This window comes from Brassica napus, chromosome C1 (assembly GCF_020379485.1).
Source record: "Brassica napus cultivar Da-Ae chromosome C1, Da-Ae, whole genome shotgun sequence".
Lineage (NCBI taxonomy): Eukaryota > Viridiplantae > Streptophyta > Magnoliopsida > Brassicales > Brassicaceae > Brassica > Brassica napus.
In genome coordinates this window covers 25,083,948-25,144,333 of record NC_063444.1, presented here as the reverse complement: position 1 = coordinate 25,144,333, position 60,386 = coordinate 25,083,948, and the positions used below count along the sequence as shown (strand labels likewise).

The following is a 60,386-nucleotide window of genomic DNA, read 5'->3' as shown; positions in this document are numbered from 1 at the left end:
ATAATTTGTTTAATTTCCACTATAGAACATTATATTAACCTAAAATATATGAAGTGTGTATTCTTTCCTTAAATAAAAGCTACAGAATTACCTAATATGATTTACATATATATAACAATTAATGATTATGAATAATAAAGATTTGATAACAATTTTTGCATCCATCTTCATTTTTTGGTTTAATTTTATGTTATTAAAAAAAATAAACAATCACATTAACCATATAATAAAAAAATTAGATTTTTTATATATATTATATTTTGAATTTTTTAAAATGACTTTAAATTACAAAAATGAGAAAACCTTATATGTTATATATTTTTTTTAAAACGACTTTAAAATATAAAAATGAGGACACCTTATATGTTATATTTTTCTTATATGTTAGAATTTTCTTATATGTTATATTTTGAATTTTTTTAAAACGACTTTAAATTACAAAAATGTAAGTTTTCCTTAAGTATACGACTAAAAACATTAAAATGACATGTATCAATTCGATGGTTGATTTGAAAGCTTTCAAAACCATATGGAAGATAAAAGTTAAAATAATTTAACTGTGGAAACAATACTGTTCACTTTTTTCAAGAATGTGTTCGATGGAAAAAATAAGGTTTTTATGTCATAATTTGTTTAATGTCCACTAGAGAACATTATATTAACCTAAAATATAAGAAGTGTGTATTCTTTCCTTAAATAAAAGCTACAGAATTACCTAATATAATTTACATATATATGACAATTAATGATTATGAATAATAAAGATTTGATAACAATTTTTGCATCTTTCTTCATTTTTGTTTAATTTTATGTTATTAAAAAAATAAAGAATCACATTAACCATATAATAAAAAAATTAGACTTATATGTTATATTTTGAATTTTTTAAAATGACTTTAAATTACAAAAATGAGAAAACCTTATATGTTATATTTTTTTTTAAAACGACTTTAAAATACAAAAATGAGGACACCTTATATGTTATATTTTTCTTATATGTTATATTTTTCTTATATGTTAGATTTTTTCTTATATGTTATATTTTGAATTTTTTAAAACGACTTTAAATTACAAAAATGTAAGTTTTCCTTAATTATACGACTAAAAACATTAAAATGACATGTATCAGTTCAATGGTTGATTTGAAAGCTTTCAAAACTATATGTAAGATAAAAGTCAAAATAATTCAACTGTGAAAACACTGTTCACTTTTTCAAGAATGTGTTCGAGGAAAAATATAAGGTTTTTATGTCATAATTTGTTTAATGTCCACTAGAGAACATTATATTAACCTAAAATATAAGAAGTGTGTATTATTCCCCTAAATAAAAGCTACAAAATTACCTAATATGATTTACATATATATGGCGATTAATGATTATGAGTAATAAAGATTTGATAACAATTTTTGCATCATTCTTCATTTTGTTTAATTTTATATTATTAAAAAAATAAACAATCACATTAACCATATAATATAAAAAATTAGATTTTTTCTTATATGTTATATTTTGAATTTTTTAAAATGACTTTAAATTACAAAAATGAGGAAACCTTATAAGTTATATTTGTTTTTTTAAAACGACTTTAAAATACAAAAATGAGGACACCTTATATGTTATATTTTTTTTATATGTTAGATTTTTTCTTATATGTTATATTTTGAATTTTTTAAAACGACTTTAAATTACAAAAATATAAGTTTTCCGTAAGTATACGACTAAAAACATTAAAATGACATGTATCAATTCGATGATTGATTTGAAAGCTTTCAAAACCATATAGAAGATAAAAGTCAAAATAATTCAACTGTAAAAACAATACTGTTCACTTTTTTCAAGAATGTGTTCGATGGAAAAAATAAGGTTTTTATGTCATAATTTGTTTATTATCCAATCCGATCAACCCATGATGTATTAATTATAGTTTTATTCTATTCTTTTAATAAAAATTGATCCGATCCATCGGAAAAAAATTATATAATAACAACAAAAAAATATTTTATATATATAAATAAAATGATCAAATATATAAAAGAAACTATCGATAATATATATAAATAAACTCACCATGCGCAAAGCGCAGGTCTTACCCTAGTTATCAATTAAAATGATGAAGAACATGAAAAATTAATAAATAACATATATTATGGAGAATATGACAAATAAGCAAAACTAAAATCACTAAAACATACAAATAAACAAAATAATGAAAAATATAAAAATAAACAATAAGCAATGATAAATAAACAAAATCACATAATATTGTGGAGAATTTGACAAGTAATCAAAATCACTTAAAGATATGATGACGTGTAAGTAAAGAATAACACGCAGCGTAATAGAGAAGGACAAAAGTGGGAAAGTAAAAGGCACATGTCGAGCTCAGGTGTCTGGTTAACACGTATTACTTCTTCTGTGCTCTCCACGCGCCTCCTTCTTTTCCCACACGCCCTCCTCCTCCTCCTCTCTATCTTATTTCATTTTCGCTTCGCTTCGCTTCCTCCTAAATTCCTCAAACCCTCTCTTTAAATTCTCTTCTAGCTTTTGTTTTCTGACTCATATCGAATCCTGATCGCCTAACGAGTTATTGAAGGAAAATTTTTATGGTAATACTTCACTGTTATTTACTTATTTTGATTTGACATGAATATGATGAGACAGAGAGAATCTAAAAGCACCTTCTTGAGTTTCATACAGTTTTTGTTTTTCGTCTCCACAAGCTTAAAGGTTGACTTTGACTCTCAGAATCTCCTTCGTTCCTAAAATCAAGAAGACGGGATCGAAAACTCCTTCCACATCCGATGATGATCCACATGCTTCTGTTGATCAAAGGTGTCAACTTTAGGATGACTGATTATAATCTGTTGATTGATTTTTATCTTTCTTTTATAAAAAAAATGTTCCATATTCGGCTATAGCAGGTCTAGAAAAGGCAAAGTACCCAAAAGGATAAACAAGGCTGTTAGGGAGAGGCTTAAACGCGAGCACTTGAATGAGCTTTTCATTGAGTTAGCCGATACACTTGGTAAAAATTTCACATTTTTCTCTATAGATTTGAATGAAAAATTGCTTGAGTTGAGAGGCTGTTATCTTGCATATACAAGTGTTAGTATGGTGATGTTACCCATTGTGATATCTTCTTCTTTTTTTTTACCCATTGTGATATCTAATCTGAAACGTTTTCTCTTTTCTCAGAAATGAATCAGCAGAACAGTGGGAAAGCCTCCATACTGTGTGAAGCTACTAAGTTTTTGAAGGACGTGTTTGGTCAAAGTGAGTCCCTTAGAAAGGAGCAAACTGCTCTCCTCTCTGAATCTAACTACGTACGCCACTTTCCTTTAAAACACCATGTTCTCCTCTTCCTTGAAACAATGTTTGTCTCAATGGTTTAATAATTGTTTTGTGATGGAAACTGTCGGCGTATGTAGTTAACCACAGAGAAGAATGAACTCAAGGAAGAAACATCAGTACTTGAGACCGAGATCTCAAGACTACATTCCGAGATAGAAGCAAGAGTGAACCAGTCAAAACCTGACTTGAACACGTCCCCTGCGCCTGAGTACCATCATCAACAGTATCCCCAACTTGCATCTCAGTTTTCAGGACTCCCTATTTTCCAAGGAGCCGGCTTTCAACAATCTTCTGCAACTCCTCCTGGTGCCACGGTTATTGTCCTTCCAATGCATCCTGATCTCCAGACACAAGATACTTCAGACTTGACAGGGCACCTGCAGACACAAGCGCCAACGGTGATGTATAATAGCTCAAGTGTGAGTAAGCCATGTCCAAGGTATGCTAGCGCGGCTGACTCATGGCCTTCTCGGCTACTTGGAGAGCGACTGAGAGTTAGCGAATGAGTCTTAGGCGGGAAACAGAGACAAAGGCAACTTGTGAAGAACCCTTGGGTTTTGGTATGTAGCACATCCTCTAGTGTCCTTGTGGGTTTGGCCTTAGCCATAACTTGTTTTGTGGTGGTTTGTTTATAGGATCAAAAAAATTGTGGTCCTTTGAGAAAAATAACGAAAATAATTGGCTCTAACCCATGTCAGTTTCTTGTCCCAAGATACAAAAAGACTGTGTTACAAAAAAACAAAAAAAAATGACCACTATAATAAATAACTTTACCGTATTCCCAGTGTTTATCTCTATAATTTTATTTGTAAAAGTCAATTTTCTATGTGATGTGCTCACGACAGATAATTATATATTATATAGACACCTTAATGAAATAAAGAAAACGACAGATAATTATATATTATATAGACACCTTAATGAAATAAAGAAAATAAAGAGTGTGTTACCAATTAAGACACATTTCTGTCTTTTTGACAATATAAGACACTTTTCACTAGAGGAGCACATTCCCGATTTTCAAAGTAATGAAATAAAGAAAATAAAGAGTGTTTTACGAATGTCCTCTCAGAGAAGACTTTTACGAATGTCTTCTATTTATGTCATTTTTGCAATTGTAAATTTACGAAGGAAGACTTCTTAAGAAGTCTACTCTACATAAGACATCTTGAGAAGTCTTCTTTCGTAAATATTGACTTACTTTTGAATTTGAAAAATTCTCAAAAATTTCAAAGAAGACTTTTCGAGAACTCTTCTCGGATAAACATGTTAGTTTTGCAATTGACTGAAGTTTGTCAAAAATTTGAATTTTTATAGAAGACTTTTCGGAAAGTCTTCTCGAGAAAAATTACCGAGAAGTCTTCTATAAAAAGTCAAATTTCTGACAAACTTCAGTCAATTGCAAAACTAACATCTTTATCCGAGAAGACTTCTCTTGGATTTTTTGGGTTTTTTTCTTAATAAAGGAAAGTTAGAAAACTTCTAGGGAAGTTTTCTTGATGGAGAACACATCTAGCAAAGTCTTCTGAAAGTCTTCCCGAAGTCTTCTGAAAGTCTTCGTGAACAAATCTGAGAAAAAAACGATTTCATACCTTGAACCTGTGAGATGACTTGCTTAGCTTCTTGTGGGAACTAAAATTCACACCGTCGATTTTGTTAATCGGAGGAAAGCAAAGAAAACCCTACTTTCCTTGAGGTCCGGATTCTGTATGAGAGCCAAAGACAAGTGAAAAAAATAAATGCGAAAAATATGGACATATAACAAAACGAATTTAGAAAACAATAGATCTTTATTTCGAATTTTTGTATGAGTGTTCAAGAGAAAAAAACCATACAAGAAGTTGTCTAGAAACGGGATTACAAAGGAAATCATATAACACAAGCAGTAAAAGGAGACTAAGTTTACTAGCGCTACCACCTATGTCAAGAAAACCTATGTGGCCGCAACTCGCTTAGCAATAGACGAAAAGACAAAAAAGGTTTAAAAGATTTCGGACTGGACCTTATGAAAGGCTGCCTACGTACCCCTTTCGAGGATCAAGCCGAACATAGTTTGATTAAAAAGAAGTGAACAAGAGATCGAACTGCATGGGCGAGTTCGTATAGTATGAGTGCAAGTCATAGACACCAAACTTGTCGAGAATAAAGCTTAAGGTTTCTAAGTGCAGAGAGTTATATAGTCTCAGGAATCGTCCCTTGCACCTCTCGCCTTGGAATCCCTTAAATACTCCTCCTAGGTTGGTTTTCTCTTTCCTTTTCTGCCCTCGGGTCGAGTTTATCGCTTCGTGGAAATATTCCATTTTTCTTCGATCTTCATGATTATCCATTAAAACTTGACATTTATCCTTGAAACTTGACATTTATCTTCTCCTGCGAGTAAAAGATAACCGTCATAGTAACTTTTGGCTCAATCTCGTCTAAAATCACAAGTGGGCTTTTAGCCGCGTTTTAAACCGCTTTGGGCCGTTTTTTGACTCTAAGCGTTTGTACGATTTCTTTGAGAAATCACCATTGATACGACGCCGGTTTAGTAAAAGATTCCGAATCAATTGTATAGTCGTGGCAGCTGGTGTTTTAAGTTAATTGTTACCGTTTTATACGATCGATCCGAAGTTATACAAGAAAATAAGTCTTCGCGTTTTTATCGTAATGTTTCAATGGTAACTCCAATCGAGACGAAATAAAAGACAATGCGGTTATTGGTCGAAGGATGGAGGTACGAGGATGAGAGGAAAGTGCATGATACTGATACCACGGACTGGCTGGGACGGACCGCGCTCGCCATATGGCGAATGGGTCAGGACGTACCACACTTGCCATATGGAATCCACAACCATCCACGGGAAAAGATCAATCCGACTACTTACTTGAGTAATTTTCTCGGCTATTACATGATTTTCCTTGTCTGCGTTTTACTCTTTAAAGAGGGTTGTTACATGGCGAGCTGGCCGGGACGGACCGCGCTTGACATATGGCGAGCTGGCCGGGACGAACCGCGCTTGCCATATGGTGAGCTGGCCAGGGCGGACCACGCTCGCCATATGGCGAGCTGTCTGGGATGGAGGTCAAGTCAAAGCTCGACGTATGGCGAGCCAGTCAGGTTGGGTCAAACCTCGGCCTTCCTCGGGTGGTTCGGACGGTTTGGCAGTGTTGGTAAGCCTTTTTCCCGTTTCGTCATTTGTTTTCCGAGAGTTTTTTTGTCAAAGAGATTGGATCTTCTAATTTGAGAACTTGTCGTATAACTTCTTTTTAAAATTATACGAGACTTTTTTGTTCCGGGAAATATTTTCCAAGGACTTTCAGGAATTGATTCCGTCGTGACTGATTTTGACTCCAACACTTCTCCAAGCACCCATAACTTTACTACAAAAGCTACCAAGTTTAATGACCACGAATCATGAGCTTCAATGTCTCTATGAACTTTACAAAGCTTGGAGTCAAAATCTTTGTTTTTCTGAATGAATTTTAAGAGACATTGAAAAAGATGTGACTTGTATGCATAAGTAATGAGATATGAAGAGTAAAAATCAAAACTTTGGTGCATTAAGAGCTTCAAATTGGTTGTTCATGGTGGTTAGTGTATTGATGGCAATGGAAATATTGTAAATACTTGATGAAGATGAGGATGAAAAGGAAAAAGACTCATTTTTGAAAAAGAAAAAAAGTAATGCATTTTCGTGAATAATTCGAACTTCTAGGGTAAATAGAAATAAAGAAAGTTAAAAAAAAAAACATAAGTTATTTTTGTGTTTGACTCAAAATTTTATGTCATATTTGAAAAAAACCAAATTTTAAAATATATTTACCTATCTATATTATAATGATCGAGTTTTTGCTCTCTCCTCAGCGCACCACGTCAGCATTTTGTGGACCCCACTTTTAAAAAGAGGTGAAAAAGTGTCAAACTCATGGTTCGAACCCGTGTTATTGAGATATAAACACTAACATTTATACCACTAAACTAAAGGATACTTTGTACATTGATGACCGCAACTAATATCTATTTATGAAGGTCGGAAACTCTTGCTTCTTCGGCTTTCTCTTTGGGTCGGGTCTACAAGTGTATTATGAGTTTCATTTTTAAATGAGATTCATCACGTTATATGAAAAAAACAACAATTATAGTTTTCGCATATTGTAAACTGTCTTCGTTTAACATAAGTTAGGGTTCTTTTCATCATTATCTCAAACAAGTCTGAGTTACAGAGTTGCGCCGTGTGTCTGTTTGTAATCTATTTTTTCACCGGTGAACTCTTCATCTCCCCATCTTAAATCACTTGATAATAAACGTTCCTGATTTGTAGCCCTTATGTAAATCCTATATATATGATTCTCATCTTTGATGAACCGAATCTTTATCTCCACAAAACTCATTGATTCCTCTTAGCTTTAACCATCTTCTAGAAAATGTCTCTCTCTGTCTTTCCAGTTCCTCAAACCGACGTCCTCGGCGTCCGTCACTCAACCTTCGCGTCTCTCCGTCTTGGTCGTATTAGTCAGAGCATAATCCCTAACCTCTTCGCTTCTTGGATTCCCTGAACTTCAAGAAAGACAGTGAGTTTATGGGAATCACGGTTCTCTTCCTTGATGAAAATGTAAGTTAATCTTCGATTTATCACACTTATTTAATAAAATTATTTTTAATTGATTTTCTGATTCTTTGTTGAATAATATTATTTGCAGATTCTGTGATTCATGGGTTTATTCCCGCCGGACGTGCTAATCATTACATGTCATCTTTGAAAGCCGGTTCCATTGTGAAAGTTGATCGTTTTGAGGTTGCTAGGTGCTCAAGCATGTACAAGATAACTGATCATCTATTTCTCATTCGTTTCATCCCACCAACTATTATTTATGAAGTCATCACGGATGCTCCTAAGATCAATCTTCAGTCATAATTAGACTGTTTGACAATTTCCAAGTGATTGCGAATATAAACCTAGAACTTCAAGATATATTATCATATTGCATGTGAGTTTATATTATGTTTCGATATCATAACGGATATTTAAACTCGCAGATGTGGTTGGGGAAATCCGTTCTGTCCAGGGCTCTGCACTTACCAAAGAAACAACTCGAGTCGTTATCCGTCTCCTCATTGATCCGTAAGAAACAATCAACACACAATTTCCTTTATATTATTATCTATATTGTGCTAACATCAATAATGAAAAATATTTCCGACCCAAAATCCGTGGTCGTCTATTTGTCTCCCTTACTTATCAAACTAATTTTGCACAAACCTTTATTTTACAGCTTAAAAGAAACCACAACAACCCAAACAATCAAAACACCAAAAACTAAAATTCCAAAAAAGAAGAATCATTAATGATCACCTTTCTTTTTTTGTCTAATCTTAGAAGTAAAGTTCAAAACAAATATACCAAACCAATCACCTCAACCAAAACTCAACGACACTTACATCGAGTCAGCTAAACAAATACAAACTACACGGCCAACTATTTAACTATTTAGAAACTTACTTTCGCACCGAAGAAGATGAAGACGACAACCAAGATCAGTGAAATTACCTAAACAAAAAAAGCAGAGTAAGTTACGAACTCTGATAAATATAATTAACAATGATTTTTGTTTACATATTACCCATCAAATAAAAGATAAACAAACACAGCCACACCAGAAGATACAAGAGACAATCCCAACAGACACAAAGGCGGCAACAACATCTTCACCTGCTCACTCCTCTTGTCTTATAAAAATAGTTTACATGCCCAATGTCAACAGGCCAATGCTATTGTCTTCTTATGAGAAATACATAAATTCGTTTAAAACCCATTAAGGCACAAATACTCAGAACTGTCACTCATTTTATAGTTATTTCTACAAGTCTTCATGTATTTGTTTTAAAGGTCCGGTAAGAGCAACACGTTTAAAAATAAAAAAGAAACATATATCAAACATAATAAGGATAATAATTTTTTTTACTTAATACACACAACTTACAAAACTAAACTGGAGAAAAAATATCGAGAAACAAAAGTACTCTCAACAACTTTAATATAATTTATGTACTCTCTCTCAACTGTACAAAAAAACAAATTAAAAAGACAAACAAATAATAAGTCTCAGTGACACAGCAAACGACACCACGAACTATATCAATCACATTACTAACACAATTTAGTCCTTCATAAGTGGAGAACGATGCATACACAGTTCATCATTACAAATCTAACCCTATAACAATAAAAAAACTTCAAAAACAACTTAAAACGCAAAATTCACAACTACAATAACCCTAACAAATATTGAGATGAAACAAAAACTTTGTCCACAACCCCGCGCTTGCGCAGAGGCAATGCCCCTAGTATATATAAAATACCACTTCAAAAAAAAAACTTAAAATAGTAAAATAATTTAGACAATATTTTTATTTTGAATATTTTATCAAATTATTACATATATAAACTCATCATCTAATATCATATGTTTCAAAACAATTAATTAATTACATAGATAATCTTAATGAACTAAAAGTTATACCTAAATACATAGACACCCTTAATGAAATAAAAATATTATATAACATTGCCATTAATATCATCTATTTCTAAATCCTTTATTCTTAATAAAAAAATTAATTAAATTTCCTTTTTGCAAAAGCACATAAATAAGAAAAGGGAATGTTTACAGAATAAAAACTTATAGATTATTTATATGTGAAAGAGTTTAAATTTTATTTCCTTTTATCGTTTTCCTTAAAATATAAATAAAAAAGTTATCTAGAAATTTTATAATATATTTACTTATATATACAAAACACCACGTCACAAAACAAATTGAATAAGTAAAATAATTTAGGCATGTTTTCTATAAGATAATCTTTTTATTGTGAATATTTTATCAAATTATTAATAAGAAAATGATTTTAAAAGCATATATAAACTCATCATCTAATATCATATGTTGTAAAAAAAATAATTAATTGCATAGATAATCTTAATGATCTAAAAGTTATACCTAAATACATAGACACCCTTAATGAAATAAAAATATTATAAATTATTCCCATTAATATCATCTATTTCTGGTTTCTTTATTCTTAAGAAAATTTTAGTTAAATTTTCCTTTTTGGAAAAGCACACAAATAAGAAAAAGAAATATTTACAGAATACAAGCTTATAGATTATTTATATGTGAAAGAGTTTATATTACCTTTTATATTTTCTCAAAAAATATAAATAATAAATAAAATATCTAAAAATTTAAAATATAATTACTTATATATAAAACACGAATTCACAAAACAAAATTTAAAATTTAAAATATATTAGACATGTTTTCTATAAGATAATATTTTTATTGTAAATATTTTATCAAATTATTAATAAGAAAATAATTTTAAAAGCATATATAAACTCATCATCGAATATGATATGTTTAAAAAAATTAATTAATTACATAGATAATATTAATGAACTAAAAGTTATCCATGTTGGGGAAAAATATTCAGGTATTGAATTCCTCCAGAGTCAGACAGGACACCGGCCTTCGGGTCCCCGCTAGGAGATGCCCTGTATCCCCGTTGGGAAGCACTCCGGGTCCGGTCCTAGGGACCACCCCCTTCCTCCGGGAAATGGAAATATTCCGATAAGAGGATCTTTCCATATTTCCGAATATGGAAGATTTCAACCCTATTGGCTGACCAAGACCGACCAACAAACGACTATATAAGGGGAGCCCAAACCCTAGACCAAGGGATTGACACTTCAAGACTTAGAGATTAGAGTTAGACGGCTAGAACTAGTGTTCTTACTTAATATATTGTAGTTCCGGCTTGTTTACTCAATAAAACATCTCTTCAAGTCTTATTTTCTTCAAATCTATATGAAATCAAGGCTTGTCCATCGTTCCGTAGTACTTAGGCATGTCAGTTGGGTTGGACTGCACCCAAATGGGTGTGACCAATTGGGCATTAATTTTACTGGGCTCAAAACACCCATACACATGTTTAGCCAACACCCAATAACACCAAAACCCAACTTCAGCCAACACCCAGCTAGACAACCCAAGCCCGCCCATTTATAAGCAAATCTGTATAAACTCAATCTAAGCTCAATTTTAATGTCACTGAAAATTTCTGAATACAAATGTGATGTAAAATAAATTCAATAGGCTTCGGTTTTCATAACTCTCTGTTTTATGTAAAAAAAAAAAATTAAAACTCTCTGATATCATGATTCACTTTGCTCCAGCTTCCAGCTTCTTTACTTGTCTTCAGCCTGTAAGAAGGAAAAAAAGATAGCAACGCACTGCAGTGAACAAAACAGTATGAGTGATGTACGGTCATATCACAACGACATACTCGAACACCTACGGTTCAAGCTGCTAAAGCAACAATGTTTAACACATCATTCTTATAAATCCACAGAAGAAGATACAAGAAAGCATACGACACTTGGAGTTATTCAATGATTCCCACAGAAGAAGACGGCTCTGATATTAAAATACTAGACCGCTACAAGTCTTCAACTCAAGCCTTATAACTTGTATGCAAATAAAAGTTAAAAAAAGAAGCTCATGAAACCTGAATATCTCTAACGAGATTTATAAAGGCTTATCCAGAAACGAGCATATCACAAACGCTTAAGACAGACCGAGCATATCACAAAGGCTTATCTAGAAACGAGATTCATCATCATACAAACTCAAACGAGTTACTTGCAACACTGAACTAAATGATGTATCTTCAGATCAATAGCTAGAACATTTCAATATCTTATCCAAAAGTACAAAATCACACAATAATTGAGCAGTAAACACATCACATAACAAGTACAAGATAATACCTCAGTCAAGTCTCTAAACTCTCCACTCTCTTCTTCTTTCTTCTTCTCTTTATCCTCTTCCTCTTTCTCCTCTTCTGTCTTCTCAACAGACTCATCACCTACGAAAAAATATAATTTGATGAAGATTCTGAAGCAATTTATTATATGAACATATTATAAGCAACACTAACCCATTGCTGGAAACCCTTTTAACCAGTTTCTTGTACAGACCAAGGCTTGGACATTAGTAGGTAGAAGACTGCTCATGTACTTGTTAAGGACTCTACTACCTATGCTAAACGAAGATTCTGAAGCAACGGTTTTTATGGGTATACTCAGAACCTCTCGTGCCATTGTTGCCAACTCCTTGAACCGAGCTGAGTTGTCTCTCCAGTAATGTAACACATTCAGTTTCTTGTAAGCGGCCATGTCAAGCAATGGCTCATCCAGATATATGTCGAGAGCAGACTTGCCACTGCCAACAACTTTCTGAGAAAAAAAAGGCGTAGAATCCCTGAAGAACAGGTTAAATAACACTTATCAGAAATAAATACAGAACATAGCTTAGAACATAACTTACACCATAATATCAGAAAATCATAAGACTTATCAGAAATAACTACAGAACATAACTTACACCATAACCGGCTGGAACATCGTGTATTTCTCCTTGTGAAGTTGTTGCAGCACTACTGATTCTTTGGTTTTTCTTGTAAGCTCCAAACAGCTTATAGATCTTTGAACGAACATTAGTCAACCTTTTCTTACAAGTAGACTGATCCAAAACCGAGAAACAATATTCTAAGAAGTCAAATTTCAGTCTTGGATCCAAACTGCATCAATTGGAAGGATATCGCTCTACTCTTCCCATTATTTCTCAAACTTGAGCTTCATACACTTCACCATTTCACAAATAACAGGATCAGAAGAATTTGCATGAGCTCTCAACTAACACTCAATCTTCCAAATTTTATTGAAATACAAATTTGATGTCGGGTAAAAGGAACCAGAAATCAAATTTGTGATCTCAGCAAATGGCTTCAACAACTTGCATATCACTTCTGCTCTCCTCCACTCAGAATAAGAGGGATAGCTCAGATAACTCACTTCTACATCCGCCAAGTTACCTAGTGCGTGTTTGAACTTTATAGCTCTAGAAAGCATAAGGAAAGTAGAATTCCAGCGTGTACTTACATCTAAGACCAGACCTCCTTCATCATCCTCAACTCCCACTGTTTCAACACAGTTTTGAAAGATGGTTGCTCTACTTTCTGATGCTTTAATGAATTTGACACTCTCCCTGATCTTTTGCAAAGCTCCTCCAATCACTGTTAAGCCATCTTGCACAACCAGATTCAAAATGTGTGGTGAGCATCTAACATGGAAAAACTCTTCATTATAGACCAGATCTTTGTGCAACAGTCTTTTCATAATGCTCTGCATGGTGTCATTTGAAGAAGCGTTGTCCACTGTGAGACATAAGACCTTCTTTTCCAGTCCCCATTCCTTTAGCAGCTCAATCAGCTTCATAGCAATGGCTATTCCCGAATGAGGTGGAGGAAAAGCAATGAACGGTAATATCTTCGCTTGCAAATTTCAATCATCATCGACGTAGTGTGCAGTCAAGCAGAGATACCCTTCAATCGTGATAGCCCTCCAGAGATCTGTTGTCAAACAAACTCTACCAGGAAAATCATTTAAGATTTTCCTAAGTTTCTGCTTCTCACTTTCATAAATCTTCAACACATCAGAAGCTGCTGTGTTTCCACTCCAATACTCAATACTGGAATTAGCATAAGTAAAAGCCATTATAATCCTCTTGTACTCTACAAACTTGTAAGGAAGATCATGCTCTATAATGGCCATAGCTATCATCTCACGGAACACCATGATATCCACTTTCCTAGAACTCCTTTTAGGTGTTCCAACAACTTTTGGACATACCTTCGTATGACGAGTCATAGTTGAGGTTCCATTCCTACGAAGATTCAAGAAGTAAAACTTTTTACAAAGGTTGCATCTGATCTTAGTTGTACCATCAGACAACATTCCTCCAAGTATAGTAAACTTTCTCCAGCACCTAGAGACTATACGGTGTGACTGAACTTGTTTCGGTTGTGTGCCTCTGTTAACCTCTGAAATCTCTATAACTTCATGATCCTCTATATATTCATCCATCACATCATTCTGACCATCATCGTTCAAGTCTATAGCTTCCATTTTCTGAAACAAAAAAAAATTAAATGAGAAAGGAGCAGTTATCATGGTAATATTAGCAAACTGTGAACACAGAAACATGAACACACAAAACCCACAACACATAACGAGACTGACTCAAGTTAAGAGAATAAAACTTAAGTAGAATCTCAGAAACATGAACACACAATAATCAGTTATCATAGGCTCATAGCATTGCTACTTAGTTAACACATAACGAGACTACCATGATAACTGCATCAGCAACTAAAACACCACCAAAGTACATACTCACACAATATCAGAAGCTGAACACATCAATTATGCAAACGAGATTCATCATCATGCAAAGGAATGGTTCAAAACTTACCTTGATACACAAAGAATTCAAGAATCTTGCAGAGATAACGGCTATGTCGAGGAGATAACTTGAGCTTCAATCTTCATACAACTCCTCGTGTTTCTGAATCCAAAACAAAACGATATATATGAATTTTATAATCTAAACGATTCATCATCATCATCAGAGCAAGAGTTTATAAGCGAGATTCAATAATCAATAATCTTAAGCCATAGAAACGAGATTCATCATCATCATCAGAACTACAGTAAACAATGGAAACGAGATTCATCGTCATACAAAACGAGATTCGTCACAAAACCCACAACAGAAATTCATCATCATACAAAACGAGATTCATCACAAAACCCACAACAGAGATTCATCATCATCATCATCACATAACCCGATATCAAAGCTAAAACTCAAAGCTATAGAAACATAAGATCAGAAGCTAAAACTCGAGAATCCTACCTGAAATTGCGAGAAGAAGAAGTCACACGCCGGAGAAGATGAATCCAGAAGGAGAGATCAGAAGGAGAGATCGCAAAATTTCATCGCAAAATCCCAAAAGATGGTACGGCGGCGACGTTGAAAGGAGTTTCCTTTTTTCAGTCAAAATAAAAAAAAATGTAGCCGGATTGACTATGAACCGGTCAAGTAGCCGGATTGGATCTAATAGTTGGTTTGACTATGAACCGGTCAAGTAGCCGGATTGGATCTCAAAGTTATTAAACTTTATAAAAATTATTAAAACTATCAAAAATATATAAACTAACAATATGAACAAAAATAGTTTATATGTATAATGTTTAATATTTGATATCTATTTATATTTTAATTATATATCATATTTACTAACTTTACTTTTAAATATCAATAGTTAAAAATTTTTAGACCAGATTATTAGACCAGGTTTGACCCGGTCGAACCATATCGAGTGACCCAATAATTATCTTGTTCAGAAGCGCTTCTGGTCCGGTTTAGAAAAAAAACACCGGATGTAATGGTATACTAGATTTTGACCCGCGCTTTCAAAGCGCGGATTTATTTTTGTTTTTTTTTTTCAATTGACAAATATTTAGTAAATGTCACATTTTCATATATTTGTGTTTTATTTTACAAAAGACTTAAAAATTTTATCTTTATTTATCGTATTTCATTTTAAATGACTATTTATGTAAAAAAAATTAAACTTTATTTTTTTAATGAATTAAGTTGGTATAACTCTGATAAATTAATTTTATTATGGGGTTAATATTTTAATTAAAAAATTATATACTTTTAATAAAGATTTATACTTTTCAATAAAAAAATTCAATTATTTTTATGAATGCTTAAATTATATTAAGAAAATAAAAAAATAATAATTAAGAATAGTTGAAAAAAAATTATTTGAACTTGGACTCGATGGTCCAAAGGAAAAAAAAAGGTGAAAATTGAATCTGATTTTTTAATAGGCCCAAATGGCCCAAGAGAGATTTGATTTGGGCTGGATCCAAAAATAATGACCCAATATAGATTTGTTATTAATATTACTTAATTGCCCTTAATGAAACATGCAATGTTAGTGAAGGAAACATGCCCCTAAGGTAATTATGACAATATGATCCTGCTTTAATAGTATAGATTCTGAAGGTTGCTAAAAAAATGTATATTATGAATAAGGTATGAACCCTCAAAACAGCTCCACATTTATTGTTTGGATCATGGTCACGATATATAGTTGGGATATTATTAGGTCAATATGAAAGTACAATTTAATAAAAATTCTTAGGCATTGTTCAATTAAAAAAATTACACATAAAAAATTTGTATTTATATTTTAATAGATAAAGATAATTTGAACATTTTTTTTGTAACAAATGTAAATTATATTAAGAATTTTAGCAAATTCTTCCTTTTACATTTGGAAAAGGGAAACCAAAACTGAAATAAATAAAGAAAATGGATTGTAAAGCAAAAGAAATTTGAGGAATGAAATTGGCAGTAAAATGTGAAATTGGGTTTAAAGGAAACCGGTATAACAATTGATTCTGGCCTGGATCGGTTTAAGTGGGTAAAGAAACAGATATTTTTGCAAAGGACCAAAAAAAGGAGACATCTTATCTAATATCTCCCCTATCGAGTGGGTAAGAAGAAACTGAAACAGAAATGGCGAATTCACTATGCTTCTTCTCTTCTCCTCCTACCTTTTGCTTCCAGTCTCCCATCAAAACCCCTAAACCTACTCACTTCTTCCCACTAGGTGATAAGAAGTCGTCGTTGGCTCAGAAAGGAGAAGTGTTTCAGACTTCCAAATCCAAAAGCTTCGAAATTCAGGTTAGGTTTCTCTAAAACTATGTTCTTCTCTACCAACTTTGTTCTTATTCCATTCACCGTTTCTAACTAAAAAAAAGAATCATCTTCTGGAATCAACAACAGGCCACAGACGGTACTCAGACCACTAAAATGAGCAGCATAGTTTGTCAAAAATGTGAAGGGAATGGTAAATGAATATCTTAGTTTCTACGACTGAATTCTTTGATAAACTTAACAAATATTTTGTGTAAAATGTGTTGTGTAAAAGGTGCTGTGGCATGTTCTCAATGCAAAGGGGGTGGTGTGAATTTGATTGATCATTTTAATGGGCAGTTTAAAGCTGGTGGCCTCTGTTGGCTTTGCAGGTTTTGCTCTTCTTCGTCTTCTTCCTTCTCCACAATAAAAAAACTCATATATTAATATCCTCTTTAATGTATTGTCAGAGGTAAAAAGGAGGTTTTGTGTGGAGAGTGCAATGGAGCTGGTTTCCTTGGTGGTTTCTTGAGCACCTTTGACGAGTAATAGAGAAAAGCTTCTTACAAAATGAATTTTGTGCTATAATCACTCATGAACACTCTTTATAAACCTTAGAAGAGGTTTCTCTCTATGAACGCTCTTCTTCTAAACCCATTATGTATTACTATTTGTTATTGAACACCATGTTTTATTGCACTTTTTTGTTTCTTTAGATGCCTCCCTCACATTTCATGTTCTGCCTCTCTCATTTTTTCTTCTATAGATTGAAATACTGTTAGGTTTAACAACATATCTATATATCGATTAGATTTTAGATGGACATTTTCAAATGGTTTGGAGGATAAATAATTTCAGTTTTGTATCTAACCCAATGATAAATGTATTATGTTATTTTACAGAACTAGAGTTTCCAATTTCTTATCTTTCTTTTTGTCGTCTAGAAGAATATAATGAACATGAACCAAGTCACAGAACTGATGAGGTAAAGTTGGCGAGTTAAGCTGATCCCGAAGACTAAATCTAGTGGAAAGAACCCTGGAGACATAAACCAAATGAATAAAATGATTCTTTGGAAACAAACCAATATAGATCAAATGCCACCTAAGAGTATAGAGTATACACAAAAAGCAGAACCATCATAATAAAACGAAACACCCTAGCAAGATAAACCACCAAGGATGGAAAAAAAGAGAGGGGGAAAGCGTCCAATGCCAAAACTATTGGAGATGAACCAAAAGCCACAACTCATTGCTCTGGAACACACTAAGAGCTACGATAAAATTATTATAATGGCCACATATCTATTAATATAAAGTAAAGAATTTTCTTCTTAGAAACTGCCACGTCATTAATTTTTCTCTTCTAAACATGACACGTGTCTAGTTCACTAATTTTTTTTTTACTTATTGTTTGGTTTCTATTTTGGACTTTAACATGGGGTTTAACCGTTTATTAAAGTGGGCTAATGAAATAATTATTCGAGCCCGATAGTAACATTCGTCGTCTTAAAAAATTGCAAGCTTCTGTTTCTAGGGTTCATGGTGTTTTCAACTTCTGATTTCGTAGACCGACCATGAATTTTCGGGAAGGTGATAGGAGACAAATATTTACAACTAATCTCTGGTGAAATCTGCCGTTCATGCCGATTCTGTTGGAGTTCTTCTCACCAACAAAGGGAAACCAAAACATTACCGACTGTATTCAATCGTCTCTTTAACGTCCTTATTTACTCCTTCTCTCCACTCCTTCCACAATTTATCATTCAATGCACCTCTTCTTCTTCCAATCCGTGAATCTGCACTTTGCAGCTATAAATAGGTTAGTATTGATCCCGTTAACTTCATCATTTCAATCCTCACAATCATAATAATCTTTAAAACTTTCTGTGAGTAGAATAGAATACACCTCTCTCCTCCTTCAAAAATCCAAAGCCGGTGTAGCTGCTGAGGTTTTGGGAGATCAAGAATGTAAAAAGGGCGGCTAGGTTATGGTTTTTCATGGCGGAGAGTTTCAGCTTTCATCATCATCCTAGATTCTTATTAATGGCAATTAGTAAGTGAACTTTTCCTTTTCGTTCTTCATGTGCACATGGATTTCACATTTGCTCAATCTTTTTTTGGCATCTGTGTTTGACGATTGAAAATCAGAATCCGATTTCAAGTCATGGATCTGAAAATTAATGATGCACTGGCGATGTAAATTTTATCTCGATACCAACATAATTTCACAAGTCGAAGGCTTGGTGATGTTTGTGACCGCAGGTTAGCGTTTTACATTTAATCCTTCTAAACGTTTTATATTTTTCCTCACACGTTTTATTGTTCGTTGATTTTGATTGGGTTGGTGATTTACATGTGAAGTTGTGGCTGATGCTGAGAACCAGAAGAATTGGACTAAGTCTCCTTTTACTGGTTTCGTATAAGGTGTGGCGTCAGGCGTGTCTCTGGCTCTTGCAAGGTGATGTTAGATTAATGTCGGTGTTTGGTGAAACTCCAGATTATGTTATCTATAGAAGATATTATCCCACATTCTTTATGGGCGTGTGCCAAATACACAATTCTTTGGTTGTGTCAAATACACAATTCTTTGGTATAACAATAAGCTGAGGAAGAAGACTTGGATCAAAAGAAAACGGTCTATTTAAGAATCAGTGGTATCAGCTTCTAAAACTTTTCTTCTCTTTTATTTATATAATAATGGGATATAATTTGAACTTCTTATTGACACAAAAGTAAAACAAACAGAGTCGATAGGCAGAGGAAAGAAAGAATAACAGAATTGAGGATTTTTCAAAGATCCTCTTTTTCCTCTCTCATTCTTCTCCTGGTTTGTTCACAAATTTAAAATTTATTGGCTTTTCTTTTTTAAACAGGGTTGAGGTATATTCACGGCTCTGCTAAGAAATGATCAGAGTTGATATTGTATTGTAGATTTTTTTGACTTTCATGTTTCAAATCTCAAATGATGTACATCTTATAAAGGTTTGATGTCATCTACTAAATTAAAATTTACAAAAAAAAACATTTAAGAATCTATGACCAATTAAGTTTGTCCTCTTCTCTTTTACGAAGGTCTTGAACATATACCTGGATCAACATCCCATTGTTATGAATGTTGATGCATTCTCTTAGGTATACATAAAGTTCTTACAGATAGATGACTTCTCTTTTTTTTTATAAAAAGGGGACAGAAGATCGAATCTCTTGCATTTGATCAGACAAGAACATATATATATTTGGTGTGGTTGTCTTATCATTGTTCTTTCTTTATGTCTTGATTGTTGCAACAGATTCCTCGAAAAGCTTTTTGTTTTTTTTTTTCAGCTATTAGCTGGTGTATGTAGTAGAAACTCTCCAAAAAAAGAAAGACAGAGGTGGTTGCGTTTCTTCACAGAGAAAACTCAGCAACAAGATTCATCAGAAGAACCATAAACATGGTGGTAGACCTGGAAAATGCCAGGCCAAAATCTCAGCTACGATGCCCAATAAATGATTATAATGAAGGAAATCTCTGTTCCGGATCAGTGTCTTCTGTGTGCTAAGGCAGAGGAGACAACACAACATTTGTTCTTTGATTGCACTTACAGTACTCAGCATTCCAAGCTGCAATATATTTTTATCTGGAAAGAGAGGAATGCTATACTTCATAACAATACTTCTCAACGGCCAGTGCTCTAATTGAAAACATCTCTCGACAGCTTCGAGCAAAACTTGACATTCTCTCTCCACGGTAACTGGCGTATTCTGCTCCTGTTTCCTTTCTTACCACTTGGATTTCTTTATTCTAGAGCTTCGGTTTATTCATGATTGAAGCTAGGAAGCTATTTTTGTCTGCAGATCCTTAGGGACTGAGAAATTGTGCTGTAATCATGTATGAATGTTGGTTGAAATGAATGAAGTACTAAAAAAACAACAAAAAAATTCAACAAAAGAGTGAAGGATAAGCAAGATTTTTACCAAAAAAAAGGATAAGCAAGATTATGCATGTATTATTTAGCAAAAAAAAAAAAAAAGATTATGCATGTATTCTTCAAAAATTCTATTCAACTATTCTGATAACATGGTCAACTCCGTTTTCATATATGATAAATGATAATACATATAAAATTCTAAAAAAAAACATGTATTTGTATACCCTTTCTCAAAAAAGAAATATGTATAGTAACAACAGTTTCATATTATCTATTTATGTATCTGAAAATATTTTTAGTTATAAACAATAAGTTATTTTTTTTACATCGTGAAGTCATTAGTTTTTTTCAAAATCTATAAAGAAAAGAAAAATTAATTTTAGTTTTACAGTTTTATAATAAACAGACAAGTATATAGTTTCTTTTTTTTTTCCTGCAACAGACAAGTATATACTTTCTAAAATGAATAGTTAAAATTTTTGTAAAAAAATCATGAACATCAGTACAATTTTAGTTAAAACTTAAAAGTAAATTAAACATTTAAAATAGTTTTATACTGTTTATTTTTTTACTCGCCTGCCCGTAGGACGGGTTTACCCTGGTAAATTATAAACTATTGTAATTTCAATATGATATAAATAAATTAAGTTGGCTAGAATTAAAATAAATTGAATAAATAAAATTTTATCTATATTTTCGTCTTCGTCGGGTCTCACTCGCACCTCCATTGTTTTGTTTTGTCTTTTTTTTTCTTTCTCTGCACAAATCTGAGTGATTATCGAGAAGGCCAAGCTAGAAACAGACATCAACGAGTAAACTCAGGAAAGGAAAGGATAATAGCTGTAATATCAGTTCGTCTCTCGGAGCTCCTCTTCCCCTCAACATCTGTTTGCGTCGTTTTAATTTGTACCAGAAAAATAGGTTTCTGGAATTGTGGCGTGATGACCAAGGAACTTGTAACAGCCCGATCCCCCGGCGTCCGACCGGGGTTATCGAAGGGCGTTATGGACACGTGTCTACTCATTTAAACAACCCTACGTGTCCCGTTACTGGTCCCGAGAGCCGACGGGCGCATAACCTTCTTTGAAATACCGTCACACCCACATCCATATACTTCTACTTACAGTCCTGTGCACAGGGAAATGAAAATGGAGGAGTGAGCAACAAGTTACTCAGTGAAGTGGCTCTATACCAGCCTGCCCGCATGACACTCTATACTACTCTATGCAGAAACTAGGACTGACTAACCACTACAATCAGGTAATGTATTTTTATCATTTCATACTGTCATCACTAATTGTCGTCCACATTCAATTCCATACATTTCTAGCAACCTAGTGACCAATCATTACAATGAACTCACTCATTGCCACACACGTTAAACCCTAGACTTAACCGACTCATCATACCAGACCGACTCGATCCTATGACACCTTTAACTCCCTGTTACCCGACCATGATGCACGTTTTTATATCCCGCCTCTCGCGGTTGGCACTTCATTCTTATCATCAGTGGGTAGCTCCCACTAGGCTTCTACCCCATATTCATGTGGATTCGCCACATCTCCTATGGGTGCTTCCATATTCTTGTGGATTCGCCACATCTCCTATGGATACCTAGCGTGAACTACTGCCACACATACTTTCCTAAGACTCTATATACTTTCCCCACCCATGCTTAACCGTAACCTTATTCTTTCATACTTTCACTTATCCTTTCACAACCTTATCATTTTCACTTATCCCTTCTCATTCTCATTCGCTTTCCTTTTCATTTAGACTTGTACTTGGACTCATTCACTAGACGCCACCCGTTATCGGTGCCACACACAATACACATTGCACTCAAGTTCTACTTCAATAATATTAACAATCATTACTCATCTATCAGCTTAGCATTCATTTCTCTCTAGCATCCTAGCTTTAATCACAAACCACTCATGGGACTACACATCCAAACATACAAGCATAAATTACAAATCAATCATCGCTACCACTACTCCATTTCAGTATGAGGGTTCTTATGCATCATGTTCCATTCATCTAACATCCTAGCAATAATCATGATCTATCATCCTAGCTTTCAAACAGGGTCTAATCAACCCTAACTCCAACATAAAGGAGTATACAGTACATGAGAACAAGATGGGTTCATGACACTCCACCTTAGCCTAGATCTGGATCTGGATCTGGAAAAAGAGACAAAGAGGATGAGATCTGAACAGATCTGGAATAAGTAAACATGAGAGAGACGAGATCTGGTCACCGCCGCAACACTACACAGCCACCACCATCGCCACACTCGGACGATCACCCCACCACCACTTGGACGACGAACACCACCACCACCGGCGGCTCGGCTTGCTCTCGGGGGACTCGCGGCGAGGCGAGAGGAAGAGATCCATGGGGAGAGAAAGTATAGGGGGAGAGAGAGAGAGAGAGAGAGAGAGAGAGAGAGAGGCGTGAGAGAAGAAGAGAGAAAAGGAAAAGAAAAGCTTGACGGGTAGGGTTTCCTAGTCTCTCTAAATCTCTGCAGAGCTTCGCTCAAGTTTCAGAATGAGAGAAAAGAAGGGGCTGCGTCTCTTTTAATAGGAAAGGGTGAAGGGAACCCTAGGTTTTTGTCAAATGGGCCGTAGAGAAGCCCGTTCTTTTATGAAAATTTTTGGGCCAGGAACCGGGCCGTAACAATTCCCCCCTGTTAATCGGAATTCGTCCCCGAATTCCAAGCCCTAGACTTCCGAACTTAACATCCGATTTCGAAATGGACCCACACAATCACATATCATACAAGGGAGGCATATAAGACGAGAACAACTTTGCTTGGGATTTTTTTAAAAACCAATGAATGAATTAAGCTGAGAAAGAAATTTTGCAAGTAAAATGGATCTGATCAAAACCTTAATAGACCTATTGATGTAGTGGGTGGTTTTGAAATCGTTTACAGAACTTTTAGGGCAATCAAAACTTTCACAAACTCTTTTCTTTTAATGAAAACAAGTTGTTTTTTTTTTTTTTTTTTTGAAAACGTTGGAAATGCCGATCCCTTAGGACAAAACTAATGGATCTTAACCCGCTCTGATACCAATTGTAACAGCCCGATCCCCAGGCGTCCGACCGGGGTTATCGAAAGGGCGTTATGGACACGTGTCTACTCATTTAGACAACCCTACGTGTCCCGTTACTGGTCCCGAGAGCCGACGGGCGCATAACCTTCTTTGAAATACCGTCACACCCACATCCATATACTTCTACTTACAGTCCTGCACACAGGGAAATGGAAATGGAGGAGTGAGCAACAAGTTACTCAGTGAAGTGGCTCTAGACCAGCCTGCCCGCATGACACTCTATACTACTCTATGCGGAAACTAGGACTGACTAGCCACTACAATCAGGTAATGTATTTTTATCATTTCATACTGTCATCACTAATTGTCCACATTCAATTCCATACATTTCTAGCAACCTAGTGACCAATCATTACAATGAACTCACTCATTGCCACACACGTTAAACCCTAGACTTAACCGACTCATCATACCAGACCGACTCGATCCTATGACACCTTTAACTCCCCGTTACCCGACCATGATGCACGTTTTTATATCCCGCCTCTCACGGTTGGCACTTCGTTCTTATCATCAGTGGGTAGCTCCCACTAGGCTTCTACCCCATATTCATGTGGATTCGCCACATCTCCTATGGGTGCTTCCATATTCTTGTGGATTCGCCACATCTCCTATGGATACCTAGCGTGAACTACTGCCACACATACTTTCCTAAAACTCTATATGCTTTCCCCACCCATGCTTAACCGTAACCTTATTCTTTCATACTTTCACTTATCCTTTCACATCCTTGTCATTTTCACTTATCCCTTCTCATTCTCATTCGCTTTCCTTTTCATTTAGACTTGTACTTGGACTCATTCACTAGACGCCACCCCTTATCGGTGCCACACACAATACACATTGCACTCAAGTTCTACTTCAATAACATTAACAATCATTACTCATCTATCAGCTTAGCATTCATTTCTCTCTAGCATCCTAGCTTTAATCACAAACCACTCATGGGACTACACATCCAAACATACAAGCATAAATTACCAATCAATCATCGCTACCACTACTCCATTTCAGTTTACTAAGTCCCATTTAACAATATGAGGGTTCTTATGCATCGTGTTCCATTCATTTAACATCCTAGCAATAATCATGATCTATCATCCTAGCTTTCAAACAGGGTCTAATCAACCCTAACTCCAACAGAAAGGAGTATACAGTACATGAGAACAAGATGAGTTCAAGACACTCCACCTTAGCCTAGATCTGGATCTGGATCTGGAAAAAGAGACAAAGGGGATGAGATCTGAACAGATCTGGAATAAGTAAACATGAGAGAGACGAGATCTGGTCACCGCTGCAACACTACACAGCCACCACCATCGCCACACTCGGACGATCACCCCACCACCACTTGGACGACGAACACCACCACCACCGGCGGCTCGGCTTGCTCTCGGGGGACTCGCAGCGAGGCGAGAGGAAGAGATCCATGGGGAGAGAAAGTATAGGGAGAGAGAGAGAGAGAGAGGCGTGAGAGAAGAAGAGAGAAAAGGAAAAGAGAAGCTTGACGGCTAGGGTTTCCTAGTTTCTCTAAATCTCTGCAGAGCTTCGCTCAAGTTTCAGAATGAGAGAAAAGAAGGGGCTGCATCTCTTTTTATAGGAAAGGGTGAAGGGAACCCTAGGTTTTTGTCAAATGGGCCGTACAGAAGTCCGTTCTTTTATGAAAATTTTTGGGTCAGGAACCGGGCCGTTACAGAACTGGTGCGTCTCTATCTGGATCTTTGATTATTCATTATTCTCATTGTATTACCGATTGATAAATGATTGATTCCCTTTTTGTTTTATCTCTTGCTTCCTATATTTTTTCTTCAGTTTCTTCAAGTGTGTCTCCATGCAGGCGATAGCGATTCTCAAGAAAGGAGCCTATCAGTTGAAATACGGCCGGCATGGGAAACCTAAATTCTACCCTTTTCGGCTTTCCAGCGTAATGCATATGTTCATGACTTTATATCTCTTTACAACTGCAAAAATCATTGTGATGTCTAAAATGCTATACAGGATGACACATATTTGATTTGGTATTGTGGGAGAAAGGAGAAACGTCTCAAACTGAATTCTGTAACTAGGATCATACCCGGACAGGGACAGCGAACTGTAAGTTTTAACTGTATGATTCATTGCTCTGGATAACACTTTTGTTATAGATTCTGGATGTTATTGTAACAATTTTTTCTGTCAGTTTTTCGACGATACCCTCAACCCACCAAGGAATATCAATCTTTTTCTCTTATCTATGGCAACCGGTCTCTGGACTTGGTTAGTAACTTTGTGTGATCTTTTCTGTTATTTCCTGAAAAGTATTGTTCTACATACATTACCTGTCTTCTGAAGACCATAACATTCAGGTTCTTCCTTTGTGGATAGGTATTCAAGGACAAGAACGAAGCTGAGTTCTGGATCACTACCCTCCGCACTCTTCTCTCACGAAACAGCTCTTCTGCATTAGTACTTCACTCAAGAAGCCGTAGTTTTGTTCTTGACTATGGAGAACAAAGTAGTTCGAGCAATAACTTCAGATCTGCTGGCAGTGATACAAGCTGCGAGGTTTTTAATTCTTTCTTGTTTCCAACTTAATATCCTATCTCATCTGGTAACTTTTTTCAGGAACATGCAAAAAGGCTTCAAGATCTCACATCAACACACCGCATAGATTTGTGAAAGTTTTCTCAGAGGTGTTATCACAAACTTCAGTACTAAGGTCACTCTCTCTTTGGACGAACTGGTCCATAAACCTCATAATATGTCTCCCGAGAACTTAGAGACTCGACCTACTAATCACTCCCATGCTGGTCCACAGGAGATGGTTTCTAGCGCTGTGAGCTCATCTAGTCAAGGATCAATTATTGAAAACTTGAAGTCTCTCTGTGATGTCTTTGTTTGGAGAGAAAGTATAGGAGATGGGTTATTACACTACAAGAAAACACAAATGGCGAAATTCTATCTTCGTAAAAGAGGCTTTATGAGGAATTAGCGAGGAAACAAGTTTCGTCGTTCGTTCGTCGTAACGCATATTTCCTGGCCAATTCGTCGTAAACTAGCGAGAAACACACTTCGTCGTAAAGACGAAGAACATTATTCGTCGTAAAAACCACGTAACCTTTCCACGTAAGGAGGACGCTACATTTCCTCTTAAATACCTCGAAAGTATTTCCTCGAAAATTACACGTAAACCATTCCTCGTAGGGATGGGCAAAAAACCCAAACCGAACCGATCCAAACCGAACCGTGCTCTTTAGATAACCCAATTGGTTCATGTTTTACTCAACCAGAATCGTTTGGTTTGGTTTGGGTTCAAACCGAACCAAACCAATAATCTAATATATTTTTATCTATAAATTAATATATATATATATATATATATATATATATATATATATATATATATATATATATATATATATATATATATTAACATATTGTAAATTTTAGTTAAAGTTTTGTTATTTTTTCTTAACTTCCATATATTTTAAAAAAAATCCAAATATGATTCAAATAATCCTAATACCTAAAGATTGTACTGAAAACAAAACCTAAAAACTATAAGCATCTAAATCGTAGCCATGTCGTTTCGTTCATCTTCTCCAATTTTCATTCTCTAAATTATGTAACAAAGTTATTATAGGATCAATAAAAACAAAAAGGTAGATGCAAATAGTCTTTTAGTTAATAGGTTTTGGAATGATTACAAGTCTTTGTTACGCTAATTAGATTACAAATAGTCTGTTTTTTGCTTATTATGTATTTCTTCCTTTGACGTGGTTAAGAGTTTTTTCATCGAGCTTTAAATTGTTTTTTGTTTCATAGATTTTTAAAGAAAACCAATCTAAATCTAAACCAAACCGAACTAAACCGAACCAAACTAAACCCAAACCGAACCCAAACCAAAGCTACTCTGGTTTTAATTGGGTTGAGTTTTATAAAACCCAAATTAACCAAACCAAACCGAACCCAAACCGAACCCGAAACTAAACCGATATGACCACCCCTAATTCCTTGTAAAATACTCGTTAAGCTTTCCTCGTAGTGTTGTCTTAAAAGTTTTCCTCGTAACTTCCTCGCAAACTTTCCACGTAATGTAGTCGTAATTTAGCTACGAATTTATTTCAATTTTTTATTTTCCAGAATTAAAAAACATAATAAAAATTATGTAATTTATTAATAAAAATATAATTTAAAAATAAACGTAAATACAAAAATATTTTATACAGAAATAAGTTTTGAATTTATAATACAACCAACGAAAAGAAAAAAAAAGAACTAGGGATATCGTTCATCGCCCGGTAGAATTCCTCACTCCTCTCTACATCCATTTCGTCATGTGTGCCGGATGACTCGCTTGGAATGAGATTTTGTCATCGCATGTTCCTCAACAAGGACTCCCATTCTGGATTTGTGGCTGCTACAACGTCCAAGAAGACCTCGACTCCACCCATACGAGCTGTGAACGAAGACACGTTGAGTCCAACTCGTTACGCAGCTGAGTGACTTCATCATCCCGTCTCTGACCATAAGACGATGTCGCTCTCGGAACATCGTTGACGGAACCAATCCCCAACGTACATCCCTTTTTCTTAGGGGCAACCTTAAAAACAAAAAATAAATATTGTTAGTAAAAATTTAAAGTTAAATTAAATGAATAATAAAAAAATTTAAAATTTAAAAAAATTTACCTCCTCGTAAATCCTATCCACTTCAAGTGTGGATAAGGGGACGGGTAATCCGTCGGTGGACTCCTGGGTCAGCTGAGTCTGGCGTTCTTCAACCCGACCAACCAAGTCGTTGAAGTGGTCCGCCTTGTTCTTGTGGGTCCTCTCGTAAAGTGGCAAAAGAGACGGGAGTTAGAACATATATATATATATATATATATAAAATTAATTAAAATATTTAATTACTATTTCCAGATAGACACCGGCGTGGGGTTTTTGACCCGTAGAGTGAAGCATCGGCCCGTGGCCGTGCTCATCTACCGTCCGACGGGAGGCAGAGCAAGATTCGGCGACTCTAATGGAGTCAGGACCCCGCCAATAACGAATGAGGCCATCCCACACATCCGTGGTGAGGTCAGGGGGTTTGCCACTCTCATACCCCTTCACGATCCAGTCACCCTTCCAGTTGGAGACCGTGTCCAACAAGCGAGCTTTCGCCTTCGCGTTAAACGCTTTCTTCACCCTCTCATTGACCCCCATGGACCAATGGTATTTTTGCTGTAACAGAAAAAATTAAATTAAGAATTAGTTTTAAAAAATTAAAAAATATAAATCATAAAAAAATTAAAGTATATATAATTAGTTAATAATAACTTACAGCGAAAATTTTGAACCATGTCTTTCTGACGTAGATCGGCGTCTTTTTCCAGTTCGGATGTGGCTCAGAGAAGTTACCTTTGATCGTCTCGTTTACGTTCTGAGCAACACATCCGTCAACCCCAAACCTGAAAAAAAAAACAAATTTAAAGTATAAATTATTTATTATTGTTATAAAAGAATTTTAAAAGAATTAAAAAAAAAATGTAACGTACTACAAAGTTCCGTCCGGCCGGTCGGGGTCTAGGACTGATAACCCTTCTCTGCCTGGCTGAGCGAGAAGGTCATCGACAGTGTACTGCGAGTAAGGAGCACTCGGCGGCACCATCAAATCGCGATGAATCCCGTCCGGCATCGGAGGAGCCATCGAAGGAGGCACCTCTGGGACGTGATCATGAGGAGCCGGTGGTGCAACGAATCGATGAACCGATGGTGCACCAGAATGAGGCGACTGAGAGACTCTCTGAGAAGACTGAGTCTCGGGGACAGTCTCCGGACCTGAAGAACCGGGAGCTGAAGAAGACGTGTCTAAACGACTACCAGGCTCACCGAACATCTCTCTGTAATGGGGAGTAAATCTGTTCTTTCGAACCTGGAAAAAAAATTTAATTTTCAAAATTAGCATCAACAGTAATTAACAAATTCTATAATTAACAAATTCTATAAATCTAGCTAAATTCCCTACATTAACCACCTAATCAACACTAATTAACATAAAATCCGTAAACCTATCTAAATTCCCTACACTAACCACCTAATCTACCCTAAACTAATCAAATTAGAGAGGAAATAGAGAGAGTACGTACCATTGCTACGAAAGAGAGAGGAAGTGGAGAAAAAATGGAAGTGAGAAGCTCGCGTGTATATATAAGAAATTAGTAATCCTCGTAATTTCCTCGTAAAGTTACGAGGAACTCGCGAGGCCGGTGTTTTTTTTTACAAGGAATTAGCAAGTCCCGCGTTTTTTTTGTCGTAACGTCCTCGTTAATTTACAAGGAAATAGCAAGACCCATGTTTTTATTTACGAGGAAATGCAAAGGCCTGCGTTTTCCTATTACGAGGTCTTTACGACGAATTCTGCTTACGTGGAATTAACGAGTCTCGCGTTCTTTATTTTTAGGATTCATCGTAAGTTCCTCGTTAGTTTACGAGGAAATAACGAGGATTATGTTTAAATCCCTAAAATCCAAAACCCCAAACCCCATCTTCCTTATAGAGCTGGGAATTTGGGTCATTACCCGCGGGTCCCGCCCCGTTTGACCCGCCGCGGGGCGGGTGCGGGTCGATCGATTTACAAATTTCAGCATGCGGGTGCGGGTGCGGGTTGAGTCAATTTTTAGCGGGGCGGGTGCGGGTCAACCAAATTTGAGTCGCGGGTATCCGCCGACCCGCAAAATAAAAAAAATATTATTTTTTTCTAAAATTTTTTAAAATAAATAAAAATAAAAATAAAAATATGTAAAAAATATATAAATTAATGAAAATTATATAATTTAAATTATAAATGTATAATTTTTATTATAAAAAGTAATTAATTGATAAAAAAAATAATTATTTATTAAATTTAATATTATATGCGGGCCCCGCGGGTTACCCGTAATCTTAGCGGGGCGGGTGCGGGTTTACGATTTTTCTTTCGCGGGTTATGCGGGTCGGAATTTTGAGTTTAAAAAATAGAGTCGATCCGCGGGTTGGCGGGTCATGCGGGGCGGGTTGACCCGCGAACCCAGCCCTACTTCCTTATCTTCTACTTCATATATTCCAAACCCCAAACCCATCTTCCCTTTAACCTCAATCTCTTCTTTCCATTTCAAACCCCAAATTCTAAAACCACAATTCCTTAACTTATAATCTCAATCTCTTCTTTCTAATTCAAACCCCCCATTACCTTACACAAAATCAAATTATATAAATAGATTTTCATTATTAAATCCATCAAATCACTTGCATTAAGTCTGAAAATGAATCATATTAAAAACAAATACATCATAGGATACATCGGCATTCTCGTCATCATTAGAAACATCATCATTTTCATTAAACTCGTCTTCCACAGCTTCGTCTGTGGCATCGTCGGTAAGATCTTCGTACTCATGATTATGCGGATCAATGAGAAGGATGTCATCAATTTGTTGTTCAGGTTTCTCGACTTCATTTATATGTTCTTCTTGCAATGGTGGTTCTTCTCCACTAATGATTCGTCCACGAGGTGTAACTTTGTTCACGGCTAACCAATTTGTTCCCGATTCTCTCATCCGAGGGTATGGAAGGAAGCTAACTTGGTCCGCTTGTGAAGCTAAGATGAAAGGCTCGAATTTGTTGTACCTGCAAAAATAAAGACAACGTAGAAATTAATCATACAGATTATGTATGCCAAAAAAGAATTTGTTGTACCTTCGTCCACCATTGACATCAACTACACCGAATTATTTAAACCGAACACCTCTGTTGACGACGGGGTCGAACCATTCACATTTGAAGAGGACGCATTTCAGCTTCAATAACCCTGGGAATTCCACTTCAATAATCTCCTGCAAGATCCCGTAGAAATCTGTTTCGCCTTTCACAAATATTCCATAGTTACTGGTCGCCCGCTGTCTACCATATTCATATGTGTGAAAAGTATAGTCTCGTGTGAAATACATCTGTGATGTGGTGACCTTTGCAAGTGGAGCTTGAATTACTTCGTGAAACCACGTAGGATAATCTGTGTCGTCGTCATAATCAACCTGCAAAAATAAAGAGAACATTGAAATACAGATCATGTATGAAAAAAGAGTTTGATCGATCAACCTACAAAAATTAAAAGTTTGAGTTAATACCTGATTCTTCAACCACTTAATAAAGTGTTGATCTTTCCTTCTGTCTACGTCACTTGTGGATATACCTGAAAATGTTTCTTCGACTTGAGAAACAAATAGGCTGGAAAATCACATTTTATATTAATTAATCTTTGGAAATAATATAATTTATACTTATATGTGTATAGAAGTTTCCATAAAATATTTACCTTTCAAAATTATGCATTAATGGATCCTTGCAATTGAGTAGAATATAGGTGTGTCCAATATGAGCGTCTTCTTCACTCGACCAACAAACCTCTTTCGATTTCTCACCGATTCGCCCAATCTGGCTAAATGTTGGCGCGACACCACCATCATCATATCTTTTTGAAGCTCTTTTATGGGTACGTACTTTTGACGCAAAGTAGTACGATGTGAAGTGAGAAGTTTCTTCCGTCAAACTTCCAGCAATTATAGAACCTTCAACTTTTGCGAGGTTTTTTGCTTTTCCCTTCAAATATTTCATTGCTCGCTCATACTGATACATCCATCCGTAATGTACAGGTCCACGAAGCAATGTGTCATATGGGAGGTGGACAGCTAGATGCTCCATGACGTCAAAAAATTCCGGAGGAAATATCTTGTCCAAGTTGCACAATAAGATGAGAATGTTCTCGTGAAGTTGTTCCACGACTTCTTCTTTAAGAGTGCGTGTTCTCAGATCCCTGAAAAATGCTCCAATGCCTTGTATATTCCAAAAACAATTAAACACATTAGTCATATATTATTGCAAACTAAACCATTATAAAATTAATGTGTTATAATACACTACCTGCAAGTGCTTCATGTACGTTTGTTAGAAGTAGTTCCGCAAATGCAAAGGGAAGTAGTCATTTCATAAAGACATGACAATCATGACTCTTCATCCCGGAGAACTTTTGACCATTTTCAACACATCTAGAGAGATTTGAAACATACCCATCAGGGAACTTCACTTCTGATGCCACCTAGTTGAACAACACCGACTTTTTTTCTGAAGACAATCTGAATATCGGAACGGAAACTTGTCCATTGATTTTTATATGTAACTCACTTCTTGAGCAAATATCCGGCAAGTCCAACCTCGATTTTATGTTGTCTTTTGTCTTCCCTGGGACATTCAATATTGTATTCATGATGTTCTCAAAGAAATTCTTCTCTATATGCATCACATCGAGGTTGTGGCGCAGAAGAAGATCCTTCCAATATGGCAACTCCCAAAATATACTCTTCTTGTGCCAATTGTGCCGAACACCGTAAAAATCAGGCATATTACCGGGGACAAGCCAATTACCACCACAACGAACTGTTTCGTTAGCTCCGTAGTAATCGATTTGCGCTTCAATTTGTTCTCCAGTTAGATATGGAGGAGGAGTGCCTCTCACAACCCTTTTGTGCCTAAACAATTTCTTGTTTCTTCGGTACGGATGGCCAATGGGAAGAAATCGACGGTGACAATCGAACCAACTTGTCTTCCTACCATTCTTCAGTTGAAACGCATATGTCGTTCCATTACAATAAGGACAAGCTAATCTCCCATGTGTAGTCCATCCAGACAACATCCCATAGGCATGAAAGTCACTTATGGTCCACAAAAGCATCGCCCGCATCGTAAAATTCGTCTTCGTTGACCAGTCATACGTCTTCACCCCTGTTGACCGCAAATCCTTCAACTCTTTTATCAGTGGTTGTAGGAAAACATCCAGAGACCTATTTGGATGATTCGGACCAGATATTAATATGGTCAAGAATAACAACTCCCGTTGCATGCACATCTCCGGTGGCAGGTAGTATGGCGTAAGAAAGACTAGCCACAATGAATATTTTCTCCCTGACATTCCGAATAAACTAAATCCATCTGTGCATAATTCGAGATACACATTCCAGCTATTGGTAGCGAATTCCGGATGTACTTTGTTAAAATGTTTCCAGGCTCTTGCATCTGATGGATGAGTCATCTCACCATCCGTCTGAGTATGCTCGGCATGCCATCTCATTCCTCCGGCAGTCTGCTCAGATTGGTACAATCTTTTCAATCTGTCTGTAATTGGTAGGTACCATATCCTTTGGGACGGTACCCTATTACGTCCTCGTCCTTGCGGCTTGAATTGTGGCTTCTTGCAGAATCAACATTCTTCTAACTTCTCATCATCTCCCTAGTAGATCATGCAATTGTCGATGCAAACGTCTATCATCTCCGAAGGCAACCCAAGACTATAAACCAGTTTCTGAATCTCATAATAAGAATCAGCAGACACATTGTCTTACAACAAATACTCTTTAAACAAGTCTGCCCATTCATTCATGCAACTTTCAGGTAGATTGTGATCAGTTTTAATATTCAGCATTCTAGCAGCCAACGACAATTTAGAGAGACCTTCTCTACAACCATTGTAATGTGGCTGATTCGTAGCATCTAACATTTCATAAAACTTTTTTGCATCTATTTTAGGTTCTTCATCTTCATCATGAGTTACGAATGCATCAGCTACCATATTATCAACCCTATTATAATCTACCATCTGCTTCTCCTGATGGTAACTATGTTCATTATGCAAATGATGATCAACCGGTTCAACCTGAAAATTGCTATTACTACTACTAGCTTTATTCTCATAATTATAACCTTCTCCATGTTGAAAGCAAATATAGTAATTTTGCGTGAAACTTCTATTTATTAAATGCTTCCAAACATTTTCACGATTTGCCAATTTCGAATAGTTGCATTTCCGACAAGGACAGAACATCTTACCGCTTTCTTGGGCGAGCGGTGTGAAATCTTCTTGATGCATAAATGTCTCCTGCCCTTCGAGGTATTCTTTCGTCACTCTCCCGTTAGCATCTCTGTGCATATACGTCCACCTCCGCAACTCAAAAATATTCCCGGAGCTCGACATTTTTTTTTCTTTCACGTCTTTATTTTTTTTCTTGTTGGTGTGTTTAAAATGATGTTCAAATGTCCATATTAATAGGAAATTTTCGAATCTGGTATTTGAAAGTTTACTAGGAATTTACGACGAAATTTAGTTAGGTAGCTGAAACAAAAAAACGTGTTATAACTACAAAGTTGGTGGACTCGAAATTTTGTCGTTAAGTAAACGTAAAATATTTCCTCGTAAAGTAGACGCTATTGTTACGTCGAGTTTACGAAGAAACCATTTTTCTTCGTAAAAACCACGTTATGTTACGTCGTTTTTAAGAGGAAAATATTTCGTCGTTATTTTACGACGAACTAACGTTGCTTTTAAATTTCCTCGTAAAATCGACGTAAATTTACGAGGATTAAATTTCCTCGTTAATATTCGTCACTATAGTTGTGTTTTCTTGTAGTGTTAGGAGGTGGCGGCGGCATGCACTAAAGTCAAAGCAGTTCTTCTCTAGTGGCTGAAACCCTTTTGCCCAAAGCTCTGAAACAACATGTGGCACTTGATGCTCAAAGCATTGCCTGTGGCACCAATTATGCAGTGTTGATCACTTAGCAGGGACAGATGTTCAGCTGGGGAGAAGAATCTGGTGGAAGGTTATGACATGGAGTTTGTTCCTCCTTTCCATATCCAAACCTCATCCATGAGTTTGACGGATCATCTGTGGAGTTAGCTGACTGTGGCGAGTTTAACACTTGTGCTGTAATAGCCTCAGGTGATTTATATGCTTGGGGAGATGGAGCTCACAATGCTGGTCTCCTTGGACTTGGAAGTGAAACTAGCCATTGGAAACCGGTTCGAATCCTTGGCCAGATGGAAGGTATAAATGTAAGAACAATCTCTTGTGGAGCTTGCATACAGCTTTTGTGACATCAAAAGGTAAGCTGTTTACATATGGTGACAGTACTTTTGGTGCGCTTGGACATGGTGATCGTGTCATGTCCCCGATCCTAGATAGGATCGTCCGGACGGACTGTGGCGCGAGGCAATGCACTGATCAGGTCATATGGCCTTGAGACAAGCGTGCCATGATCCAAATTGATGGTTAAGGATGTCAGACAGCTGAGTCTTAATCTGGATATAATGGAGACAAATTGTTTAGAGCTGGACGAGTGATCCGGTAGCTGGACGAGGTCCGGATCAAGCTCAATCAGCTCAAGAGAGTGTGGTATCAGCTCACTCAGTGTTGTTCAGCTCACGGGAGCTGTTGGACTAGCTCACTCAGCTGGGGACAGTTGGCAATCATCTCACCTTAGCTTGGCGGAGTGTTCCGATCCGGACCAGTGTGGCCGGGTCCGAGCGGTTACCGAGCCGTCCCGATGGTCCGTGTGGGACGAAGAGTCCAGGTGCGTTCTTGGCTGAACCAGGCAATGAGACAAAGGCCTGGGGGAGTTGGTTTCCGTGTGGGAACTGCCAGGGGAGCAGTTGGGGCGGTTATGGGAGCGGTTCTGAGCAGTTTTGGGCGAAAAGGTACATGGGGACAAGTGGTATCTCCTTGGCCAATCCTTTGTGACCGATCGGCCAGAGCAGTTACCGGTCCCTCTCTCTATAAATACAGACCCTTGGGGTCGATTTTGGGCATCATTTTTCCTAGGGAAAGCCCTGAAGAAATCGTGAGACAAAAGAGAAAGAGAGTGGCCGGCGACTTGAAGAGCAACCGTGTGTGGTGGTGCTTGATCTGATCCGACCAAACCGTGACCATGTGAAGCAGGATGGATACCAGACAGAAAGAGAAGGAGAAGTAGAAGGAGAAGGACTTGGCGCCTGGAGAACGGACTCCTAAGGTCAGTGGTGTGGTTCGCGAACCATCGGACATAGCCGGCGGTTGATCCGTCCATGCCTATGGTCTGATCTGTTTTGTTGGTTACACTCATTTCCACTTTCTGATTATTTCATCTAATGTTCTGGATAATTAAAGTGTGGTCTGATGGATCAGACTTGATGGCACTGAACCAAGGTCTTGGCCGGTTCAGGAATGATGTCCATGGCCTTGGCCGGACTGATCATGGTCGAGTTCTATATGATCGAGACTGAATTGATAAATTCTGACTTGACCAATCTCTTAGTTGGGATTTATCATGAATTATCATGGTTTTTAATGAGTTTTATCGAATTGATTAGAGAAGGTCATTTTTGCCGGTTTGGCTGTCTGTGGTCGATATATAGGATCGAGACCGGTTCTGTGAAATCTGACTTGACCATTCTCTTAGTTCGGATTTATCATGAATGGTCATGAATTTTTATTAGTTTTTGGAGCACTTTCGAAATTGGCCAGACTTGGGCCTGATGAGCCGTTTGTATGCTTAGATGTATAACCAGCCATGCAATGATAGATCTTTGTGTTAAGATATCTGATCATATGCTTGTGTGTTGTAATAGTGGTTCCAGGTACAGATTTGGACCGTGGTAAAGGAAAGGGACTGTGAGGACTCCAGCAGTGGGAAGATGTGTGGTGATTGGATCTTTGTTGATAGATGTGAAGTACTTGTAACCTATTGTGCTTGTTGTGAATTTATGATAGCCCAGTGTGCAACTTAAGTATGATGAACAAATGAATGATGTATGGATCTATTTTATTATCTATAAAATATCGATTTGCTCTTATATGAATCTGATAGTCTAAGTAAGAATGGATGAACCTCAGAACACTGAAAAATACTTAGAAAAAATATAGCACTTGAATTCGGAAATAAATGAATCAAACTGAATGGAATTGTTAAGTAAGCCGCGGTCTGGTTGGGTTTAGGAATCTAGGATCGGGTCTTACAGATCGTGTTAACACAAGCGTATCGAGCAGAGCAGGCCCTGAGATTTTAGGGGTTATAGACGGCTTAAGAAGGATTTAAATAATTTGGGGATCTAAATTATTTTTTTTTACAAATTTAGAAGTCTTTTTTTATATAAATTATTTTCAAAATTTTGTGGGCTTTAGGCAAATGTTCCTTCCACCTTGGCCCAGGACAGGCCCTAATACCGAGAGAAGTCGAGACGCTAAGTGGCCGCAAAACAATAAAGATAGCTTGTGGCGTTTGGCATTCAGCTGCTGTTGTCAGTGTTTCCGGTGACGCCACGTCATCGGGAAAACTCTTTGTGTGGGGTGATGGAGCGGATGAGAAACTCGGACATGATGATAACAAAGAGTCTAGACTAATCCCATCTTGTGTAATAACTACGCTGGATACAACTAGCCTTGTGGACAGAACATTACTGTTGCTCTCTCTGCATCAGGACAAGTTTATGCAATGGGGTTCTTGATCCTAGCCACCACAATGTCGTGAGAGCTCCTTCTTGCATTGAGGGAGGTCTAGGAAAGAGTTTTGTCCAAAAAGTGGCTTGCGGGTTTCACCATATCGCTGTTTTGAACTCGAAAGCTGAGGTTTACACATGGGGGAGAAGATCAAACGGACAGCTCGGGCACAAAGACACTAAATATCGATGCATGCCAACTCTTGTGAGAGCTTTGAAAGGTTAACAAGTGAAGAAAGTGGTGTGCGGTTCTAACTACACAGCAACCATTTGTCTTCACAAACCAATAAGGTCATCCGTTTAACTACATGAGGAAGCTCCACAACTGTTACAACAGTGGGAGTGTCTTATGCGCTAGCAAAAAGTCCTTAGCAGCAGCCATGGCTCCTAAGACGAACAGGCCTTACCGTGTGTACGATGACTGCTATATCAAACTCGTAGGTGCCAGAGAATATTTAGGAACTCCAGCGAGCAGTGCCAGGTTTTCAAACGTACATCTACCATCTAGCATTAACGAGATGGATGCCATTGGCACAACACCTCAGCGTCAGCTTCTTAGGGTGGATTCATTTGATTTCTTCCGATAATCCAAGATTTATGATCTTAAAACATCAGGAGGAAGCCACATAACGTCTTCTCTGATAAGATACTCGGTAACTTGTGGTCTCCCGTTTTCACGTAGAGGTTCTGTTGAGTTGTTTCCTTTGTCGACAAAATCAAACCCTGTTGATTCCGTTGCTGCAGACTTCAACACCGACATTGCAGATACGGAGTTGCTGCAAGAAGGGACAAAGAAATCGAATCAGTGCCTTAACCAGGAAATATCAGTACTCAAAGCATTCAGGTTAGTCCCCACCATTTTAAACCATGTATATAACTTTGTAGATGAAGACATGTATATACTACTCAGGTGGAGAAGCTTACCCGAGAAACAAAACAAATTGAAGCTGCGGTTTTAAAGGCGCATGCCGATGCAGATAAGATAAAATGTTTAGAAGAGGTGGTCAGGTACCTTACTCTGCAGATTTATACAGTCACACTTTTTTTGTCTGAAAACATTTGCTAATCTTATTTAGATATATGATTCCAATGCTTTTTTTTTTCTTTTTGCAGTTGATGGACGCAACCAAGAAAGAAGTAGACAAGACAAAGAGACGAAGAAGCTCGTGTCTCCAAGCTGGGGACCAAACACTTTGCTGGAAGTGTTGATCCCATTGAGGCAGACGAGTGGAGGAGCAGATTGGTACGTAACTTCCGCTATACTCACTGTCCTGATGAGTACAAGAAGGACATAGCGGTTCACTTCTTGGAAGGTGATACTCACAACTGGTGGTTGGCACTCGACAAGCGTACCAATGGCACCATTGAGCGTTTTGTTGACTTTGAGGTTGAGTTCAACCACAGGTACTTTCCTGCAGAGGCGTGGGATCGTTTGGAGTCTAAGCTCTTGGACTTGACCCAAGGCCGCAAGACAGTTCGTGAGTATGAAGAGGAGTTCAACCGGCTCAGGAGGTTTGTGGGAAGGGAGTTGGAGGATGAGGCAGTACAGGTCCGCAAGTTCATCCGGGGCTTGAGAGCCGAACTCAAGACCTACTGCTCGGTCTGCACCTTCCGCACTGTGTCTGAGTTGGTGGAGAGGATGGAAATCCTTGAGACTAACCTTGCTGATGAGGCAAAGGTGAAGTCTAGAAGTCACGCGGCTTCTAGTGGATCTTGTGGTGACCGGAAGAGAAAGAGAGACACGGGTGAAGAGGGTAAAACCTCAAGTGGTAGGCCAGAGTGCTCTAAGTGTGGAAGACGCCATGGAGGCAAGTGCTGGAGAGCCATGGGGGCTTGTACTCGTTTTGGTAAGATGGATCATGCAGCTCGGGACTGTCCGGGATTGGAGCAAGGCCGGGGACAGGGTTCGGGTTATGGTGGTACCTTTCACTGCCATGGCTGTGGCAAGGCCGGACATCTCCGTAGGGACTGTCCCAAGTCACAGGGTGGTCAGGACAAGAGCCGCGGAGAGGCAAGCAAGCCGAGCCAGAACCGGGGTCAGTCCTCCACACCAAGGGTGTATGAGCTGTCTAAGGACGCGGATGAGGCTGGACCGTTCAAGGCGATCACTGGTAAAAACTCTTGACTTTTTCTTTTCAATTCAGTAGAATTGCATGGTATGAAACCTAGGATGGTTAGATACTTTGAATGGACCTTGTGTAGGGACCTTGAGTATTGGTGGTGTGGAAACACATGTACTTTTCGATACAGGTGCTACACATAGTTTTGTGAGCCCAGGAATGATCTGAAAGGGTTTGTTTCGGGTAGGAACTGAGGATGAACCATGCATAGTGAATGCAGCTGGTGGCCAATAGATGCATTCATTAGGGCGGATTAAGGGGATTCCGGTTGTGATCAAAGACAGGGTAATGCCTGCGGATCTGATTGTTGTCCACCTAAAGAATCAAGAAGTGATCTTAGGTATGGACTGGCTTGGAGAGCATAGGGCCACCCTTGACTGTCGCCGTGGAAGGGTGCAGTTTGAGATGGGTTGTGAATCCCCTGTCGCCGTGGATGGGTCAGCTTCCAAGGCCTATGTCTGACCCCTGGAAATATAGTAGTGTCAGCAGTCCGAGCGGAACGGATGCTTGAGAATGGTTGTGAAGCCTATTTGGCTACCATTACCACTAAGGAGGTCGTTGGGTGTGGTGACCCGGACGGGATCCCGCTGGTCAGTGAGTTTGAGGATGTGTTTCGGGCGCTACAGGGCATTCCCCCTGATAGGGCTGACCCGTTCATAATAGAACTAGAACCAGGGACGGCCCCAATGTCAAAAAGTCCCTACCGCATGGCTCCTGCCGAGATGGCCGAGCTGAAGAAACAACTTGAGGAGTTGTTGGATAAGGGATTTATACGTCCTAGTGTATCACCTTGGGGAGCCCCAGTCCTCTTTGTGAAGAAGAAGGATGGAAGCTTCAGATTGTGTATTGATTATCGGGGGCTGAACCGGGTCACTGTGATGAACAAGTACCCATTGCCTCGGATGGATGAGTTGTACGATCAACTCCGTGGAGCTAAGTGGTTCTCCAAGATTGACTTGTCCTCTGGATATCATCAGATTCCAATCGAGCCAAGTGATGTGAAGAAGACGGCGTTCCGGACTCGGTACGGCCACTACGAGTTTGTGGTCATGCCATTCGGACTGACCAATGCACCGGCTGCCTTTATGAAGATGATGAATGGTGTATTCCGAGAGTACTTGGACGAGTTTGTGATCATCTTCATTGATGATATACTCGTGTACTCCAAGACAAAGGAGGACCATGAGAAGCATCTTCGGGCAGTGCTGGGACGCTTGAGGGAGGAGAAGCTCTATGCAAAGTTAAGCAAGTGCAGCTTCTGGCAAAGGAGTATTGGATTCCCTGGGCACATTGTGTCTGATCAAGGTGTGTCCGTTGATCAAGAGAAGATCAAGTGTATACAGGAGTGGCCACAGCCAAAGAATGCTACGGAAGTTAGAAGCTTCTTGGGGCTGGCCGGCTATTACCAGAAGTTTATCAAGGGGTTCTCGAGCATAGCTCAACCCATGACACAACTGACAGGCAAGGACGTGAGGTTTGCTTGGTCTGAGGCATGTGAGAAGAGTTTCACAGTCCTGAAGGACATGTTGACCAGCGCCCCGGTTCTGGCATTGCCTGAGGCGGATCAGCCTTACGTGGTATATACTGATGCATCAATCACTGGACTGGGATGCGTCCTGACACAGCACAGGAAGGTGATAGCCTATGCTTCACGACAGTTGAGAAAGCATGAAGGTAATTACCCAACCCACGACCTAGTGATGGCGGCTGTGGTGTTTGCTTTGAAAATATGGAGATCGTATCTGTATGGTGCTAAGGTACAGATACTCACGAACCATAAGAGCCTGAAGTATATTTTCACTCATCCTGAGTTGAACCTTAGGCAGAGGAGGTGGATGGAGTTTGTTGCAGATTATGATCTAGACATAGCTTACCATCCAGGAAAGGCTAACCTTGTGGCAGATGCATTGAGCCGCAGGAGAGCGGAGGTATCGGCTGAAAGGGAGGCTGGTGAGTTGGAAGGGATGGTACGGTCATTGCATCTCAACACCCTGGTTAGCCATGATGAGCCATTGGGATTGGAGGCAGTGGACCAGGCCGATCTACTTACCAGGATTCGTCAAGCACAAGGCTTGGACGAGAACCTCAAGAAGGTTTCTACCAATGACAAGACGGAGTACCAGACGACAAGCAATGGTACCATCTTGGTCAATGGAAGGATTAGTGTTCCTAATGATAAGGAACTGAAGGAGGAAATTATGAGACAAGCTCATAAGTCTAAGTTTTCTGACCCGGGGTTGAACAAGATGTATAGGGATCTGAAGAGGTATTATCATTTGGTGAGGATGAAAACTGATGTGGCTGAGTGGGTGGCTAAGTGTCCAACCTGTCAACTCGTGAAAGCAGAGCATCATGTTCCCAGTGGCCTGCTTCAGAACCGACCCATACCGGAGTGGAAGTGGGATCACATCACCATGGATTTTGTGACCGGTTTTCCCACTACCCGGAACCGGAAGGATGCGGTATGGGTTGTGGTCAATCGCTTGACCAAGTCTGCATACTTTCTGGCCATCCGGAAAGGAGATGGTGTAGACCAGATTGTGCGGATCTACTTGGATGAGGTAGTGCGGTTGCATGGTGTTCCAGCAAGAATTGTCTCGGATAGAGATCCAAGTTTACTTCTTACTTCTGGCAGGCTTTCCAAAAGGCCTTGGGTACCAGAGTAAACATGAGTACAACATATCATCCGCAAACGGATGGACAGTCGGAAAGAACGATCCAAACCTTGGAGGATATGCTGAGGGCGTGTGTCTTAGACTGGGGAGAGTCTTGGGAGAAACACTTGCCTTTGGTGGAGTTTGCTTACAACAACAGCTTCCACACAAGCATTGGCATGTCGCCATATGAGGCATTGTATGGAAGACCTTGCCGGACACCTCTATGCTGGACCCAAGTGGGGGAGCATAGTATGTTGGGTCCTGAGATTGTGGAAGAGACCACTGATAAGATCAGGATGGTCAAGGAAAAGATGAAAGAGGCGCAAGACCGCCAGAAGAGCTATGCAGACAGGCGTAGGAAACATCTTGAGTTCGAGGTTGATGATCTGGTCTATCTCAAGATGATCACGTTCAAGGGTATGACCAGGGTTTGTGGGAGGAGGAAACTGGATCCTAGGTATTTGGGTACGTTCAGGATCATAGAGAGGGTGGGAACCGTGGCATATAAGTTGAACTTGCCATCGGCCATGGATGCATTTCACAATGTGTTCCATGTATCCCAACTCCGGAAGTGTCTGACGGACCAAGACATTGTGTTGCCTGAGATTCCTGCTGATCTCGGTAAGAACTTAACCTTGGAGACTAGGCCGGTTCGAATCGTGGATCGGACAGAGAAGGCAATGAGAAAGAAAACGGTTCCCATTATTAAAGTGGTGTGGGAGTTCAATGGTAAGGACGTCATCACTTGGGAAACGGAGGCAAGGATGAAGGCTGAGTATCCGGAGTGGTACAGTCAGTTCCTTCCTGATACAACCCTTGACTTGGATTCGAGGACGAATCCATTGTTAGTGGGGGAGACTTGTCATGTCCCCGATCCTAGATAGGATCGTCCGGACAGACTGTGGCCTTGGGACAAGCGTGCCATGGTCCAAATTGATGGTTAAGGATGTCAGACAGCTGAGACTTAACCTGGATACGATGGAGACAAGTTGTTTAGAGCTGGACGAGTGATCCGGTAGCTGGACGAGGTCCGGGTCAAGCTCAATCAGCTCAAGAGAGTGTGGTATCAGCTCACTCAGTGTTGTTCAGCTCACGGGAGCTGATGGACTAGCTCACTCAGCTGGGGACGGTTGGCAATCAGCTCACCTCAGCTTGGCGGAGTGTTCCGGTTCAGACCAGTGTGGCCGGGTCCGAGCGGTTACCGAGCCGTCCCGATGGTCCGTGTGGGACGAAGAGTCCAGGTGCGATCTTGGCTGAACCAGAAAATGAGACAAAGGCCTGGGGGATTTGGTTTCCGTGTGGGAACTGCCAGGGGAGCAGTTGGGGCGGTTATGGAAGCGGTTCTGAGCGATTTTGGGCGAAAAGGTACAAGGGGACAAGTGGCATCTCCTTGGCCAATCCTTTGTAACCGATCGGCCAGAGCAGTTACCGGTCCCTCTCTCTATAAATACAGACCCTTGGGGTCGATTTTGGGCATCATTTTTCCTAGGAAAAGCCCTGAAGAAATTGTGAGACAAAAGAGAAAGAGAGTGGCCGGCGACTTGAAGAGCAACCGTGTGTGGTGGTGCTTGATCTGATCCGACCAAACCGTGACTGTGTGAAGCAGGATGGATACCAGACAGAAAGAGAAGGAGAAGGAGAAGGAGAAGGACTTGGCGCCTGGAGAACGGACTCCTAAGGTCAGTGGTGTGGTTCGCAAACCATCGGACATAGCCGGCGGTTGATCCGTCTGTGCCTATGGTCCGATCCGTTTTGTTGGTTACACCCATTTCCACTTTCTGATTATTTCATCTAATGTTCTGGATAATTATTGTGTGGTCTGATGGATCAGACTTGATGGCACTGAACCAAGGCCTTGGCCGGTTCATGAATGATGTCCATGGCCTTGGCCGGACTGATCATGGTCGAGATCTATATGATCAAGACTGAATTGATAAATTCTGACTTGACCAATCTCTTAGTTGGGATTTATCATGAATTATCATGGTTTTTAATGAGTTTTATCGAACTGATTAGAGATGGTCAGTTTGGCCGGTTTGGCTGTCTGTGGTCGAGATCTATATGATCGAGACCGGTTCTGTGAAATCTGACTTGACCATTCTCTTAGTTCGGATTTATCATGAATTGTCATGAATTTTAATTAGTTTTTGGAGCACTTCCAAATTGGCCAGACTTGGGCCTGATGAGCCGTTTGTATGCTTAGATGTAGAACCAGCCATGCAATGATAGATCTTTGTGTTAAGATATCTGATCATATGCTTGTGTGTTGTAATTGTGGTTCCAGGTACAGACTTGGACCGTGGTAAAGGAAAGGGACTGTGAGGACTCAAGCCGTGGGAAGATGTGTGGTGATTGGGTCTTTGTTGATAGATGTGAAGTACTTGTAACATATTGTGCTTGTTGTGAATTTATGATAGCCTGGTGTGCAAATTAAGTATGATGAACGAATGAATGATGTATGGATCTATTTTATTATCTATAAAATATCGATTTGCTCTTATATGAATCTGATTGTCTAAGTTAGAATGGATGAACCTCAGAATACTGAAAAATACTTAGAAAAAATATAGCACTTGAATTCGGAAATAAATGAATCAAATTGAATGGAATTGTTAAGTAAGCCGCGGTCTAGTTGGGTTGAAGAATCCATGATCGGGTCTTACAGATCGTGTTAACACAAGCGTATCGAGCAGAGCAGGCCCTGAAATTTTAGGGGTTATAGACGGTTTAAGAAGGATTTAAATAATTTGGGGATCTAAATTTTTTTTTTTTACAAATTTAGAAGTCTTTTTGTATATAAATTATTTTAAAAATTTTGTGGGCTTTAGGCAAATGTTCCTTCCACCTTGGCCCATGACCGGCCCTGATACCGAGAGAAGTCGAGACGCTAAGTGGCCGCAAAACAATAAAGATAGCTTGTGGCGTTTGGCATTCAGCTGCTGTTGTCAGTGTTTCCGGTGAGGCCACGTCATCGGGAAAACTCTTTGTGTGGGGTGATGGAGAGGATGAGAAACTCGGACATGATGATAACAAAGAGTCTAGACTAATCCATCTTGTGTAATAACTACGCTGGATACAACTAGCCTTGTGGACAGAACATTACTGTTGCTCTCTCTGCATCAGGACAAGTTTATGCAATGGGGTTCTTGATCCTAGCCACCACAATGTCGTGAGAGCTCCTTCTTGCATTGAGGGAGGTCTAGGAAAGAGTTTTGTCCAAAAAGTGGCTTGCGGGTTTCACCATATCGCTGTTTTGAACTCGAAAGCTGAGGTTTACACATGGGGGAGAAGATCAAACGGACAGCTCGGGCACAGAGACACTAAATATCGATGCATGACAACTCTTGTGAGAGCTTTGAAAGGTTAACAAGTGAAGAAAGTGGTGTGCGGTTCTAACTACACAGCAACCATTTGTCTTCACAAACCAATAAGGTCATCCGTTTAACTACATGAGGAAGCTCCACAACTGTTACAACTGTGGGAGTCTCTCATGTGCTAGCAAAAAGTCCTTAGCAGCAGCCATGGCTCCCAAGACGAACAGGCCTTACCGTGTGTACGATGACTGCTATATCAAACTCGAAGGTGCCAGAGAATATTTAGGAACTCCAGCGAGCAGTGCCAGGTTTTCAAACGCACGTCTACCATCTAGCATTAACGAGATGGATGCCATTGGCACAACACCTCAGCGTCAGCTTCTTAGGGTGGATTCATTTGATTTCTTCCGATAATCCAAGATTTATGATCTTAAAACATAAGGAGGAAGCCACATATCGTCTTCTCTGATAAGACACTCGGTGACTTGTGGTCTCCCGTTTTCACGTAGAGGTTCTGTTGAGTTGTTTCCTTTGTCGACAAAATCAAACCCTGTTGATTCCGTTGCTGCAGACTTCAACACCGACATTGCAGATACGGAGTTGCTGCAAGAAGGGACAAAGAAATCGAATCAGTGCCTTAACCAGGAAATATCAGTACTCAAAGCATTCAGGTTAGTCCCCACCATTTTAAACCATGTATATAACTTTGTAGATGAAGACATGTATATACTACTCAGGTGGAGAAGCTTACCCGAGAAACAAAACAACTTGAAGCTGTGGTCTTAAAGGCGCATGCCGATGCAGATAAGATAAAATGTTTAGAAGAGGTGGTCAGGTACCTTACTCTGCAGATTTATACAGTCACACTTTTTTTGTCTGAAAACATTTGCTAATCTTATTTAGATATATGAGTCCAATGCTTTTTTTTTCTTTTTGCAGTTGATGGACGCAACCAAGAAAGAAGTAGACAAGACAAAGAGACGAAGAAGTTCGTTTTGATGTAAGCCTTTAACTAGAGACTGACCAACAACCTCTAACTTGATCAAAGCAAAGGGGTTCAATGTAGAATACGACAAGTTTGATACATCTCTTATCAAATTACACACTTATGGTTTAGAAATTGACATAGAAAAACAATAAAAGTTGGAACCTTTTGATTTGGGTTTCTGTTTGAATCAGTGAAAAATAATGAGAAGTTTCTTAATTTGACTAACAATGGCCAAGCTAATACTCATCATCTGATTCACCGTCAACATCTCTTTCTTGATCTCGTTACCCACAACTGTTCCCATTTCCTCAAGCCCATCAGAGCAAGTCTCGTCGTCAGTCATGGCGGCGCTGATCCAAGTCTTAACATCTCCGACGACCCTCTTCGTCAACCAGTTCCCTCCATTCTTCTTTTCCCTCTTGAACTCTGATATCGACTCGTTCAGTTGACTCACCGCGTCCGCGTACAGCTTCACGTAGCCACCAACCACCGTTTCCTCAAGCATATCGTTGATAGATCGGAAAGACACAGAGAGGTTGGATACCTTCTTAGAAGTGACTCGAAGTGAGAGCTTGATGTGCCGCAGTCCACAGATCAGTACATGGAACCAGCTCAGCATGGAGCTCAGGACGTTCTGAACATTTCAACCAAGGTTCATGTTTTTTCACCGTACCGGACAGACTGACCGTGCAGTGTACTGGACCGTCCCGCATACATCCGGAAAGTAGCTTTGGCTGGAACCATGGCCGGATGACCGATCTGAATGTACTGGAGCTTGCCTTTCCCGTCCAACTTCACAAGCTAAGGCTGATGGTCAAACCAGAATCAACTTAGGACGAGCCAATTCCGATTCAGACTATATCTTCTCTCTTTTGGCCCGTTTGGCTCGTACCGCTTGCACCCACGACTGTGCTGATGATTTCGCCTCCTTGTTCGATCCGATCATGGACTTCTCCTTTGGATATTTCTCTAAGCCAAGGATCCTTAAGCTCTCATAAGACTTGGCCACGTTAGAACGCAACTTGTCCGATCAGAACGTCCTGCGGCCTTTGCAGAACGTCCCGCGGCCTTTGCAGAACGTCCCGCGGCCCTTGCTGATCGCCCCGCCCATGTGCTGATCCTTTCCGCCTTGGACACAGCCAGCTCGGATGAATCTGGACAGGAGCCGTACATACATCTTGACTAGTCTTCTCCTTTTTCCGTGCTTTGACCAGATCTAGTCAATGTTGTATTTTCTATGTCTTGATTTCACACATTCTTCTTTATTTCTTTTGAATAGAAAGTAGCATAAGTATGTAATCCCTTTCAGTTGAAATAATAGATTGTTTTCCCCTTTGTTTTGAGTTGAAACTCTTTGTTATTTGTAGAACTTTTCTTTGTTTCTTGGTGAGTCATATCCAAGTAAACATTTCTCAAAATCGTTGGACTTGTGAGTCATATCAAGAAACGACTAGAAACTCTTCTTTTGGTGGACTTGTGAGTCATATCAAGCACCAACTGTAGTCGGGAATATCGGAGGCCTTCTGCAACCTTCGTGCGACCCTTCAATCCACCAGTTTTCCATCCGGAGTTCATATCCAAACCAGATCCAGTCGAGTAATCCGATCTTAGGGTCCTTCAAGTAGTATCAGAGCCGCTCGTTTGGTATCGTCTAAATCATTCCATCTTCTCATCTTCCATTTCTTCATAAACACTTTCTTATTTCTATATATCTTGAATCCGGGTCCCTCATTACCATCCTCTATCTATAATAGAAAAAAAAAAGATCTACATATAAAAAAAAAAAAAGAGAATTCGAAAAGTTTTTCATTTGGGGATTGGTGGTGGAAGAGAAAGCCTGCTGGCTGAGGAGAAATCCAGCCTTCAAGGTGGTTAAAACGGATTCCAAAACCAAAAATGCTTTATCTTTCTATCTGGAAAAAAATTCTCTTTTGTTTGCTTGGATTTGCCCATTGGGATTCTTTGATTTGTTCTCTTAGAACATTGAGTAGAAACTTGTGTGTGATCACCAAAAACTCTGAGAGAAACACTTGTGTGGGTCAGGATCAAACACTTGAGAGAGTGAGGATTTTTATCTGCTAATCTTTTGTGTTGAGAATTTTCAGGATAAGATGTTTGGCCTTCTCAAGGAGACTAGCCAAGAGAAATACCAACGACATGCTAATTTTTATTCTTCATCTCAAAACTTGTTGAATGTTTTTGATGAGTTTGTTACTGTGCAGGAAATGCCAACCCTTAGAAAACCATATAAGGTGCCAGACCGGAGGTGCAAAGAGCAGTCCAAGTCGTCCAAAGGTGAAGCTGATCCAAAGAGGCGTTTGCTTCAGTTTGATATCCAAGAGTTTTTTGATAACTTTGTGGAGGAAGTGGTGAAAACCCTCAAGGACGTCAACCAGACCCATAAGAAGAGTACATCCACACGTGCACCTGTAGCTGAGCCATCCTTATTCATCAGCAAGAAATCCAAAGGTAAATCTGAAACCCATGTTGAGGAGTTGAAAGATATTTCAGATTCTTTACCCATCTATGATGAATATGATGAAGAACCAATTGAAAGCTTGATGATTTGTGAGAAAAAGTGTGATTTTCCTTCTTCTGAATCTTAGCTTATGATTGATAATGAACAAGCTATTGTGGAACTAACCGTTTTGCAACCGGAGCATCCGAGTAGTCTTGTTTTGTCTCCACAGGTTTTTGAGGAAGAACCACTGGACTATCCACATCAAGGACCACGTCTTGACTCTAGAAAACCATTGGATGAGGATCTAGGTCCTATCTTTGATGAGGAGGACGAGCCAGGTCCAGTCTTTGATGAAGAAACAACAAGCATCACATCCATCGCTATGGAGAGTCATCTAAGCTTTGATCCCGTCACAACTCTTGCCCCTTTGTCTTCTGAATTTCAAGAGAAATTTTCTGTTTTGAGTATCCATGAAAAACAGGTTCAGCCTCAGAAAAGTGAAAGCATTGACAGTTCCCAACAGCTTGAGATTTGTAGACGCATTGTTGTCCAAACCGGCTACTTTGGAAATGCCAAAGACAGAGGTTCAGTCCAAGGAGAATATATCGACATTCAGAAGGTCTTTTATCATAAATCCAATTTCCCTGGAAGGCCATCTCACCAAGGATTCACTGAGTCTTGGAATCGTATGAAAATCTTCACGGAGGAAGAAGTTATGAATTTTTCAAACTAGAGGTTCTCCAGTCCGTCTATCCGCGAGTACCAGACTTCTAAAGGAGATTCAGGCCCGGGAAAGAATCAGCTTGAGCCAAAACCGATCTTAGAGTTCAATATGGATCTCTCAGCTTCTCATAAAGACCGAAATCAGGAGAAATGGCCATTGAATTATGAAGTTATGATCCATCCACCAAAACCGGCAAGACCAAAGACAGCACAACCTTTTTCATTCAGCCAAGAACCCGGAGGTACTTTCAAAACTTCTACTTTTATTTGTGCTGATGAATCTATTTTGAAGCTTGATATCTTGTGTGTTGAAACTAATAGACCTTGGCTTGTGTTGAGATCATTGCTTAAAAATTATGTTGTCTTGAGCTTTGATGTCATCTTGGTTTACAACACATTCTTTGAAGATTATCCTAAGAGTTTGGATCATGTTTTTGATATCTTAAGGATAGAGAAACCCTTTGATTATTTCTTTATCAGATTTGATGTGGTTTCTCTAGTTGTTTTGAATGAACAGGATAAGCATGATCATTTCCCAAGGAGAGCAAGCAATGATGGTCGCCAAAGAACTTGGAATTACTTGATGAAAACAACTTCAAAACTCCAAGGAAGTTTCTGTCCAATCTTTTCATTCACTGAATTTCCCTTGAATTTTAATTCTTTTGTATCTGATTTCTTTCCTTTTGATATAGGTACAATGGATTTGAGGACAAGTCCTTTTAAAGAGGGAGGGAATGATGTGCCGCAGTCCACAGATCAGTACATGGAACCAGCTCAGCATGGAGTTCGGACGTTCTGAACATTTCAACCGAGGTTCATGTTTTTCACCGTACCGGACAGACTGACCGTGTAGTGTACTGGACCGTCCCGCATACATCCGGAAAGGAGCTTTGGCTGGAACCATGGCCGGATGACCGATCTGAACGTACTGGAGCTTGCCTTTCCTGTTCAACTTCACAAGCTAAGGCTGATGGTCAAACCAGAATCAACATAGGACGAGCCAATTCCGATTCAGACCATAGCTTCTCTCTTTTGGCCCGTTTGGCTCGTACTGCATGCACCCGCGACTGTGCTGATGATCTCACCTCCTTGTTCGATCCGATCATGGACTTCTCCTTTGGATATTTCTCTAAGGCAAGGATCCTTAAGCTCTCAGAAGACTTGGGCCACGTTAGAACGCAACTTGTCCGATCAGAACGTCCCGCGGCCTTTGCAGAACATCCCGCGGCCCTTGCTGATCGCCCGCCCCTCTGCTGATCCTTTCCGCCTTGGACACAGCCATCTCGGATAAATCTGGACAGGAGCCGAACAGACATCTTGACTAGTCTTCTCCTTTTTCCGTGCTTTGACCAGATGTAGTTAATGTTGTATTTTCTATGTCTTGATTTCACACATTCTTCTTTATTTCTTTTGACTACAAAGTAGTATAAGTATGTAATCCCTTTCACTTGAAATAATAGATTGTTTTCCCCTTTTTTTTGAGTTGAAACTCTTTGTTCTTTGTAGAACTTTTCTTTGTTTCTTGGTGAGTCATATCCAAGTAAACATTCCTCAATATCGTTGGACTTGTGAGTCATATCATGCAACGACTAGAGACCCTTCTTTTGGTGGACTTGTGAGTCATATCAAGCACCAACTGAAGTCAGGAATATCGGAAGCCTTCCACAACCTTCGTGTGACCCTTCAATCCACCAGTTCTCCATCCGGATTTCATATCCAAACCAGATCCAGTCGAGTAATCCGATCTTAGGGTCCTTCAGAGCTCGAGGATTGATTCAGGGTTGAGTTTTCCGTCGAGGGATGAAGATAAGGCGTTGAAGCAGGTCTCTGGGTAACGAGTCACGGCACGGACTGCTTTGAGCGGCTTGGAAGAGATGGGAGGGTTATATGAACGACGAGTGAAGGCTCCGGCAGTTAAGGCGAGGATCAAGAGGAGGGATATGATGGAAACAATGGCGATTAAGGTTTTACGGGAAGGTGGTTTGGGAAGTGGAGAAGGAATCTGGTTTTCTTGGTCGGATACTTTGTCGTAACCTTTCAAGGTGTTGATCGACTCCATTTGAACACGACAACTGCGATAGGGTTTGGTCGAAAAAGATGTGAATGTCGTCTTGGGCGATTTGGGATTTGGACATTTAGATAGTCAACAATAAATAGTCAAATGTGGACACTGGAAGCAGCCCCGCAACGAAACCCTGACTCTCATGTCTTCTTACTGCGTCTCTCTCTCTCTCTTTCTCTCTCTCTCTCTCTCTATCTCTCTCTCTCTCTCTCTCTCTCTCTCTTATTCTTCTACTTGATTGTTTTCAATATTGCTTCAGTTGCCTAACAAGTTTTCAATATTAAATTTGAGATTCGAGCGAAGTTATGATAAGAATAAGATCATGATTAGAGTAAGAAGATGACAGTAATGTATTGATTGTTTTATTTTAAGGGTTCAAAGTTACAATCAATGCCCATAGATTCACTCTTCTTTATTCTAAGTTGTAAATTTTCGGAATTTTTTTGTTAGGTTGCATGATACCATGGATTTTATCCATTTTTAACCATGGTATATGAGTGTTTTAGAGTATATTATATGGGTTTAGAGTATGTTTTAAAGTGTTTTCAGGTTCAGGTACGTTTTGGAGAACTTTGGTGATTTTGGAGCCTTTTGAGGTACAAAACTATACAGACGTGTCAGATGTTTAGTTATGTAAGGAGACCTTCCTATGGTGAGATTAATCTGATCTTTTGACAAAAGATAGATCTTTGAGTTAGTGTTCCAATGCCACCGGTTTGAGGTCAATCCAACGGTTAGATCAGAAGTTATACCCGCTTTACTGAAGAGTGGTCAGTCTGTCTCACGAGAGAAAGCTGTCGAGGAGATGGGAACGTCGATCAAAGACACAGCCTTGGTGTCGATCGACGGTAATGCCAGAACGTGGGCCGAGTATATTTTAAGACTGACTAAAGCCCATAAGCAACCATAAATTACCAAGATGCCTTTGGACGACTCAAAACCTATTTATGTGTGTTTCTAAGCCATTGTTGACGGCTACGCTTTCTATATTTTCTATTCTATTGTTTTAGGCTTTCTCTTAGGTTAGGAGAGAAGAGAGGAAATCCTTCAGAGTCCTCATGGAACTCCTGTGGTTTCATCATTGATTTCTATTTTTCTATGGTTTTTTTGTGACAACTATCATGTTTGAATAAATCCATCTGCTAGGTTTAGGGTTAATTAAGGTTCTTGATGGATTTGCTAAAACTATAGAATTGTTAGGGTGATAATTAGATATCCTTCAATATAATTGTTCTTACTGCTTGTGTTCTACATTCACGAACTAGAAACCCAAACTTAGGATAATTAGGCGCACGCGACATCATGGTCTATTACATGAATTAATTCTCTTGAGCTAGAATTGTTTGAAACAAGTGAAAACTGATTTAGAAAGCTTAGTGAACAATTCGATCAGATCGATAATGCTTGCCTAAAGAACCATTGATAACGCTTGCCTAAGGAAGCATCGATTGACGCTAACTCAATAGCATCGATCAACGCTGGATCAATATCAACAAGCGACAGCTGAGATACTGGACTTAGTCACGATAAGACTCGCATGCGAAAGCTGGATATCTTTTCATTAGAATCGAGTTCTAGGATTGTCATCACATACTGTTTGCATTCTATATCTATATTATCTTGATTGCCTAAAACCCTATAACTAGCAACCATCCTTCCATCAAACAGACTAACTATTGTTTACCGAACAACTACCTTATTCAACTGCTTGTTATATTTACTACTTTATAGTTTATTAGTCTAGCTTAATCGCGATTGATTGAGTTTATTGTGTGCCCACGCTCCCTATGGATTCGATCCCTATGGATTCGATCCCTATGGATTCGATCCCTAAGTACTACAACTGAACCTTTTATTTGAGAGAGTAAAAGTCACTCATTAGGGTAATTTGAGTGATATCAAATTTGGTGCCGTTCCCGGGGAGCTTGGATCTCCATTAGACTCAATTTGTTTGATTTTATCTAGGTTTTTCTATATTAGTTAATTAACATACATTTTTTCTTATGTTTCAGTTACATATCTCAGTACCGAAAACGATGAAGAGAGGATTTTTGGGTTCTTCAAAGAAGGAGTCTGATGATTCACGCACGATACGTAAGTTTACGAGGGAATTATCGATCAACACCCTCCAAGCAGCACCGATCGACAGCTTGAACCAAGCACCGTTCACCCGAACACTGTTCTTCCGAATACTATTCATCCTGTGTCAAACGACACTGTTCATCTGATGTCGAAAAACACTATTCATCCCGCATCGATCGACACTATTCATCCTGCATCGATCGACGCTGTTCACAGCGACACTATACACCACAACACTATTCACTACGTTACTGTTCATCTCGACACTGTTCATCTGGGCACAATTCATCCCGACACTACTTGTGTGGAGACAGAGAAGGTCGAAGTGGTCATACTTAAAGTTGATGAAATGAGATGTTAAGAGACAAAGAAGGTCACACTGGCGACATCACATGAAAATTGATTAATGCTCACAAGGTGTCGTGATCCCTGATGTGATTGCTGTTGCTGAGATGACTGACTTTGATCTGAATCGAGAATGGTATGATTGGGTAGGTCAACACCCCTTCCAAAGTCTTCCTCACAAAGATCCCATAAACCACATGCTCTGCAAGATCTTTCCCTATTCTATCTCTGGGATGCATTTAGTTGGTTCGGTCAACTGCAGCCATGATCTCTAACCAGCTGGGAGAACATTGAAAGAGTCTTCCTTTCCAAATTTCTTGATGATGATGAAGCAACTCGAGAAACAGAGAAGAATGATAAGTGGGACTGGCTTGTTGAAAGTTGGCAGATAAAGAGGGAAGATCAAATTCTAAGACAGCTGGTCGACGACATTATGGCAAAAAGTGATTAACAACATGGATCTGGAGAGCCGAACAGAGTAAAAAAGCCGATATTAGTGACACGGCCTCAGCATTAATCGTCACCACCACCTCAGATCGATCGACAACACCATCTCAGCATCGACCTACACATACTCCGGTTGTCGATCGGCACCACTCGAAATCCCTGAAAGATAGAGTTGTCCTCAAGACATTGCAGACTCGACATGTGAGAGCACTGATGAATTAAGCTGTTATCTTACCTCCGATGTAGACAAAGAGATCACCTTGGAAGATTTCTTGGAGTAAAACGAATTTTTGGAGCTAGAAGATGGATCAGAAAAGCTTCAAGATTGGGATATTGATAAAGAGATCACTATGAAAGATTTCTTAGAGATAGAAGATTTCTTGAAGGTATTGGATAAAGCACAGCCTGAAGATTTGGGTAAGGACTCGGAGTAGAAGATTAGTGAGAATCAGCACACTTCGGGAAGAGATCTGGAAACTTCAACAAAAGCTAGCATCGATTCGCCATCCACCCAATTGCATGGATCGACACCCACCTGTTGATATCGATCGACACCCAGGGTTGGACGAGCTTCCAGGATACATAGTTGAGCCGAAAGTGATTGAGGCGAGAATGTACAAGTTCGAGGCCGCACATCATGCTGTCCCCACACATCCGAGACCACTTATCTGCGCAGAAGATGCTGGGTTTCACAAAAGAGTGAAGAGAATACATGACCCTGTGAAGATTGTGGTCCCATGCGCTGTATTTAAAGTTGAATATCCTATCCCACCAGACCGAAGTGTGCATTTGGGTTCCTACAATGGGGTATTTGATGATCATATGTATGCAGTAGCTTCTCAGAGGGGGTTGAGATTTAGAGGTGAAATTGACAAAGGCCCAACAGAAACAGCATTGATCGTCGCTTCCACTTCATCGTCGATCAACACCGGACGCCTATCAGAGCAGAAGGAGTTTGAAGTGTGTCAAAATCTTTTTGATAGAAGCACCACCATACAACCAGACAAGTTTGGGGGAAAGAATATGAAGAATTGGAAGAAGAGGAAAAGGACCAAGAGACTCAATTATCATTGATTCTTCACTTCTCATATGGTGTCAGGAAGTACAGAGTGCACAACATATGCTTCTCACAGTCATTCGCAAAGTTTCGAGCACTCCTTATTGCTGAGATGATAGACAAATAAGGAGAAGAGTCAATGGAGGCTTTCACGAAAAAAAAGTGATGAAACTGAAGAAAAGAGACACTGAGATTTGTTTTGGAGCAATTTCTCATTCTCATCCAGAATAAGATCTCCAAAAGTCAAACTAATGACTAAAAATAAGCACTGAGTGGGAGGCAACCCACTGCTAGGTAAGTTTTACTTATTTATTTTTATATTATACTGGTTATGCATTAATTTATTTTCAGGAAAAATATGATGAACAATGATGATATTGTAGCAGATGCACTGTAGCATCCATCGACATTGTAACAGAAACATCGATCGAAACTGTAGTAGAGATACTAATCATGGTCATAAAAAGGTGAACAGTATCGCACGACACTGCACCAGAAAATCGAACGGCACTGTAGCAGAAAATCGAACGGCACTGTAGTAGAGCTTCGAATGACATTGTAGCTGCGATCATGTAGCAACGCTACTCTAGTAGAACTACTGTTCATCGTGTATATAAATATATATATATATATATATATATATATATAAAACTAGATAAGTTTAAATTTGGTTTTACTTTCGTTATTGACTTTTCGTACTTCTTTTATTTTCAGGTTAAAAAAAAAAGATCTGAGGAAGACAAACTGTAACAAGCATCGATCGACGGCTGGTCAGCGTACTGATCGATATAGCATCACGAGTTCCGATTGATCACCATTTAACTGTGTCGATCGACGCTCACCATCTGCGAGCAGGTATACTGTTTTTCCTTGTTAAGTTTAGTACTTATGATTTATTTTCTCACCAATCTTAGATTGTATAACACTGGTGACAATATTGTTTAAGTCTAGGGGAGGTTTCTACTGATGTTGTGTTTTATTTTGTGCTTTATTATTATGTATTTTATTGATTTTTATTGAGTCAAGAAGGGGATGATGAACTTTTTCAATTTTACTTACTATCTAACGATTCTCTAGCACCATTCTTTGAGGTTATTGACTGCAGGCTGTACTCAATGGAAACACCAAAGTGGATCACCTGCCAATAACATCCACACTAGCTGAGAATGTCTGAAAAAACAAAAGATGACCTCCAACCTTAATCAACTTAACTTACTTGTTTTGGGGTTGGTATGCACTGGATCGAATACAAGTTTAGAAGGTAAAAGTCTGTGTGTTGCTAGTTCCCCTCTCTCGCCCCTTCAGCTTTAAAAGAATTAGAACATGATTTGGTGGCTATAACCATTAAGGCTTGATTCATAAAATTCTAGAAAGAGATAAATGTTAAAAAGAAGTGAACATTATTTGGTGGCTACAACCATTAGAGTTTGATTCAGGGAAGACTGTCCAAATACTCAGTCAATTAAAAAAAATAAAATGATACCCTTTAAAGAAATGAGACATTGACTGAGAGAAGTGAGAAGAAAGAGAGGAAAGGAACTAAAGAAGACTACATGTGTGTTCAGATACTTGCTTGAGTAAGATCCATGTGTTCAGTGATTGATACTCCCAAGATTTAGCCTACACATTTATATGCAGAAATGAGGTCAGTAGAGGGGTATGTCAGGCGGCATCAGCTGAGCTGTGGGTTGGATGGTTTGGTTGCTAAGCTAAGGTCTAGTACATGAAGAGCCTCTAAAGTTGGCACTAATTTGATGTGGCTTGCAACATTGCAAAGGAGAAAGTAGTAAGTTTAAAATTGTGTGAGTCTCTGCTGTTTTCAAACTTATTTCATAGATTTATTCGTGTTTTGCTTGAGGACAATCAAAAGGATAAGTGTTTCAACCGAGATAACGAGTAAGAAAGACGAGAACTCGTCGGTGGGTCGAGACAAAGCTGTTTTATTAGGTCAAAAGGCGTCAGCCGGTTTACAAATAAGGAAATGTGCGGTAGAAATAAAATCGGCAAAAGGTAGTTGCCGGGAAATACAAGTCGGCGAAAAATAGAAAATGAAACCCTAATTCTAGCATCCGAAAGTGTGTGTTGTCCATTTCAGATCCCTTCTTCGTTGCCTCTACACGCTCTTATATAGTCGACCCGTCGATGACCTAATTCGCCCCTATTCAATGGGCTTTTCACTCGTTGGGCCTAGCGGTCGGGCCGTTGTCTCAAGCCGTCGAGTCGACAGGTTTCTGTCGCTCGTTCGATCGGCTAAAAGCTGTCTCGAGTCAGGCCATCAGAACGGTTTGTGAGCCGACGAGCCGAGTCTCTTTCCTTTAGTTACGAGCTCGCCATATATTATGTGGGCCTTGTGGGTGGATATGATCCATACCCAACAGTAAGTCCCCCCAGTTCACTGGTGAGTAGCTCAGCCGACTCTGCGAATTTGGAGATTGGCTCTTAAGAATAGATGTCCTCAGTTGAACTCCAGTTCATTTCTTAGCTGGGTGTATCATGCGACTTATTGCGTCCAATCGATGTATGCGCATTTGAACCTCCTTCTCGATCAATGCAAAAGCAGTTGACCGAAAATGATCATTAGTCAGTCAATGGAATTTACTGGTTCGGCGGACCAACGGTTTTCTCCGGTTTCGAGCGGAACCGCCGGTTTGCTTTAAAATCGGTTCTGGTTTACCTCGAGAAGTCAAAGCGTCGCGAGACGGCGTGGATATTCACGCGCATCAGTAGGCCCATCTAGGCCCGTTTAGGCCTAATGATGACGCCTCGGGGTTAGGCCTAATGATGACGCCTCGAGGAGATGCGATGCTCCATTCCTTATAAATACCCCTCTCCCTTCTCATTTCTCTCGTTCTTCTGTGATTTCAGGTACTTTATATCTCCTCTTCTCTGCTTCTCTCTCTAACTTTTAGTCGTAGAATTTAGGAAGCGTACGAGTTTTTTTCCGACAATCGCTATGTGGTCGTGTGGGAGATTCTCTCGGGAACAGAAAGGCAAGGCTATAGCGACTGCATCGAGTCCCGCGAGAGACACATACAGTGATTCTCTCGCTGGATTCGACGCGATTCATCGTGAGGCTATGATGGATACAGTGAATATGGATTCATCTCAACGGGCTTTAGTCGCTGAGTCGGCGAGACAGCATCGAGAGGAAAGAGGGAACGATACTAATGATGCCCAAGATTTCGCGAGAGTAGGTCGAGGAGGAGAGAGAGAGATGGTGAAGTCGCTCCTCCCAACTTCGTTATGACTGTCTACTATCCTGGGGGAATTTTCGACGAACTCCCGGCATTAGGTCCCGAACTGATGCACTCTCCGACTGCGGAAGGGCAGTCCTAGGAGAACGTTGAGGCGACTCGTTCAACTCCGAGCAGCGTTAAAATTCTGCTAAGAGAATATCATGGCGTTGGGGTGGCTTTCCTTATCCCCTCAAAGACCCAGAGGCCGTGGTCCCAGTCAATTGGGTATCAGTGCGTGTACAAATCATACTTCCAAGACGACACGAAGCTTTGGTTCCCGATTCCTCGACTTGTCACATCCTACGCGAGGTGACAACACGCGGCGATCGGTCAGTTCCTAAACGGTTCACTACGTGTGGTGGTTGCTCTGCTGGTAATGGCTGCGGATATTGACGTGTCGATGAGCTTTCGGGCCTTCGGAAAATTGACTTATCTTAAGCCGATGGGAGAGGGGCTGTTCTCGTTTCAGATGCGGCCGAACTACAATGCGATCACCGGTCTTCCCAACAAGACGCCGCACCAGCAGTGTTTCTATTTCTTCATCAAGTCGGACGAATCTGCTATCAAAGATCCGCCTGGCGATATCTTTCGAGTTTTATGGAATCTTGA

General features: G+C 39.1%; 3 protein-coding genes and 1 pseudogene across 8 annotated transcripts; 3 read left to right on the top strand and 1 right to left on the bottom strand.

Annotated features, from left to right (window-relative positions):
• The first annotated feature begins 2,361 nt into the window (after nt 1–2,361).
• LOC106450680 (transcription factor bHLH47) lies at nt 2,362–4,131 on the top strand. 6 transcript variants are annotated; one of them, XM_048744894.1, is made up of 5 exons: nt 2,362–2,608; nt 2,700–2,834; nt 2,924–3,027; nt 3,198–3,325; nt 3,431–4,131. In XM_048744894.1, the coding sequence occupies exons 4-5, from the start codon at nt 3,200–3,202 to the stop codon at nt 3,857–3,859; spliced, it is 555 nt and encodes a 184-aa protein (XP_048600851.1). In that variant the 5' UTR covers nt 2,362–2,608; nt 2,700–2,834; nt 2,924–3,027; nt 3,198–3,199; the 3' UTR covers nt 3,860–4,131. The 6 variants fall into 6 exon arrangements, with proteins under 6 accessions (XP_048600851.1, XP_048600850.1, XP_048600852.1 ...); XM_048744893.1 differs by having other exon boundaries at nt 2,921–3,027; XM_048744895.1 differs by having other exon boundaries at nt 2,394–2,608; nt 2,748–2,834.
• Nucleotides 4,132–16,736: 12,605 nt separating this feature from the next.
• BNAA01G20230D (protein BUNDLE SHEATH DEFECTIVE 2, chloroplastic) lies at nt 16,737–17,667 on the top strand. Its single transcript, XM_013857011.3, has 4 exons — nt 16,737–17,000; nt 17,103–17,166; nt 17,248–17,344; nt 17,423–17,667. The coding sequence occupies exons 1-4, from the start codon at nt 16,833–16,835 to the stop codon at nt 17,499–17,501; spliced, it is 408 nt and encodes a 135-aa protein (XP_013712465.2). The 5' UTR covers nt 16,737–16,832; the 3' UTR covers nt 17,502–17,667.
• A 7,489-nt stretch (nt 17,668–25,156) lies between these two features.
• On the top strand, nt 25,157–47,375 carry LOC111201747 (annotated as a pseudogene).
• Nucleotides 47,376–47,439: 64 nt separating this feature from the next.
• LOC111202010 (pectinesterase 3-like) lies at nt 47,440–52,797 on the bottom strand. The gene is made up of 2 exons (XM_022694369.2): nt 52,313–52,797; nt 47,440–47,937 (listed from the first exon to the last, which is right to left on the bottom strand). Exons 1-2 carry the CDS (start codon nt 52,605–52,607, stop codon nt 47,552–47,554), a joined length of 681 nt encoding a protein of 226 aa, XP_022550090.1. The 5' UTR covers nt 52,608–52,797; the 3' UTR covers nt 47,440–47,551.
• Between the last annotated feature and the right edge of the window lie 7,589 nt (nt 52,798–60,386).

Excerpts from the sequence above, each read along its gene's own strand:
- LOC106450680 (XM_048744894.1), top strand. The coding sequence starts at position 3,200 with ATGAATCAGCAGAACAGTGGGAAAGCCTCCATACTGTGTGAAGCTACT. Across the intron at positions 3,326-3,430 it reads TCCTCTCTGAATCTAACTAC|TTAACCACAGAGAAGAATGA; the intron begins GTACGCCACTTT and ends CGGCGTATGTAG.
- BNAA01G20230D (XM_013857011.3), top strand. The coding sequence starts at position 16,833 with ATGGCGAATTCACTATGCTTCTTCTCTTCTCCTCCTACCTTTTGCTTC. Across the intron at positions 17,167-17,247 it reads TCAAAAATGTGAAGGGAATG|GTGCTGTGGCATGTTCTCAA; the intron begins GTAAATGAATAT and ends GTTGTGTAAAAG. Across the intron at positions 17,345-17,422 it reads GGCCTCTGTTGGCTTTGCAG|AGGTAAAAAGGAGGTTTTGT; the intron begins GTTTTGCTCTTC and ends ATGTATTGTCAG.
- LOC111202010 (XM_022694369.2), bottom strand. The coding sequence starts at position 52,607 with ATGGAGTCGATCAACACCTTGAAAGGTTACGACAAAGTATCCGACCAA. Across the intron at positions 47,938-52,312 it reads CAACCCTGAATCAATCCTCG|AGCTCTCACTTCGAGTCACT; the intron begins AGCTCTGAAGGA and ends TGCGGCACATCA.